We start from the raw sequence: 71,122 nt of genomic DNA on the forward strand, positions 1-71,122 counted from the left end.
GTTAGTGTTTGCACCTGACAGGACTGTTTTGGCTGTCAGTTTTCTTGTTTTTTTGTAAAGTGTTCACGTTGGTCTATTAAATTCTTATGATGAACACTAACTCCGCTGCACCTTGGTCTTCTCTACATGATGACAGCCGTTACACATTGTTTACAGTGAATGTTGAAGTCATGAGTTTTAGAATGTTGAGGAAATGCCATGAAAGTGGATGGAAGACAAAAAACCCCCCAAAAAGTTCAATAGTTTAAAAAGTATCAAATATTTTAAAAAGTCAAAATAATGTAAGCAACTCAATGCAGATTAGTCCGCATGTTTTAAAGTATGAACGGCGTTTCTAGCTTAAACGGTGTAAGGGGAGTAGCGTGCAGAAGAATTATAAGAAGAAGAAGAAGAGTCGCAAGTCCCACCTAATTAATTAATAGATATTTGGTGATCAGGGGTGTATTCATTAGGCATATTCTGTTGCAAAATGTTTTGTAGGTTGCAAAGTGTTTTGCAACAGAAACCATTTCTCGACACAGAAACCACTTTGCAACGAAAAAGAGAGTGCATATTGGACACATTCAGGTAGGTCTATCCCCGTTTCGTTCCGTTTGCTTCCATTTGGTTTTTAGAAGGTAAACGGTTTCTGTTGCAAGACGTAATGATTACACCCCAGTGTCTTCTGGTTCAGAGAAGGCTGGCTGAAAGTGAAACACACTACAGCAGGGGACCTTGTAGAGAGGTGAGAAAACAAGTGTGACAAAAACAAGTCGATGTGTGTGAGCATGAGTGTGTATGTCTGTGTAGCCCAGACTGAGTAGGGTGGGGGAGGTTGTTGGTTTATGTTACAAAAACACACCGTTGGTTACATAACAGCATTTTAATTTAGTTAGGGAAAAAGTAGATAAAAACTGGCATTTACAAACTTTTTTTAATTTAAGCTAGGAACATTTACACATTACAGCTTAGTCTAATCCAGAGTAGGCCTAAATCTTTACAACTTTATTGAAATGCTGAAGTAAATAAACTCTATTCGGAATGCCATAGTGACCAAAACATATTCATGTTTCTAAATTCATACAATGAATGACAACAGTCATATGGAGTGTGTGTGCACTGATATTATTCACTCACAAGATGATATATACATATTATACATACACTGACTCACACAAACCCACATACATTTAGATACACTACATATGCACACACACACATACACGCATACTGACGCCACACACACACGCACAAACACACATATGTTGCTCTGTTCTTTATTTCACTCTTATTATTATCTATCCTGATGCCTAGTCACTTTACCCTGCCTTTATGTACATATCTACCTCAAAAACCTCATACTTCTACACATTGATATGGTACTGATACTGGTACTCCCTGTTACCCCACTCTCCGAAGGTGTCTCCGGGAGAGTGGAATATGCAAAAAACGAATTTCCAATTCACATATGTGTATTAATACACACTTATAGATGTGTAAGATAGGACAAATATAAGCACCCACCAAATATTTTTATGATATAGCTTCATTCTTGTTTTTTTCTTCCTCGTGTTTCTATATATTGTATAGTATATAAATATATATATACTGCTCAAAAAAATAAAGGGAACACTTAAACAACACAATGTAACTCCAAGTCAATCACACTTCTGTGAAATCAAACTGTCCACTTAGGAAGCAACACTGATTGACAATAAATTTCACATGCTGTTGTGCAAATGGAATAGACAACAGGTGGAAATTATAGGCAATTAGCAAGACACCCCCAATAAAGGAGTGGATCTGCAGGTGGTAACCACAGACCACTTCTCAGTTCCTATGCTTCCTGGCTGATGTTTTGGTCACTTTTGAATGCTGGCGGTGCTTTCACTCTAGTGGTAGCATGAGACGGAGTCTACAACCCATACAAGTAGCTCAGGTAGTGCAGCTCATCCAGGATGGCACATCAATGCGAGCTGTGGCAAGAAGGTTTGCTGTGTCTGTCAGCGTAGTGTCCAGAGCATGGAGGTGCTACCAGGAGACAGGCCAGTACATCAGGAGACGTGGAGGAGGCCGTAGGAGGGCAACAACCCAGCAGCAGGACCGCTACCTCCGCCTTTGTGCAAGGAGGAGCAGGAGGAGCACTGCCAGAGCCCTGCAAAATGACCTCCAGCAGGCCACAAATGTGCATGTGTCTGCTCAAACGGTCAGAAACAGACTCCATGAGGGTGGTATGAGGGCCCGACGTCCACAGGTGGGGGTTGTGCTTACAGCCCAACACCGTGCAGGACGTTTGGCATTTGCCAGAGAACACCAAGATTAGCAAATTCGCCACTGGCGCCCTGTGCTCTTCACAGATGAAGCAGGTTCACACTGAGCACATGTGACAGACGTGACAGAGTCTGGAGACGCCATGGAGAACGTTCTGCTGCCTGCAACATCCTCCAGCATGACCAGTTTGGCGGTGGGTCAGTCATGGTGTGGGGTGGCATTTCTTTGGGGGGCCGCACAGCCCTCCATGTGCTCGCCAGAGGTAGCCTGACTGCCATTAGGTACCGAGATGAGATCCTCAGACCCCTTGTGAGACCATATGCTGGTGCGGTTGGCCCTGGGTTCCTCCTAATGCAAGACAATGCTAGACCTCATGTGGCTGGAGTGTGTCAGCAGTTCCTGCAAGAGGAAGGCATTGATGCTATGGACTGGCCCTCCCGTTCCCCAGACCTGAATCCAATTGAGCACATCTGGGAAATCATGTCTCGCTCCATCCACCAACGCCACGTTGCACCACAGACTGTCCAGGAGTTGGCGGATGCTTTAGTCCAGGTCTGGGAGGAGATCCCTCAGGAGACCATCCGCCACCTCATCAGGAGCATGCCCAGGCATTGTAGGGAGGTCATACAGGCACGTGGAGGCCACACACACTACTGAGCCTCATTTTGACTTGTTTTAAGGACATTACATCAAAGTTGGATCAGCCTGTAGTGTGGTTTTCCACTTTAATTTTGAGTGTGACTCCAAATCCAGACCTCCATGGGTTGATAAATTCGATTTCCATTGATTATTTTTGTGTGATTTTGTTGTCAGCACATTCAACTATGTAAAGAAAAAAGTATTTAATAAGATTATTTCATTCATTCAGATCTAGGATGTGTTATTTTAGTGTTCCCTTTATTTTTTTGAGCAGTGTATATTTTTTTGACATAGTTGGGAAGGGCATAGTTGGGAAGGGCTCGTAAGCAAGCAATTCACGGTAAAGTCTACACCCGTTGTATTCCGTGCATGTGAAAATAAAATGTGATTTTAACTTCCACTTCAACAACCAGACAAACACTATTCTCTCTGACAATCTCAGTAGCCCTGGAACACACAACAGCACACAACACATTGCATTAGGCAGGGGCGGACTGAGACCAAAAATCAGCCCTGGCATTTTTAATACACCAGCCCAATTTTTGTACTTTGAGGCCCCAATTATTAGCCAGATAATGATAATTTAACTAAAAAATATATATGAATTAGACAGGCCCTATGGGCTCAAATTTGACCAGTCCGGCCCCTGGCATCAGGATTAAAAAACACACAACCTGCCTGAAGGCACCACACCTAGATATTTACAGGCTCATAGATGATGTAGGTCAGGGGTGTGCTGCTGAATCAAGAGGGCAGGACAACAACGTAGTCTGATGCATCCACATCTAGACAAGAGAGGGACAGAGAAATGGACACAAGTAGTGAGTGGCTATTTAAGGATTATATATTTTTTTTACCTTTATTTAACTAGGCAAGTCAGTTAAGAACAAATTCCTATTTTCAATGACGGCCTAGGAACAGTGGGTTAACTGCCTTGTTCAGGGGCAGAACGACAGATTTGTACCTTGTCAGCTCAGGGATTCAAACTTGCAACCTTTCAGTTACTAGTCCAATGCACTAAACACTATACTACCCTGCCGTCCTGATAACGATCTGGACATCTGATAAAGGTCTGAAAAAAGTCAGTGACAGATGGAAGTGAAACTAATAGACAGACAATGTTACTTACTTTCATAATCAGGCACCTCGTCGATGACATTGGGGGCGGGAAGTTGTAGCAGTGTCTTCCTCTTGACTGAGTGGCGCAGATGCTGAGCCAATCCCTGCCCCCGACGCTTATAATGGCGGACCAGCTCCTCTAACGTCTTAAAGAATTTCTCCTCTACACCAGACGCTGTCTACACACAGACAGTCAGACCATCAGAAACACACACAAACGCAAGCGCTCACACACACACACACACACACACACACACACACACACACACACACACACACACACACACACACACACACACACACACACACACACACACACACACACACACACACACACACACACACAGGGTGTACCTGCAGGGTGTAGCTTCCAGTGTGGGTCTGGAGGATTCTGTAGGTATACACCACCTTCTTTTTACTGCAGAAACACAACACACAAATACAGCACCAGTCAAACATATGAACACACCTACTCATTCAAGGGTTTTTCTTTATTTTTACAATTTTCTACATTGTAGAATAATGGTGACGACATCAAAACTATGAAATAACACATATGGAATCATGTAGTAACCAAAAAAGTGCTAAACAAATCAAAATATACTTTATATTTGAGATTCTTCAAAGTAGCCACCCTTTGCCTTGATGACAGCTTTGCAGACTCTTGTCATTCTCTCAACCAGCTTCACCTGGAATGCTTTTCCAACAGTCTTGAAGGAGTTCCCACATATGCTGAGCACTTGTTGGCTGCTTTTCCTTCACTCTGCGGTCCAACTCATCCCAAACCATCTCAATTGGTTTGAGATCGGGTGATTGATTGTGGAGGCCAGGTCATCTGATGCAGCACTCCATCACTCTCCTTCTTGGTCAAATAGCCCTTACACAGCCTGGAGGTGTGTTGGGTCATTGTCCTGTTGATTTTTTTTTTATAGTTCCACTAAACGCAAACCAGATGGGATGCGTATCGCTGCAGAATGTCCCTTGAATTCTAAATAAATCACAGACAGTGTCACCTGCAAAGCATCATCAAACTTCCTACTACATGCTTCACGGTGAGAACCACACACGCGGAGATCATCTGTTCACGTACTCTGCGTCTCAGACACGGCGGTTGGAACCAAAAATCTAACATTTGGACTCATCAGACCAAAGGACAGATTTCCACCGATCTAATGTCCTTTGCTCGTGTTTCTTGGCCCAAGCAAGTCTCTTCTTATTGGAGTCCTTTAGTAGTGTTTTCTTTGCAGCAATTCGACCATGAAGGCCAGATTCACGTAGTCTCCTCTGAACAGTTGATTACTTGAACTCTGTGAAGCGTTTATTTGGACTGCAATTTCTGAGGCTGGTAAATCTAATGAACTTTTCCTTTGCAGCAGAAGTACCTCTGGGTATTCCTTTCCTGTGGCGGTCCTCATTAGAGCCAGTTTCATCATAGCGCTTGATGGTTTTTGCGTAATGACTGACCTTCATGTCTTAAAGTAATGATGGACTGTCATTTCTCAAGAAATAATATTTTATAACAATAAAGCGAACTGGATGGAATATGGGGAAAATGCAGCAAATTATTTTTTAATCTTCAACATAGAAATACTCACAAAAAGAATTGACTGAAACTTGTTACAAATGACGGAGTCACCCATGTTCACCAAATTATATTTTGAAAGAAGCAAAGTAAGCAAAGTACTTTAAACATATGTTTTCCTTTCATCTCCACTAACCAAAGTTAATTGTAAATATTTTTTCCCTATTAATAATGTAAAATGAACAGCTGTACAGAAAGAATAATGTGAATGCCAAATTACAGAGGAGGAACTTCTTGATGCAATTAAAGCCTTTAAGTCTGGGAAAAGTCTAGGGCTGGATGGCATACAAGTTGAGGTATACCAAACCTTTTTTGATGTACTCAGAGGACCATTATTAGCATGTTTTAACCACTCCTATAACAATTGTAGATTATTAGATACTCAACAAGGTCTGATTTCATTATTACTGAAACAGGACCCAAGTGGTAAATATAAAGATCCAGTCCATTTAAAAGATTGGAGGCCCCTTACACTTCAGTGTTGTGATGCAAAATAATTCTAGAAAAATGCATAGCGCATAGAATTAAAAAGATATTGTCGTATATTAATCATCCTAATCAGACAGGTTTTTTACATGGACAATAAATTGGAGATAATATAAGACAAGGACTGGAAACAATAGAACACTATGAAAAATCAGTGAAACATGGTATACTCCACCAGCCAGCAGTACTGTATCATTTTAGTCAATAAGATTTTTGCAACGTAAGCTTAACTTCCTGAACATTCGAGACGTGTAGTCCACTTGTCATTCCAATCTCCTTTGCATTAGCGTAGCCTCTTCTGTAGCTTGTCTACTATGTGTCTGTCTATCCCTGTTCTCTCTCCTCTGCACAGGCCATACAAACGCTCCACACCGCGTGGCCGCTGCCACTCTAACCTGGTGGTCCCAGCGCGCACGACCCACGTGGAGTTCCAGGTCTCCGGCAGCCTCTGGAACTGCCGGTCTGCGGCCAACAAGGCTGAGTTCATCTCAGCCTATGCTACCCTCCAGTCCCTAGACTTCCTGGCGCTGACGGAAACATGGATTACCACAGATAACACTGCTACTCCTACTGCTCTCTCCTCGTCTGACTACGTGTTCTCGCATACCCCTAGAGCATCGAGCCAGCGGGGTGGTGGCACTGGAATCCTCATCTCTCCCAAGTGGACATTCTCTCTTTCTCCCCTGACCCATCTGTCTATCTCCTCATTTGAATTCCATGCTGTCACAGTTACCAGCCCTTTCAAGCTTAACATCCTTATCATTTATCGCCCTCCAGGTTCCCTTGGAGAGTTCATCAATGAGCTTGACGCCTTGATAAGTTCCTTTCCTGAGGATGGCTCACCTCTCACAGTTCTGGGTGACTTTAACCTCCCCACGTCTACCTTCGAGGCATTCCTCTCTGCCTCCTTCTTTCCACTCCTCTCCTCTTTCGACCTCACCCTCTCACCTTCCCCCCCTACTCACAAGGCAGGCAATACGCTTGACCTCATCTTTACTAGATGCTGTTCTTCCACTAATCTCATTGCAACTCCCCTCCAAGTCTCCGACCACTACCTTGTATCCTTTTCCCTCTCGCTCTCATCCAACACTTCTCACTCTGCCCCTACTCGGATGGTATTGCGCCGTCCCAACCTTCGCTCTCTCTCTCCCGCTACTCTCTCCTCTTCCATCCTATCATCTCTTCCCTCTGCTCAAACCTTCTCCAACCTATCTCCTGATTCTGCCTCCTCAACCCTCCTCTCCTCCCTCTCTGCATCCTTTGATTTCCTCTGTCCCCTATCCTTCAGGCCGGCTCGGTCCTCCCCTCCTGCTCCGTGGCTCGACGACTCACTGCGAGCTCACAGAACAGGGCTCCGGGCAGCCGAGCGGAAATGGAGGAAAACTCGCCTCCCTGCGGACCTGGCATCCTTTCACTCCCTCCTCTCTACATTTTCCTCTTCTGTCTCTGCTGCTAAAGCCACTTTCTACCACTCTAAACTCCAAGCATCTGTCTCTAACCCTAGGAAGCTCTTTGCTACCTTCTCCTCCCTCCTGAATCCTCCTCCCCCTCCCCCCCCTCCTCCCTCTCTGCGGATGACTTCGTCAACCATTTTGAAAAGAAGGTTGACGACATCCGATCCTCGTTTGCTAAGTCAAACGACACTGCTGGTCCTGCTCACACTGCCCTACCCTGTGCTTTGACCTCTTTCTCCCCTCTCTCTCCAGATGAAATCTCGCGTCTTGTGACGGCCGGCCGCCCAACAACCTGCCCACTTGACCCTATCCCCTCCTCTCTTCTCCAGACCATTTCCGGAGACCTTCTCCCCTACCTCACCTCGCTCATCAACTCATCCTTGACCGCTGGCTACGTCCCTTCCGTCTTCAAGAGAGCGAGAGTTGCACCCCTTCTGAAAAAACCTACACTCGATCCCTCCGATGTCAACAACTACAGACCAGTATCCCTTCTTTCCTTTCTCTCCAAAACTCTTGAACGTGCCGTCCTTGGCCAGCTCTCTTGCTATCTCTCTCAGAATGACCTTCTTGATCCTAATCAGTCAGGTTTCAAGACTGGGCATTCAACTGAGACTGCTCTTCTCTGTGTCACGGAGGCTCTCCGCACTGCTAAAGCTAACTCTCTCTCCTCTGCTCTCATCCTTCTAGACCTATCTGCTGCCTTTGATACCGTGAACCATCAGATCCTCCTCTCCACCCTCTCCGAGCTGGGCATCTCCGGCGCCGCCCACGCTTGGATTGCGTCCTACCTGACAGGTCGCTCCTACCAGGTGGCGTGGCGAGAATCTGTCTCCGCACCACGTGCTCTCACCACTGGTGTCCCCCAGGGCTCTGTTCTTGGCCCACTCCTATTCTCGCTATACACCAAGTCACTTGGCTCTGTCATATCCTCACATGGTCTCTCATATCATTGCTATGCAGATGACACACAATTAATCTTCTCCTTTCCCCCTTCCGACAACCAGGTGGCGAATCGCATCTCTGCATGTCTGGCAGACATATCAGTGTGGATGACGGATCACCACCTCAAGCTGAACCTCGGCAAGACGGAGCTGCTCTTCCTCCCGGGGAAGGACTGCCCGTTCCATGATCTCGCCATCACGGTTGACAACTCCCTTGTGTCCTCCTCCCAGAGTGCTATGAGCCTTGGCGTGACCCTGGACAACACCCTGTCGTTCTCCACCAACATCAAGGCGGTGACCCGATCCTGTAGGTTCATGCTCTACAACATTCGCAGAGTACGACCCTGCCTCACACAGGAAGCGGCGCAGGTCCTAATCCAGGCACTTGTCATCTCCCGTCTGGATTATTGCAACTCGCTGTTGGCTGGGCTCCCTGCCTGTGCCATTAAACCCCTACAACTCATCCAGAACGCCGCAGCCCGTCTGGTGTTCAACCTTCCCAAGTTCTCTCACGTCACCCCGCTCCTCCGCTCTCTCCACTGGCTTCCAGTCGAAGCTCGCATCCGCTACAAGACCATGGTGCTTGCCTACGGAGCTGTGAGGGGAACGGCACCTCCGTACCTTCAGGCTCTGATCAGGCCCTACACCCAAACAAGGGCACTCCGTTCATCCACCTCTGGCCTGCTCGCCTCCCTACCTCTGAGGAAGCACAGTTCCCGCTCAGCCCAGTCAAAACTGTTCGCTGCTCTGGCACCCCAATGGTGGAACAAGCTCCCTCACGACGCCAGGACAGCGGAGTCAATCACCACCTTCCGGAGACACCTGAAACCCCACCTCTTCAAGGAATACCTGGGATAGGATAAAGTAATCCTTCTAACCCCCCCCTTAAAGATTTAGATGCACTATTGTAAAGTGGTTGTTCCACTGGATATTATAAGGTGAATGCACCAATTTGTAAGTCGCTCTGGATAAGAGCGTCTGCTAAATGACTTAAATGTAAATGTAAATGTATTTATAGCTGACTTTAAAAAGGCTTTTGATAAAGTACGACTGGAATTTCTATATACATTTCTGGAATATTTCAATTTTGAAAAATCTCTTATACAATGGGTTAAAGTTATATATATATATATATAGTAACACTAGGTGTAAAATAGTAAATAATGTATATTTCTCAGAAAGTATTAAACTGTCAAGAGGAGTAAAACAAGGGTGTCCACTATTGGCATATCTATTTATTATGGCATCAAAATGTTAGCTATTAAAATCAGATCCAATAATACTATCAAGGGCCTAGAAATCCAGTGCTTAAAAACAAAGGTGTCATTGTACGCTGATGATTCATGTTTACTTTTAAACCCACAATTTGGATCCCTCCACAGCCTCATAGAGGATCTATATACATTTTCTAACCTTTCTGGATTACAATCAAATTATGATAAATGTACCATATTACGTATTGGATCACAAAAATATATATAACTTTTACATTACCGTATAGTTTACCAATAAAATGGTCTGATGGTGAAGTGCACATACTCAGTGTTCATATCCTGAAAGAAAGAAATGCTCTCACTACAATACATTTTTATAGTAAGTTAGCAAAATAAATAAGACCTTGCTACCGTGGAAAGGAAAATACCTGCCTATTTGTGGAAAAATCACCCTGATTAACTCTTTAGTCATATCCCAGTTTACCTATTTGCTTATGGCCATGCCTACACCTAGCAAACAGTTTTTTGAATTATATGAGCAAAAAATATTGAATTTTATTTGGAATGGCAAGGCAGACAAAATGAAACGGGACTATTGATATAATATGTCACACATGCAGCTAACAAAAATATTTGTAAATGTCTGCTCTATTCAAAATTACAACCAACTAATTGCAGCATTACTGCAAAAATGGAAGAGGCAAGTGGAAGGGGGAGAAAGTAAGGAACTTGTCTGTCTGCCCTGCATTAAAGACCAAAATTGGCTAAAGAAAATTGTGATAAATAAAAAAGTATACCAGTTTCATTTAAGGACCAAAACATTTACAGCTGTGCCATATAGATTGCAAAATAGTTGGGAAGAGATTTTCAATGTACCGATTCCATGACACATGGTTTATGAATTGATACACAAAACAACTGGATTCAAAATCATTTAAATTATTATACAAAATTATTGCAACCAATAGAATGTTATATATATGGGGGATACAACCATGCCAGTTCTGCAGATTTAGCTGCGAAGAGACAGAATCATTAGATCATTTTCAGTTTTTGGTCGCAGGTTCAGGAATGCCTGAAGAATTGCAACATTTACCTGGAGCTAACTCTGTAAATTGCACTGTTGGGTGATTTAAAAAGTCATAGTCAATCGATCAATACTATAATAGTACTCTTAGCAAAAATGTTTATCTTTAATTTAAAATATGTAGAATCTGTAAGATTAGAAAGGTTCAGATCTTTTGTGAAACATCATAGCACAGTTGAAAATATATGGCAAATAGAAACTGGATGGTGTTCAGAGATAGATGGGAGGGGTTGAGTGTAGCTGAAGGATGGGACTAAAAACAAACAAAAGATAATTATTTTAATATATACTGTATCCGTAAAATGTATATAGTATGTATAAGCTGGAAGTAGAAGCCTAAGTGTTGTTGTCCACTAGTTTACTCCAATTAGGGGAGGGGTGACAGGGTTAGGGGAAAATAATATAGGAGTTTTTTTTTCTTTTTAAAAAATACATATTTTATATATTTACAGAAAAAATATATGGGGGATTGGAAATGATGGAGACAATTACATTGATGGAAGCCACAATCTATATGCAAAAAATATATATAATAATAATAAAAATAGAATGACTTTCAACATGTCACTGTTATAGGATGCCACCTTTCCAACAAGTCAGTTCATCAGATTTCTGCCCTGCTAGAGCTGCCCCGGTCAACTGTAAGTGCTGTTATTATGAAGTGGAAACATGTAGGAGTAACAACGTCTCAGTTACGATGTGGTAGGCCACACAAGCTCACAGAATGGGACAGCCCAGAGTGCTGAAGCGCGTAGCTCGTAAAAATTGTCTGTCCTCAGTTGCAACACTCAATACAGAGTTCCAAACTGCCTCTGGAAGCAACGTCAGCACAATAACTGTTCATCGGGAGTTTCATGAAATGGGTTTCCATGGCCAATCAGCCGCACATAAGCCTAAGATCCCCATGCGCAATGCGAAGTGTCAGCTGGAGTGGTGTAAAGCTCACCACTATTGGGATCTGGAGCAGTGGAAACGCATTCTCTGGAGTGATGAATCACGCTTTACAATCTGGCGTTCCGGTGGATGAATCTTGGTTTGGCAGATGTCAGGAGAACACTACCTGCCCGAATACATAGTGCCAACTATAAAGTTTGATGGAGGAAGAATAATGGTCTGGGGCTGTTTTTCATGGTTCGGGCTAGGCCCCTTAGTTCCAGTGAAGGGAAATCTTAATGCTACAGCATACAATGACATTCTAGACAATTCTGTGCTTCCAACTCTGTGGTAACAGTTTGGGGAAGGTTCTTTCCTGTTTCAGCATGACAATGCACCCATGCACAAAGCAAGGTCCATACAGAAACGGTTTGTTGAGATTGATGTGGAAGAACTTGACTGACCTGCACAGATCCCTGACCTCAACTCCATCGAACACCTTTGGGATGAATTGGAATGCTGACTGCGAGACAGGCCTAAACGCCCAACATTAGTGCCCGACCTCACTAATGCTCTTCTGGATGAATGGAAGCAAGTCCCTGCAGCAATGTTTCAACATCTAGTGGAAAGCCTTCCAAGAAGAGTGGACGCTGTTATAGCAGCAAAGGGGGGAACAACTCCATATTAATGCCCATGTTTGACGAGCAGGTGTCCACATACATTTAGCCATGGAGGGTAGGGGGCTGTACTGATCATGGAGTGTGTAATGTGTAAGGTTATATGTTACCCTTCTTCCTCACTCATTTTTGTTATAGATGTCACAGGGGTTCCTGGCTTTCTCCAATGAGTACTGACTAGTGTTCCCTAGAGCACCAAACCACCCTACAATATTAAAACTAGGATGGATTCTATAAAGCATTTATAAAATGCTTGGACGATGGATTGGTGTACATTAAACATCCTACTTTCTGTAAAAAGAACAAGGAGTGTAATACTCACTAGACACACAGGCACATGGCTCCTTGGATGGTTTCGCTGTCTCTGATGAGGTAGGCTCCATCCTTCCCCTTCTTCCCCAGCAGATCCTCACAGTCCAGTTTACTGATCGCCCCATGGTACATCAGTAGAGGCGATGCCATTGTAACTATCCCAACAGCGGGGCAACTGGGGGTCAACACCCTCCCTCTCTACCTCTCTTCCTGTATCCGTCCACTCAGGCCTGGTCCTCCCACTCTCCTCAGTCAGTCCTCACCTCTTCTTTTGATATTCTCCCCTGTTTCTTCACTCCAATCTTCTATTTCTCGCCTGTCCTCTCCTCTCCCTGTGTTCTCTGTCTCCTCACCCCAGAGAGAAGCTAGCAGAGGTAGCGTTGGTAAAGTTACTCTCTGATAATCAATCAACCAATCTTTCCATAATCTGCAGTGAGAGCAGACAGACACAGACAGAGAACACTCTTCAAAGGTTCAATATCTCACAGACCCTCTTTCAAACGCGCCTCTGCGGCCACAAGATCACAGGAAGTGTGGTAAAGAGAGAGAGAGAGAGAGAAAGAGAGAGAGACAAGAAAAGGGCAACCAGTGAAGAACAAACACCATTGTGAATACAACCATATTTATGTTTATTTATTTTCCCTTTTGTACTTTAACTATTTGCACATAATATGACATTTGAAATGTCTTTATTGTTTTGGAAATGTTGTGACTGTAATGTTTACTGTTCATTTGTATTGTTTATTCCACTTTTGTTTATTATCTACTTCACTTGCTTTGGCAATGTTAACATATGTTTAAAATGCCAATAAAGCCCCTTGAATTCAATTCAAAATTGAATTGAGAAAGAGAGAGAGAGCATGCGCTTGGTGGGTTCTAAACGTATTAGCTATTGAGAGGAAGACAGTTTCCCCCTTGTGGAATGAAGGTATGTATGTATGAAGGCATGTAAGTGTTGGCCAGTTTACCAGTTCTGACGAGAAGCAGCCTAGCTACCCTGGGCTGACCTTTCTGAGCTCTGTGGTCCCGCTTCCATTCCCTGCTCAAGTTCAAGCCTTCGGGCAAGATTTTATTTGTGAAGTGGACATGAGCACTGGGCAGTCAAAGCGGGAAAACGAGGTTGGGGGATGGTAAGAAAGGTTGGCAGTAGATGGAGTACACCTACAACTGGTCTGGAAGTTACATTTCGTAACAGGTTAGGAGAACATAACCTAACCCTAACCCTCTTCCTAACCTTAACTTCATTCTTATAACCTGTTATGTTAATTCTCCTAACCTACCACCAGGTTAGATAATCAGTGTTGCTGCTAGTCACTCTCGAAATAACTCAGTTGCTGGACAGTAGCTCATACTTCGTTTTCCAGTGTTTACAGACTGATTAACCTACTTCTATTCAACCAGAGTCAGAATGCCCCGTAACCAGTGTTGGGGGTAACACATTACTTTTATGACTAACAAGTAATATTATTACAGTTACTTTTTCAAACAACTTGTGCGCAAAGGATACTGATAGCCACAAAGTTCAACTGGCACAATCATCAGGTAGTGTGTGTGTGTGTGTGTGTGTGTGTGTGTGTGTGTGTGTGTGTGTGTGTGTGTGTGTGTGTGTGTGTGTTTACAAAAAACTGTAACCAATGGCATTACCAGCAAAAATATTGTAATCAGATTACATAAACTTTCTGTTTTCTCAATGACATTCAATTCTGCATAAAAAAAAATCGCAAGTTTAAGTTTGTTACACCTGAGCGAGTCTGACCACAAGTCAGAGACCACTATATGATGACACACCAAATGCGTTTGATGGATCCGTTTTGTCTTCTTCTAATGCCCCTTAGGGGGAAAGTAATCCAAAAGTAATCAGATTACATTACCGAGTTTGGTTAATCCAAAAGTTACATGACTGATTTTAATTTTGTGCAGGTAAATACTAACTTTAAGTAACCTACCCAACCCTGTGTGTCATGTCCTGACCATGGTAAGCTGTTATTTTCTATGGTAGAGTAGGTCAGGGTGTGACAGGTTTTTTTTTCTATGTTTTGTATTTCTATGTTCATGTTCTAGTTTTGTATTTCTATGTTGGTTTTGTTAGGGATGATCTCCAATTAGAGGCAGCTGGTCCTCGTTGTCTCTAATTGGAGATCATAATTAAGTATGGGTTTTTTCCACCTGATCTTATTTTTGCACAGCTCTGTAAAGCTTGCAGAACGTGACGTTCGTGGTTCTTAGTTTATTGTTTTGTATTAGTGTTCTGAGTTAAAATAAATATTTATCATGAGCACTCAACACGCTGCACCTTGGTCTACTCCTTTTGACGAGCGTCACAGAAGATCCCACCAACACAGGACCAAGCAGTGTACCCAGGAGGTAATGGCATCCTGGTCTTATGAGGAGATCAGGAGGAGTATATCCGGGGCTTGGGATAAAATAGTGGCAGGAGAAAAGAGCCTGCCAGGGAAGCAGGCGGAAGCAGCGAAGGAGGGACAGCTACAAAGTCGGGAAGGAAGGCTACAGAAACCCCAAGAGAATTTGGGGGTGGGCACATGGAGCAGTCGGCGGAGCCGAGGAGTGAACCAGAGCCAATCCGGGAGAAGAGGGAGAATTTGGAGAAGGGAGAAATGGGAGAGTTGTTGAGTTGGTGGAGGATGCACAAGTTTTTCCAAAAGGAACGTGTTGTCAGTTTGGTGCCACCTGAGTCAGCTCCCCGTACTCATCCTGAGAAGTGTGTGGAAGTTCTGGAGCAATTGATACCGGCTATACACACCAGGTCTCCAGTACGTCTCAACAGCCCGGTACGTCCTGTGCCTGCTCCTCGCATTCGCCCTGAAATGCGTGTCACCAGTCTGGTGCCACCTGTCCCGGCTCCACGCATCAGGCCTCCAGTGCGCATTCCCAGTCCGGAACCTCCTGAGACGGTCCCCAGTCCGGAACCTCCTGAGACGGTCCCCAGTCCGGAACCTCCTGAGACGGTCCCCAGTCCGGAACCTCCTGAGACGGTCCCCAGTCCGGAACCTCCTGAGACGGTCCCCAGTCCGGAACCTCCTGAGACGGTCCCCAGCCCGGAACCTCCTGAGACGGTCCCCAGCCCGGAACCTCCTGAGACGGTCCCCAGCCCGGAACCTCCTGAGACGGCCTGCAGCCCGGAACCTCCTGAGACGGCCTGCAGCCCAGAACCTCCAGCGGCGGCCTGCAGCCCGGAACCTCCAGCGATGATCCACGGTCTGGTGGCACAGAAGCAGAGGGATCAGCGGGTGGAGCGGAGGTTACGCCCCGAACCAGAGCCGCCTCCTCTACTGGAGGATTCGCTGGATGATAAGGTTCTGGGTACTGCACACCAGAGCCGCCATAGACACTTGTTACCCTCCCTTTTGTTTTTTTAGTTGCATTCGGAGTCTGCACCTTTGGGGTAAGCTGTTATTTTCTATGGTAGAGTAGGTCAGGGCGTGATGGGTTTTTCTATGTTTTGTATTTTTATGTTCATGTTCTAGTTTTGTATTTCTATGTTGGTTTTGTTTGGGATGATCTCCAATTAGAGGCAACTGGTCCTCGTTGTCTCTAATTGGAGATCATACTTAAGTAGGTTTTTTTTTCCACCTGGTGTTGTGGGATCTTGTTTTTGCACAGCTCTGTAAAGCCTGCAGAACGTGACGTTCGTGTTTCTGTTTATTGTTTTGTATTAGTGTTCTGAGTTAAAATAAATATTTATCATGAGCACTCAACACGCTGCACCTTGGTCTACTGCTTTTGACGAGCGTCACACTGTGTGTGTGTGTCAAATAAAATGTTATTTGTCACATGCGCTGAATACAGGTAGACTTTACAGTGAAATACTTACTTACAAGCCCTTAACCATCAATGCAGTATTAAGAAAAATACCTATAAAAGTAACAAAGAATTAAAGAGCAGCAGTAAAATAACAATAGTGAGACCTGGGCGAACCGCCCGAGACATGGGCGCTAGGCAAGCCGGTTGGGGCGTAGAAGCCCAACGAAACAGCAGGAACAGGTCAGGGTTCCATAGCCACAGGCAGAACAGTTTAAACTGGAGCAGCAGCACGACCAGGTGGACTGCGGACAGCAAGGAGTCATCAGGCCAGGTAGTCCTGTGGCATGGTCCCAAGGCTCAGGGCCTCCGGGAGGAGAGGGAGAGAGAGAGAATTAGAGGGAGCATACTGAAATTCACATAGGACACCAGATAAGACAGGAGAAATACTCCAGATATAACAGACTAACCCTAGCCCCCCGACACACAAACTATTGGAGCATAAATACTGGAGGCTGAGACAGGAGGGGTCGGGAGACACCGTGGCCCCTTCCGACGATACCCCGGACAGGGCCAACCAGGCAGGATATAACCCCACCCACTTTGTCAAAGCACAGCCCCCACACCACTAGAGGGATATCTTCAAACCACCAATTTACTACCCTGAGACAAGGCTGAGTATAGCCCACGAAGATCTCCCCCACGGCACGAACCTGAGGGGGCGCCAACACGGACAGGAAGATCACGTCAGTGACTCAACCCACTCAAGTGATGCCTTAACACCTCTGGTCCAGACTACACTCAATTATAGGACCTAGTGAAGAGATGAGTCTTCAATAAAGACTTAAAGGTTGAGACCGAGTCTGTGTCTCTCACATGGATAGGCAGACCATTCCATAAACATGGAGCTCTATAGGAGAAAGCCCTGCCTCCAGCTGTTTGCTTAGAAATTCTAGGGACAGTAAGGAGGCCTGCGTCTTGTGACCATAGCGTACGTGTAGGTATGTACAGCAGGACCAAATCGGAGATATAGGGAGGAGCAAGCCCATGTTATTCTTTATAGGTTAGCAGTAAAACCTTGATATCAGCCCTAGCCTTAACAGGAAGAGAGGCTAGCACTGGAGTAATATGATCACATGTTTTGGTTCTAGTCAAGATTCTAGCAGCAGTGTTTAGCACTAACTGAAGTTTATTTAGTGCTTTATCCGGGTAGCCGGAAAGTAGAGCATTGCAGTAGTCTAATCTAGAAGTGACAAAAGCATGAATTAACTTTCCTGTATCATTTTTGGACAGAAAGTTTCTGATTTTTGCAATGTTACCTAGATGGAAAAAAGCTGTCCTTTAAATAGTCTTGATATGTTAGTCAAAAGAGAGATCAGGGTCTAGAGTAACAACGAGGTCCTTCACAGTTTATTTGAGACGACTGTACAACCATCAAGATTAATTGTCAGATCCAACAGAAGATCTCTTTGTTTCTTGGGACCTAGAACTAGCATCTCTGTTTTGTCCGAGTTTAAAAGTAAAACATTTGCAGCCATCCACTTCCTTATGTCTGAAACACAGGCTTCCAGCGAGGGCAATTTTGGGGCTTCACCATGTTTCATCGAAATGTACAGCTGTGTATCGTCCGCATAGCAGTGAAAGTTAACATTATGTTTCCGAATGACATCACCAAGAGGTAAAATATATAGTGAAAACAATAGTGGTCCTAAAACAGAACCTTGAGGAACACCGAAATTTACAGTTGATTTGTCAGAGGACAAACATCCACAGAGACAAACTGATATCTTTCCAACATATACGATCTAAACCAGGCCAGAACTTGTCCGTGTGGACCAATTTGGGTTTCCAATCTCTCCAAAAGAATTTGGTGATCGATTGTGTCAAAAGCAGCACTAAGGTCTAGGAGCACGAGGACAGATACAGAGCCTTGGTCTGATGCCATTAAAAGGTAATTTACCACCTTCATGAGTGCAGTCTCAGTGCTATGATGGAGTCTAAAACCAGAGTGAAGTGTTTCATATACATTGTTTGTCTTCAGGAAGGCAGTGAGTTGCTGCGCAACAGCTTTTTCAAAAAATTTTGAGAGGAATGGGAGATTCGATATAGGCCGATAGTTTTTTATATTTTCTGTGTCAAGGTTTGGCTTTGTCAAGAGAGGCTTTATTACTACCACTTTTAGTGAGTTTCGTACACATCCGGTGGATAGGGAGACGTTTATTATGTTCAACATAGGAGGGCCAAGCACAGGAAGCAGCTCTTTCAGTAGTTTATAAATATAAATCTGCACGAACCCTAGTCTCCATGATAAATCAGCAATACACAAATTGGCTTAATTATTTATTTACTAACTAACTAAATAATCACACAGAATTACATAAACACACACAGGATAGATTATACGTTGATTACTAACAATGCAATGAAAAGTCCCTAGTGGACTAACCCGATATGACGGCTTGGTTCACAATGAAAAGGGGTGAAAGAGCGAGAGAATGAGAGACAAAGGAATTCAACAATTATACATACAGTTAAATAAACCCTCATCGTAAATAAGGATATTTAGCACCCCAACAACCGCTCATTCGGATTTAAAATCACATATCATCTTCTCACAAATAGTTTCATATTTAATCATATAAGTTTTACAACATTTAGATGTAAACCTGATAACTGGGACGTATACATTTGTAGAGTTACCGTTATTTGTTTATACCGTCCATAAAGATATCACAAAACAACAACAGATTTTGACATGATTGTTCTTTAAGTCCTTCCCACCATTTCTCACATTATTTAGGTTAGAAATATTGTTTCAATGTCTAACCTTTTGATGTTACAGTACTGCAAAATCTCTCTCTGTGGTAATAACATTTTTCACTTCCATTTCTGCAGAGTGGGAGAGAGAGTTCCTGCAAGGTATTTACGACCCTGTTGTTAAGTCATAAAACTCTGGTGGGAGGGGGGGTCTGGCTATCTGTCAGCCCTGTGCGGAGCTGATCTGGCACCTATGATCCTCACCCAAGAGGGAAAGTCATGACAATACAATATCCTATAATGACAAAGCGAAAATAGTTTTTGGGAAAATGTTGCAAGCATGGGTTAGACCACTGAGCTACAGCCTAGTGTTCAAGTCTGAGGCCAGCACCACCTTGGTCTTTCCATTCACCACAGGACTGGATCAGCCCACTGTGATTATTATTTCAAAAATGACATTAGAAACGTGTACATATATAATATAATCATGTTGATAGATCATATCATGTTGTTATGTAGTGCAGAGATGGGCAACTTTGATGGGGGTGGGGGCCACCAAAAATCTGAACTCATTATGATGGGCTGCAGTGGCTCGCAGGTCTGCGTACCCACATCCACACATGCAGTCAGAGCTGGGTCTTTTGGGGGTCCTAATTTTATAACTAATTTCCTGCAATTCTACAAATTTTGCCATAGGGTGGAGAGAAATGTTTGTAGTTTTTAATACAATATCTGAGTGAGAGTGACTAACAAAATCAATGGGGGCCACCAGGTCGGTAGTTTTACCATGATTACTACAAGTTTAGATAGCTAGCCACTGAACTAATTTACTAATCTAAAAATATTTAGCTGACTTGGCCTAATTGAGTTACTGTAAGTGACTGACATAAGAGAAAAGCTGCTGATGCAAAACCAAATAAAAAATGTCACCTTGTGTATTGCGCTGTTCTAACTCTCAACAGCAAATTGATACCCCAACTGAGTTCCCCCAAAATAAATGGAAATGGAATCACGGCCTACAAAATGGGTGGGTGATGTTAGGGTGAACTACAACACACAAACACACAGTTTGTTTGAGTGGTTATCTCATGCTCTAGTTCCCCAGATAGGTTAATATTCTGAGAGGTTTAATCTCTGATTACCTAATCACCTAATGACACTAATCACTGGCTAACTAACCATAGAACATCCACTGAGGTTAGACTCGCTATGACCTGCTGGATAACTCTCTCTGACCTGTGTGTGTGTGTATCCGTGTCTCTGACCAGGGCTGACCAGATGGTAAGCGCTAGAAGGAAGGCTGGTAGGCCCTGCCCTGAACTCCATAGACCAACCACTTAGCCAGTCTATGGTAAGTAAGCATCTCAATGTTAGTCTACAGCTTTTGTTTACAAAGCATGTGACAAATGCATTTGATTTGACACACACAGTTGCCTACAATCTCTCTGCCTACAGTGTTATCCAGTCATAGTCAGATGACAGAGGAGGGCGTGGCTTCAGGGTTAACTTCCCTGGGCCCATCTAGTCAACAGCCAGTGGAATCGCGTAGCGCGAAATACAAATACCTCAAAAATGCTATAACTTCAATTTCTCAAACACATTACTATTTTACACCATTTTAAAGACAATACTCTCATTAATCTAACCACATTGTCCGATTTCAAAAAGGCTTTACAGCGAAAGCAAAACATTAGATTATGTCAGGAGAGTACCCTGCCAAAAATAATCACACAGCCATTTTCAAAGCAAGCATATATGTCACAAAAACCAAAACCACAGCTAAATGCAGCACTAACCTTTGATGATCTTCATCAGATGACACTCCTAGGACATTATGTTATACAATACATGCATGTTTTGTTCAATCAAGTTCATATTTATATCACAAACCAGCTTTTTACATTAGCATGTGATGTTCAGAACTAGCATACCCACCGCAAACTTCCGGTGAATTTACAAAATTACTCACGATTAACGTTCACAAAATACATAACAATTATTTTAAGAATTATAGATACAGAACTCCTTCATGCAATCGCGGTGTCAGATTTTTAAATAGCTTTTTGGCGAAAGCACATTTTGCAATATTCTGAGTAGATAGCTCGGCCATCACAGGCTAGCTAATTTGACACCCACCAAGTTTGGCGCTCACTAAACTCAGAATTACTATTAGAAAAATTGGATTACCTTTGCTGTTCTTCGTCAGAATGCACTCCCAGGACTTCTACTTCAACAACAAATGTTGTTTTGGTTCCAAATAATCCATAGTTATATTCAAATAGCTCCGTTTTGTTAGTGCGTTCAGGTCTCTATATCGAAGGGTGACGCGCGAGCGCATTTCGTGACAAAAAAAATCCATTACTGTACTTCGAAGCATGTCCAACGCTGTTTAAAATCAATTTTTATGCTGTTTTTCTCGTAAAATAGCGATAATATTCCAACCGGGCGCGTTGTATTCATTCAAAGGCTGAAAGAAAAAAATTGAGAATTCTCATGAATGCGCATCTCCAGTGTCACTGTTCCCAGCCTGACCACTCACAAAATCTCCTGCTGTTCTTCGCCCAGAGACAGGAGACACGTCATTCCACGTTCTGGCGCCTTCTAATAGACAATGGAAGCCTTAGAAAATGTCACGTTACAGCAGAGATGCAGTATTTTCGATAGAGATGCAACAGAAGGACAAGAAATTGTCAGACAGGGCACTTCCTGTATGGAATCTTCTCAGGTTTTGGCCTGCCATATGAGTTCTGTTATACTCACAGACACCATTCAAACAGTTTTAGAAACTTTAGAGTGTTTTCTATCCAAATATACTAATTATATGCATATTCTCGTTTCCGGGCAAGAGTAGTAACCAGTTTAAATCAGGTACGTTTTTTATCCGGCCGTGCAAATACTGCCCCCTAGCCCCAACAGGTTTTAAGATCTTAATCCAGAGGGGGAACAGAATGACCTGGTAGTGGCCTCAGCCTGGCTCTTCACCTGGAGAATGATCAGTACCTGACTCTTCAACTGGAGAATGAGCTGGACCTGGCTCCCCACCTGGTAGTGGCCTCAGCCTGGCTCTTCACCTGGTAGTGGCCTCAGCCTGGCTCTTCACCTGGTAGTGGTCTCAGCCTGGCTCTTCACCTGGTAGTGGTCTCAGCCTGGCTCTTCACCTGGAGAATGATCTGGACCTAGCTCCTCACCTGGAGAATGATCTGGACCTAGCTCCTCACCTGGAGAATGATCTGGACCTAGCTCCTCACCTGGAGAATGATCTGGACCTAGCTCTTCACCTGGATAATGATCTGGATCTGACTCTTCACCTGGAGAAGGATCTGGACCTGGCTCTTCACCTGGAGAATGATCTGGACCTGACTCTTCACCTGGAGAAGGATCTGGACCTGGCTCTTCACCTGGAGAATGATCTGGACCTGACTCTTCACCTGGAGAAGGATCTGGACCTGGCTCTTCACCTGGAGAATGATCTGGACCTGACTCTTCACCTGGAGAATGATCTGGACCTGGCTCTCCACTTGGAGAATGATCTGAACCTGGCTCCTCACCTGGAGAGTAGCTCTTCAGGAGCAATGCTGGCTGACCCTGCTCTAAACTTGGTGGTCTAAGACTCCATAGACCAACCCCTTACCCAGTCCATGGTCCAGATCATCGCCCCCCAAAGTCTACAGAATGAACAGAAGGCCACTGCGTTGGCCCCTAAACTAAACCATCTCAACTGGTATTAGCCTACACAATTGAAGTTCAACTAGATGGGAAACTTTGAACCAGGCAGCAATGGGACATACAATAAGTATTCATAAGTATACATTATAAATGTGTAAGTATACATGCCCTGCAGTCTGGACCATTATGAAAGATTCTCAGAGGTAATCAGGGAAATGGGTACACACCCCAGTAGGGTTGGACAGCTTCTGATTTGTTTCTTTTGATGCCTCTGCCCTGTACTCTGCCTTTAAATTATATGCATTTAAAGCCCATACTGTACATTTAATGCTGTAGTCAGTAAATGGTGGGTATAGGCAGGGCTGGTTAGTGTTACCACAGCTCTGATGCTATTAATAACCCTGCTCATGTGGAACTCCATAGGGAGATGCTCCTGTCAGAACACAGCTGCCCCACAGAGAGCACTCCTGCCTGGGCTGGCCTAGCCAGTGACACCAGGTCCTCACATGTATGGAAGAGTTGGGATTGATGGTATTGAGTACATAGTGGCAGATTAGTATGAGAGAGCGATGAAGAGAATAGAGCATGAAGGAGAGATGGAGAAAGACTGATTAGGAGGTACATGGTACTCATTGGAAACAGAGGATAATAGTAGTAAATGTCAGGTCTTGAGCCTTCTCTTTCCCCTCTTGCAGTACAAGTCAGTAATGCTTTATTAGCACTAAATATTACCAAAGACAAAAAAGTATAGGATCAAGTAGGAATAAAGAAATACGGTTAGAAAGACTATTATATACTGATGTACTTGGTCTCTCTCCTTCCATCGATCCTTCTCCTCTGTGTACAGTGAGATGTGTAGTGAGTGGGGTGTTGTTGGCAGTGAGTGTGTTGCTCTACTCAAGAGTTTTATTCGTTAACCCAGATCCCAACACACCTAGTCACCTCAACATCTCTCGCTCTGCTCTGCTCATGGTCAGTTAGCTCTTCCCTCCCCTGCTCCCTCCCTCCCTCCTGCTCTCTGTATTACTAAGAGCTCCCATTCTTCCTCTCTCAGACAAACCTCCCTCTAGTATCTCCCTCCTTCGTTCCCTCTTTCTCTTGGTTGTAAGGATGTTACTCTGGCAACTCCTCGGATTGGTGGGCTCCCTCATGCTCTGCAAAGGTAAGACTCATATTTCCGTGATCAAAGTGTGTGTGTTGGTGTTGAGCTAGTTGTGTGAGGTCTGCCTGTTCTGACCCCATCACCCCTCTATCCCCCTTAACCCAGCACACAGTTTACAGAGAGAGAAACGTGTTGTTTTCTGTTTCGCATCTGTTAGCCCAGTGTTTCTCCAACCTCTCCCCCGGGACTTCCAGCCGTTCCATGTATTTCATCTATTCCAGAGCTAGCACACCTGATTCAACTTATCAACTAATCATCAAGCCCTTGACTAGGTGAACCAGAGCTGAAAATGCTGAAAAATAAAAAGCAGCACACTGCTGCTCATGTTCCCAGGTGATTTTATTATAAGAATGTTTTGACATGTAGGTCTTCATCAGGCATCCATATCCCAGGTGGGGGTGGAAGGTTATTTATATATATATAGGCAGTACTCAGTGACACTTCCTGAATCAGGAGGTAGAAATATAATAAGTGCACAATATCAACATTCATCAAAATATATGACCATACACAAGGAATGTGATCAATATTTACAGTAATATATATACACACACCCACACAGAATATTCAATTTGGGTAAAAAAGTACACAAATCATTTGGACATGTTGGAACTATAAAAATGGTTTTAAGTCGAATTCCTCTTTAAGGCTAAGAAGTGACTGTGGATCCAGAAAGAGTCCCTTTGAAGAAGTTTCCTCTGCGTCTTCCTCCCCTCCGTGACATCTTGACCATTTCTATTCCAATGTATCTCAGAGAACTAACAGGATGTCCAGCTTGAACAAAATTGTCTCACCTGTCCGTATATTGCAGCGGTGCTCACTGATCCGTGTCTTAATGCTTCTACGGCTTTTCTCTATGTAAGACAGACCACAGGGGCATTTCAACATGTAAACAACATTGGTGGACATGCAGGTAATCAGGCCTTTGATCTTAAATCTTAGTCCTGTGCGGGGGTGGTTAAATTAGTCACATTTCTACGTGAAACTGCATTGAGCACATTGGCCACATTTGGAATTATTTCAGAGCTACAACAAATTTGTTAAAACGACAGGGGTCCCTGAGGAGTTTTGAGAACCATTGGGTTAGCAGACTCCAGGTTTCAGACATCTTTCTACACTCCCTCCAGAACAGACTCAAATAACTGCCATGTATGTGCCTTCTCTTCCCCAACGATCCCCGAGTCGAGAAAATAGAGTGTGCAGTGTGTGTGTGTCTACTTGTGTGAGGTCACGGGTCATGAATTGAGGACAGGAAGATTGTTGAGAAAGGGGATTGGGGCCACAGAGGAAGATAGAAAGCTGTGACAGGATGAGCTGCTTTTTTATAGCACCATGATCCAATTGAGAGCAAAAGCAGAGGACAAGCTGCTAATTAGAGAGCATGGATCACCACTAAAGCCGCTAGCATGACACTGGGAGCTAGCCTACCATGCTAACACTAATAACTTATGTGGTTTGAACGTTAACAAGCTACATGCTAATGCTATCGAATCATGACACTCAATGCTACATGGTATAACTCATGATGCAGTTTTGTGGTTAATGCTACATGGTAAAAGGCTAAAGCCCCTAGCACCATACAGTCAAAGCCTGGCTGCAGTCAAGGAGGGACACTACAGTATCACAAAGCAAAACAAACCACAGGAGGAGGATAATTTTCCAGAGCAAGGTTTAGACCGGCACCTTTAACCTTTCACCTGTGACAAAGAACAGTGGCTAGGGGAGGGGGAGAAAGTGAGACAGAATGGTAGGGGTGAATAGCAATGTAAAGAGGTCAGAGTTAGGCCAGTGCTTATCTATCTTTATAAATGCAAATCTTCAGTATTCACTCTGTCTCCATTCACCAGCTGTCTGCTCATGTTTAAATGCATTAGGATAGAAGAAGAATGCGTTGGGGTTCACAGTAAGATCAGAGAATGACCGGACGCTAACCTAGAAGGGTATCAATGAGCACATCCTCCCCTTCTCTCCCCAGGCCAGAAGAATGGTGTAGGTGAACTGTGTGATGACTTTACAGACCTGGACTTCCATGAGTGCTTCCTTGGGACCACCCTGAACGTTAAGCTGCTGCTCTACACCAAGTAGGTTAGAGTGTGTGTGTGAACATGAATTTCTGTGTGTCTGCGGTTCGGTTAAAAAGTAAAAATGACACATTTTCTACATAAAGTATTCCCCTCCTCCTTCGACTAGGTCTAACCTGCGCTGCGGCAGAGAGGTGAACCACCATCACCTGTCCTACCAGCCACTCTTCAACTTCTCCCTGCCCACGGCCTTCGTCATCCACGGCTACCGGCCCACCGGGGCCCCTCCGGTCTGGGTGGACCACATCGTCCAGCTGCTGTCTGAGCAGGAGGACATGAACATCCTGGTGGTGGACTGGAACAGAGGAGCTGCTAACCTTAACTACTTCACTGCTGTGGCCAACACCCGACAGGCTGCCAACAACCTCACCGGCTTCATACTCAGCATGCAGGTGTGTGGGGGGGGGGGTTATTGCTTGTTTTCTGTGACTCTTTAATCAGTTGTTCTATGAGTCTTGTGTCAATGTTGCTAATTGTTCACTGTGTGTGTTTAGGAGGAGGGAGCGCCTCTGAGTTCAATCCACCTGATCGGGGTGAGTCTAGGAGCTCACCTAGCTGGGTTCGTAGGAGCAAACCTGAAGGGCAAGATTGGCCGCATAACAGGTAGGAGAGAGACTGACTGAAAAGCTGCTATTTGATTGATTGATTACTTAATTTATTCATGAAAGGTTTAATTAATTTATGTATTAATGGATTCATTGTTGTCCAGGTCTGGACCCAGCAGGGCCCATGTTCACTGGAGCAACTGCTGAGGAGAGACTAGACCCTTCAGACGCCATGTTTGTAGACGTACTACACACTGACATGAACTGCAAGTACTGACATGCTGTGTTTGTGCGGGGGGTGAGGGATTCTCTAGATGTGTTTTTGTGATTAAAAAAAAGTGTAATTTCCTGTTGTCCTGTAACTTTGGGATATTCCTATTTTTTCCACGTAGCATTTGGTCTCAGAGGTCAACACGGCCATATTGACTACTATGCCAATGGAGGATCTGATCAGCCAGGCTGCCCCAAGACCATCTTCTCAGGTAAGACTAACACACACACACCACACAATAACTCATGTAATAACTCACAACTTCTCTCTTTCGTAGGGAAGTCGTATTTCGTGTGTGACCACCAGCGCTCTGTGTTCCTGTACCTGTGTGCTCTCAACCGGACCTGCAGCCTCACAGCCTACCCTTGCTCCTCCTACAGCGACTTCCTGGATGGACGATGTCTGCAGTGTGAAGCCTTTAAGCCCGCCCCCTGTCCCATGCTAGGTGAGAGGACAGCCTTCCAACTAAACCCAGAATCTCACTCAATCTGTAAACATGGGAAAATGTGTTAGTCATCAAATCATCTATCAAGTAGTTTGATTGCCATACCAACCATCCTGAATGATGCATCCATGGTTACCCCCCAGGTTACAACATCAGCAGGTGGAGGGATACTCTGTTGCGATTGGGTCAGACCAAGGCCTATTTCACCACCACTGCCACGTTGCCTTATCAAAGTAAGTCCCACACCCCTTACTATCAATCAGTGATTAACATACATAATGCTTCTATAGCAGTGATTTCTCAAATATGAATTGTGTGTGTGTAGAGACCAGCTACAGGGTGGACATGGTGACATGGAACCAGTACCTGCGCTGGGGAGTCGTCATCCTCAGACTACACAGTGGCAGGAACTTCAGTGAGGCACGCATTGACCGGTAAGTCACACACACACACACACATTTATGACAGTAAGACCTTAACTCTCTATCCCACTTACCCTCTCCATTCCTCTCCACAGTAAGCGGTTAAAGTTTGAGCAGTACACCTCCACCCGTCTGTTGGTCCAGTTTGATGAGGACCTGCAGCCCATCCAGAAGATATCCCTCCGCATCGCAAGCGGCAATATGATAGGCCCTCGCTACAAAATCCGACTTCTCCACATCCGCCTCACCCCCCTGGATCAACCCGACAGGTGAGAGACCCCCACAAACACTTTTCCCTCCCGCCTCCCTCCCCAGTCAGCCTCTCTCCCCAGTCAGCCTCCCTCCCCAGTCAGCCTCCCTCCCGCCTCTCTCTCCAGTCAGCCTCCCTCCCGCCTCTCTCTCCAACTATACCTTTTTTCTCATCCCTCCAGCCCGCTGATGTGTCGCTATGACATCATCATGGAGGAGAATATTGAGGTGGCGTTCCGCCCACTGCCCTGCGACCCTCGCCTCTGAGCCATCACCGGAGACCGCTCCCCTCACACACACACAGGGCCTCCCCAGTCACACACGCAGAACCAAAAGGGGCAGAAAGTTGACCGCGTTCACCCTCACACTGCCCGTCTTGTCTAGCCAAGCTGCGGGATCACAGGCGTTGGCATACCAGGGGTGTCAAACTCATTCCATGGAGGGCTTAGTGTCTGCTGTTCAGGTCTTCATTTAAAGGGAAATAACTAGACAACCAGGTGAGAGGAATTCTTACAAAATCAGTGACCTTAATTCAAGGGAGGAGCGAATACCCGCAGACACTCTGCCCTCCGTGGAACACATGGCATAGAAGGTGAAGACTAGGTGGAGCCATCACCATGTTTCTGACTGCTCTCCAGTTCTTTCAGATCTGATTACAGTGTGGGTTAAGGGCCTTCCGAATTGTTCTTTGGGAGGACAACAAAACACTGGTGGACCATACAGACATTATTGAAGTCATTAATAATGATGCTGCTGATCAGTGGGATTTATCTTATCATGAGGGTTTTCTGGACTGCTCTCTGCCTTATGAAGGATGGTGGTGTTGCTATGACATTTCTGTATTTTAATGCAGACAGAGGGCATTCGTAACCTGCTATAGCCAGTCATAAGCTCTTATAACTTCAGTGTAGCTCCTGGTTTGTATGGGAGTCACTATCTTGTCCATTTGTATTGCAACTCTGACATAACTGAGCAGCTGAAAAAAGAAAGACTTGAAATAATGGAAATTGATTAAGAAGTCAAGATGTTTTTATTGTGTAAAAAAATCTATGGTACTGTGGTGTAAAGACATTTTTTATGGACTTTGTATTTCTACCTACATTTAAAATAAATGCTGTGTGCGTTTCACTGTGACCGTCTGACTGGATTCTCTGCCAGATCCCATATCACCTCTGCTTGCTCTTGTGGGGTTAAAGGTTAAGGCCTGCCTGTGTTTCTGCTAAGCACTATCCCAACTTGATATCCAGCTGTACAGCTGGGCATCCTCTTCCCCAGTCAGCTCTGGTTAGTCCAGCGGGGCATCAATCCACAGGTCAGTCTCCACTGACCATAGAATAGCAGTCTGACCTATCCCTAACTACCTCTGACCGTAGAAGAGTCTTGGCCAGGTGGAAGTAGGCACCTGTTAAATATCAGCAAGGATCACCTCTGTACCTGACCTTAAGCGCTCACAGACAGCTGTACAGGTGAGAGCTGTGGGGAATACTGAGTATTAATACAGGTAATGAGCAAATTGTCTGTACTCATGTAAGATGCATTTTTACTACTACGCTCAAAAGGGACTTTTCCTACCTTACACTAGCTTGCCAACATGGTATTTGAAGTAATCTATTATTTGATATTTTTTTTCCTTCGGTAAGCAATGCATAGAGCCAAAAAAAGCAGCGTTCACTTACTCAGAATATACTTCATGAATGAAAGGACCAATGAATGAATTAGTTGGCTCCTCACTAACAGGATGTTCCCCTTCTGGCTCAGGGTCCTCCCCCCTTAATTATGACATCACTTCCCCACAACAATACTTTGTCAGGAGACTTTAGATATTCTGTTGGCCAGTGTCAGTACAGGTGTAGGTCAGATAATGGAAAAGGTGCCGCTACCAGGTAATCAAGCAGCAGAAAATAAGAGATGCCGGTTCTAAGGTCAGGCTGTCTACGTGTGTTATAATATACACTACATGACCAAACGTATGTGGACAACTGCTCATCGAACAGCTCATTCCAAAATCATGGGCATTAATATGGAGTTGGTCCTCCCTTTGCTGCTATAACAGCCTCCACTCTTCTGGGAAGGCTTTCCACTAGATGTTGCTGTGGGGACTTGCTTCCATTCAGCCACAAGAGCATTATTGAGGTTGGGCACTGATGTTGGGCGATTAGGCCTGGCTCGCATTCGGTATTCTAATTCATCCCAAAGGTGTTCGATGGGGTTGAGGTCAGGGCTCTGTGCAGGCCAGTCAAGTTCTTCCACACCGATCTCTACAAACTATTTCTGTATGGACCTCGCTTTATGTACAGGGGCATTGTCATGCTGAAATAGGGAAGGGCCTTCCCCAAACTGTTGCCACACAGTTGGAAGCACAGAATCATCTAGAATGTCATTGTATGCTGTAGTGTTAAGATTTCCCTTCACTGGAACTAAGGAGCCTAGCCCGAACCATGAAAAACAGCCCCTGACCGTAATTCCTCTTCCAAAGTTTACATTTGGCAGTAGGCATGTGGCCAGGTAGGGTTCTCCTGGCATCCTCCAAACCCAGATTAGTCCGTCGGACTGCCAGATGATGAAGCATGATTCATCACTCCAGAGAACATGTTTCCACTGCTCCAGAGTACAATGGTGTAGAGCTTTACACCTCTCCAGCCGACGCTTGGCATTGCACATGGTGATCTTAGGCTTGTGTGCGGCTGCTTGACCACGGAAACCCACTTCATGAAGCTCCCAACAAACAGTTCTCGTGCTGACGTTGCTTCCAGAGGCAGTTTGGAACTCTGTATTGAGTGTTGCAACTGAGGACAGACGGTTCTGTGAGCTTGTGTGGCCTACCACTTCACGGCCGAGCCATTGTTGCGTCAAGACGTTTTCACTTCATAATAACAGCACTTATTTGACCGGGGCAGTTCTAGCAGGGCAGAAATTTGACGAACTGACTTGTTGGAAAGGTGGCATTCTATGACGGTGCCATATTGAAAGTCACTGAGCTCCTCAATAAGGTCATTCTACTACCAATGTTTGTCTATGGAGATTGCATGGCTGTGTGCTCGATTTTATACACCCGTCAGCTACGGGTGTGGCTGAAATAGCTGAATCTACTAATTTGAAGGGGTGTCCACATACTTTTGTATATACAGTTGGCCTGGTCACTCTGAGCTTAACAGCTAACCTCACATAACCCCTGGCTCCATCCAAGAGTCCATTCACCAGTTGGCACCTGAGAGAGCGAGAAAGAGAAATGAATATAGGTGTTAAGTTAAAAAAGCAGGTCTGCTATGGTTGTAATGGTCCCATTAGTGGACAAGATGATTGGCTAAACGAGAAGATTTGATTGGCTCAGGGTCAGACATTGAAATGAATGAGATCTAGGAACCAGATGGACAGACTAACTAACAATGTAACCAGACAGGAAGGTAAACAGAGTCAAGACCCTGTCGTAGGAATTACATAATCAATCAGTCATCAATTGAGGTCACTTAACATGGTTGGGAAGTTCTGCTTCTCTGAACTGGTCTGTGTGTTACAGCAGTCTAACTTCTGTGTCCTTTTGAGTACTTTTGTCAAACATCACAGTTTAAAAATATTTGGCAAATAGAAATCCAAAATGGATGGTGTTGAGAGATAGATGGGAGGGGTTGAATGGAGCTGAAGGGTTGGACTAATAACAAAATAACCAATGTAAAACATACAGGGTCTGTAAAATGTATATAGGTTCAGACATGTTGTGAAATAGCACAGTTACAAATAGAAATCAAACTGGATGGACATCAGAAATAGAGGAAGGACTAAAAACAAACAAAATATAACTATTGTAAAATAGATTGTGTCTGTAAAATGTGTATAAGATGTATAAACTGAAGGTAGAAGCCTAAGTGTTATTGTTTATTAGTTTACTCCAGTTGGGAGAAGGGTGGTAGGGTTTGCGGGGAATAATAAAGGTATATTCTAAAAAAAGTATGTATTTCTATTAAGGTATGTATTTCTATTAAGGTATGTACGCATGTATGTACGTATATATGTATGCATGTATATGTACAGGTATGTACGTGTATGTATATATATTTACCCCAAGAAGATATGGGGGATTGGAAATGATGCAGACAATTACATTGTTGCTTCCATCAAAGAAGAAGGGGAAAAAAACTTGTGTCCTTGTTTTGAACTCACTATATATTTATCATGTTTTGGGGTGCTTACTGACCGTTAATTTTGCGGTTCTGTTGTCTCATTGGTCCCGGATGGTTGCCGGGGAGATTAGGAGACCGGTTGTTCCTCCGCTGGCCGCCCATGTTTTGTCTAACTATGCCTCCTCTCCTCTGAACCCGAGAGAGAGAGAGAGCAAGAGAGAGAGCGAGAGAAGTTAGAAGCCTGAGAGATATTTCAGAGAAAGATACAGATCGCTTCCACTGTTCCACCTACACCCCTACTAAATGTGAACACATACATGCACACAGTTCTCACCATCTCTCCGGGCCACCTCCCTCCTCTCTGTGGTAGGCCTGGCCAGCCTGAAGAGAAGCCCTCCTCTTCCTCCTGAACCTCCTCTTCCTCACTACCATACTCCTCATGATGGACACTGTGACAGAGAGTGTGAGAGGGCGGGAGAATGATGAGACCGTGAAGTGTAAAAATGCACCCTTCCTCTACTTCTTGAGGTAATCACGGATCTGACAGATTGGGTGAACACAAGGATCCAAAGATCAGTGATAACTCCAAGAAAGGGAGGAAGGAATCATTTTCGTATTCAAACAAGGCAACCGTAGACATGTCGTCCCCCACGAATGATGCAGCCCCCCCGGCCAATTAGTGACAATTCAAACGGGAATATACTGATAGTAACAAAACATCTGCCCGTTTTAGCGCCACCGTGTGGTCGACATTAATGTTCTTGCTTAAGTTGAGTCTTGACAGTGTTTGCAACCTGTGTGACTGATTTATATGCATTTATGTGCCAGACCACGCCCATGTGAATGTTTATTGGTCAACAGCAGCCATGTTATTTTAGGTACTAGTCCTGAAAATATTTCTCCATGGATGCCACATACTGTATCAAGTTTCATGCAGATCGTTCATTCGGTGTCAGAGTACCGTTTTAAGTGTTTTTCACAAAATTCTAAATGGCGGAAAATCCATCATGGCAAACTTGGGACCTATGTACCTAATTGTATGACTTTAGGGCAAATGAGATGAGGGGCGTGACTTTTCAAAGTTAGCATTTTCAATCGCTTGTTATAGTGCCACCATCTGGCCAGTCAGTGTAATTTTGTAAATGACAGATCTCTATGGCAAGACGCATCATTCACTCAAGTTGTCAAAAATCAGTGCCGTCTGAATAATCTTGTGTGACGAATGTATGAGCGTACTAAGGTAAAAAGACAGATCCACTGTCCGCTCCCCGATATCATCGTGGAGGACAACAAACCCCATCATGGCTTCACTGTGTTGTAGTGTGTAGTAGTACCTCCCAACAACCAGGGGGCGCTGTGACAGCCTGCCTCCAGGGATGGTAACCTTCACCCCCTCCAGCCTCTCCTGTCTCCTCCTCTCCAGGTCATGTCTCAGGTCTCCTGGGTCACTCACCGCCTGCTGCTGCTTCTGATCTCACACACACACACACCACACACACAAATTAATACATCAATCAATCAATAAATCCATCAGCCAAGCAATCCATCCATCGACATATCATTCACCATTTAAAAACATGCATTGTACCTGCATGCGGCCAACTTTGGAGAAGAGAGGTTCCATGTCTGGCTCTGACAGACTCATGTTGAACCGCCTAGAGAGGAGAAGGAATAAAATATAGCTACAGTTTATAAACAGCACATTGAAGGCTTAAACAAAAGCCATGGCTCTTAGAGTCTCATCACCGTGGTACCCAGGCCTGTGTGTGTGGGTGTACCTGTTCAGAGTAGGCCTCTCTTCCTCCTGCTCCTCCTCAGGCAGACCTCCATTTTGGGCGCCACAGAAACGCTCGGTCAGCGTTACACTATCACCCCTAAAGTAATGCTCTGGAGGGGGAGAGAGATAAATATCTTTAGGTTCTGTTTAAATGTGTGTGAAGGAGCGTCTATGGGCTGTGCATGCGTGTACAAGTGACTATGTGCACGCGCATCTTGGTGTTGTGTAGTATTTCTGCATTTCGCGTCCTAACCTTTGACCTGGTGCACCAGGGTGATGATCTCCTGGGCAAAAGTCCCAGAGTGCATTGTGGACTCCCGGTACGTCCCAGAATGCTCCAGCATGGGTAGGAAGTCGAGACGCTGGCGGCCCACGTTGACCAGATCCAACGACAGCTGGCGGTCTGAAGAGTAGCACAGCTGGCTGTAGGGTAGATAAAAGAGAGATAAGCAATGGAGAGGAAAAAGCGGTAGTTCCTTTACCCTCTTGGATCAGGCCTGAATACCAGGGCTTAACTGTGTTGGACAACCAAGGCTAATTAATAATTGTACTAGTAGCTGGCTAAATGGGGTGTGTAGCGCTGTAGCTGGTTACTGGAGCGTGTAGCGCTGTAGCTGGTTACTGGAGCGTGTAGCGCTGTAGCTGGCTAAATGGAGCGTGTAGCGCTGTAGCTGGTTACTGGAGCGTGTAGCTGGTTACTGGAGCGTGTAGCTGGTTACTGGAGCGTGTAGCGCTGTAGCTGGTTACTGGAGCGTGTAGCTCTGTAGCTGGTTAATGGAGCGTGTAGCGCTGTAGCTGGTTACTGGAGCGTGTAGCGCTGTAGCTGGTTACTGGAGCGTGTAGCGCTGTAGCTGGTTAATGGAGCGTGTAGCGCTGTAGCTGGTTAATGGAGCTTGTAGCGCTGTAGCTGGTTACTGGAGCTTGTACTGCTGTAGCTGGATACTGGAGCGTGTAGCTGGTTACTGGAGCGTGTAGCGCTGTAGCTGGATACTGGAGCGTGTAGCGCTGTAGCTGGATACTGGAGCGTGTAGCGCTGTAGCTGGTTACTGGAGCGTGTAGCTGGTTACTGGAGCGTGTAGCGCTGTAGCTGGATACTGGAGCGTGTAGCGCTGTAGCTGGTTACTGGAGCTTGTACTGCTGTAGCTGGTTAATGGAGCGTGTAGCGCTGTAGCTGGTTACTGGAGCTTGTACTGCTGTAGCTGGTTAATGGAGCATGTGGAAAGGGTGTGATTTAGGTAACAACTGTAGTTTGGGACAGCAATCATTTGTTTTTAATTACATTTGCTGTAGGGAGTTAAGTGGTTTTCTGCTGGATCTCTTACGTAAATATAATGTAGCTTAATATTGTACTGAACAACCTTACCTTGACCAAAGTATCTGTAAAACACACTATACTTACCTTTACATTGAAAGCTTTAGGAAAAATGGCTGATTAAGTACACCATCCACAAGAGCTGTTGGTTTGAATTATTTGGAAAGGGCACTTAAGTCCAAATAAGGCCTGTAGGAGTTAGAAACGCAACAGGAAGAGAGGCATTTCTCGTCTCCAGGGATGCATTTGTGAAACGCTGAATGTCAGTTGAGATAACGGGTGGTAACGTAAATGCTTATGCTAAAAGCGTATGTGGCTTAAAAGGTGTGTAAATCGCCCTGCAAAAAAATGTAAAGGGTGAGTGAACAGCATTTAACCTCCACTACATCCCTTACCACTTCCTGTGCCAGTGTGAGGTCAAGTAAAGGACACTGGCATGGGTCAAAGGTGAAAGTTCATGCTGCTTCCATTTTTTTCACTCTGCATTTCTCATCAATCAACTTCTGGATGTTAGTGATCCACTTGATGTGGTGAAAGGTCAGCATTGTGGTTCTTGTCCTTGATCGGTCTAAAATTGGACAGTATGGCTCGTCCTAGAATGGTCCAAAGTGGACAGTGTGGTTCTTTTTCTATGATTGATCCAATGTGGACAGTATGGTCTCTTAAAGGAGTCGTTATCGCTGTGAACAGGTTGCATCTTGAGTATGTAGTGTAGACTGCGAAGGGCAGATCCCATCAATATAGGAAAACTTGCTACTAAGGGGTTTTTGAGAGCAATACTCTGTTTTCATAAGGATTCATCCACACTGAACTATTGGCTGATGCATTGGCTGTGTTTGAGGTTTGAACCATTGGTTTTAGTTATTTTAGTCCAAGTGTTAATTCTGGGTCCATTTCACTAGGCTGAGTCAAGTTTCGCTGTCAGGAATACCTTAGTCCTCACTGGGTTGGGTTTCCCCTCACTGTCATAGTACTTTGGCAGAGCTCTGTTTCCCTGGTATGAAATGGATGACAGTTCATCAATAGTCATGGTTCTAAGAGCCCCTTGGAGAAGAGACGTTCTTAGAGCTTGATGATTCTTACTGCATGAGAAGTCCACAAGTACCAGTGTCAATAGTGGTGGTACAGTTAGTGGAATATCTTCTAAGAGTCAAACCAAAAGCTTTATTTTCATGTGTTAAGTCCCAAAGTCTTCATCATGGTGGTTATCGGCAGACATTCATCAAGCACTGCTTTTCTGACTGGACATCATCCTGATCATCGCCAGACCTTCACGTTGCCTTCTGCTCTTCTCCACTCTTGCTTGTGTCTTCTAGTTGGTCACCCAAGCCTTCATTTCATGCAGAAGGTGGATTACTCTTGAAGTGATTAATGACTGTGCTTCTCTATCCAATGACTTGGATTCTCCCTTGTCTGTTCACCTCCCTATGAGTTAAGCTGTAGCATCCAGTCTTTACTTGTAGTCATGCATCAAGCGGGGAACTCTGGTCTGGTAGAGCTCAAAGCGAGTTGTAGTATGAACCTGTAGCGTTCGGGTTGAAGGACAACTTTGGGTTGTCCTTCAGAGGTGAAATCAACTCAGTGCTGTGCTTTCAATTTCTTTAAATGAACAGTTCTGTTGAAAGGAGAGCAGGTTGAAACACACTGTGGTCAAAAAAGCCACGTAGATCAGAGGCCAGGCATCAGAGGATCTGTGGCGTAAACGTGAAGGGAATTTTGGATTGATTTTGGCCTCAGAAATAAATGTTTTGTAATGCAGTGGTTACATCGAGTCCCAGTCTATTATTAAGATAACCATTTCTCAAACTCCTTTAGGCTTTGAGACTCAAGAGCATCATGGTTGATGAGGGCGAGCAATACCACGCTTGAGGTCGCTTAAAGTCTTTGGAAAGCTTCACAGTGGGAATGAGTCCATCTCGCATGAACCACTTTGGATGAAGAATGAAAATTGTCCTAGAAAAAAAAAAACCTGCCTCTAACAGATAAAGTATAAAGATCCTCTAGGAGTCTGCAGAATACTATACACAGTCAATGACGGAAAGAACATGTTGACTTACCTTTAAACATTGATCTGAATGAAAGACAAAAGTTAAAACTATTTGACTGTCTTGACTAGAGCTGGTGTTTTGGTGTATCATCTTGCAGAGCATGAGAAGGGGAATTGCGTATCTCAGTGACTAGCACTAAAACACTGTGCTTCTGAAATAAGTCCTTTCACAAGGGTCTTTCTCTGATTAGCTGGTCAAGAGTTCCTGAGTGGCACAGCGGTCTGAGGCACTGCATCGCAGTGTTAGAGGCATCACTACAGACCCAGGTTCGATCCCAGGCTGTATCACAACTGGGCATGATCTGGAGTCCCATAGTGCGGCACACAATTGGCTCAGCATCGTCCAGGTTGGGGAGGGTTTGGCCGGGGTAGGCCGTCATTGCAAAATAAGAATTTGTTTTTGTTTTTAAACGGACTTGCCTAGTTAAATAAAAGGTAAATGAAAAAAGAGCTGATCATTCCAAGTGTTTCTCAAGGCATTGAAAACAAACATGGTGGTTCCAAATGGATGTTCCTGAAGTTCAGGGTACTTTCCCCGCCCAAATAGTCTTCAGTCAGCCCCAGACCAAGACACTGATCCGGCCATGCAGTGGCTCAGTGACTGACATCTTATCAGGCTCACCAACTCCATATGTATATTGGCAATCCTTCACTATACCAGGGAGACGCTTCTGCAGTTAGCGCAGTTTGGTTAGCACCAAGACTTTTCCATTTTGTCCAGTAAGCTGTAGAGTGAGTAGCAGAAAGGTCTTCTCCACTCCTCTTCATCCAGTCTTAACCTCCCAGAGGTCCTTCAGCACGTTACACCATGCAGGCTCCTTGCTCTGTATAATTCCCTTGTGCTTGTTAATATCATTTCAGTTGTGTCGGTTGAGATGGGTCTGATGACAGTAAATCTTTGCAAACACACAGCTGGTGTCTCTTCACATGTCAGCTGGTTGGTCTCTTGGTTGTCAGGGCTGTTCTTAGGGAAGTTGCAACCACTCCCTTTGTGAGTTGCCAATCCTGTTGGGATGTTGAATTGGATGAAAGACAGATTCCTGAAGAACTGATGAGGAAAACCTCCGCCCTGAGCAGATGAGTGTTATAAGTAGAACTACAGGTCCATTAGGTTATTCAGCTGATAGGTAGCCTTTTACTCAGAAGCTGGCCTTCTTCTGTGGCATCTCTGTTCTCTATTATTGTGAAGCTGGTCTGACATTTTCTGCTCCTCTGGATGAGCAAGGAACACGGTTCTTAGGAGATCCAGAATTTGTTTTTAAATGCATGCTCCGAGTTGCTGTCAAGAATTGATTCCACCTTCATATAACGCATTTGAGAATGTGACGGACAATAATGTAAAATGGCCACTCTGCTGAAAGAAGGCTTTGGCAATTCTCCATGTTTATCACTGAGTGATGCCCCACACCATGAAGGATTAGTTTGACGTAGGTATATAAATTGCATCCCATCACAGTAGAATACTTGCCTTGTAGAATCCTGGCTTTGTATAATCGAGAAATCAGTTTGACGAATCTTTCCTCCTCTAGCTGTCAATATTCTCAGGGCTTCTGACTATATGTCTTCCTGCAGTCGAAAGAAAGCGCTAAAAAGAAGCATGAACTTTCACCCTTGACCCCTAAACGTTGCTGTCCGAAACACCTTACCTGTTCTGGCCCATGGTGCGCTTCATGTCCACTTTGATGGTGAGTGTCTCCTCCTTGCCGGCGCCTATGCGAGGCATTGCCTTGTCGTTCTGCTGCTGGTTCCAGTTGGGGTTGAGATCTCTAAGCTGAGGTCTCCTGGGTCCAATCCTGCCCCGTGCCGGTGGCCGGCCTCCTCGCGGCCCTGGTTCCCGGTCCTGCTCCCAGCGGGGCTCCATGTCACTCTCTTCTGCCCAGCCAGGCTCCTCCTCTCTGGGCTCCATGTCCCAGTCACCTCCCCTGGGTTGGTACCGCTGGTGCTCCGGAGGGGAGTGCTGGGAGTTGGCATCCCGGGGTTGGTACCCCTGCTGTCCCTGGAGGAGAGGCTGGGGTTGGTTCCTGGAGGGCCCCATCTGTCTCTTGCCACCCCGGGCTGGGGCCTCCCTCGCCCCACATAATGCACTGTTTCTGGCCTTGGGATCCGTGGGACTACCTCTATCCTGGAAGCCTATAGGCCTGGCTCTCCCCTGATGGTTAGGGCTTCTTTTGGACTCATGTATAGGCCCCCTCCTCTCCTCATGGACAGGCCCCCTCCTCTCCTCATGGACAGGCCCCATCCTCTCCTCATGGACAGGCCGGCCCCTGGCCTCCTCTCTAGTATTGGACCTGCTGCCTGACTTCCTGAACCGCTCCTCAGAGGCTCCGACCCGGTTGTGATGATGACTGAATCGGTCGTGGCTGTGGCTCCGGTTGCGGTCGGGGCCGCGGCCCCTGTGGTTGTAGTACGGTTCTGGCCCTCCGCTATTCATAATACCATGTTCATGCTCCACGATGAGGGTTCTAGGCCCACGGCCATCGTGGCCCCCTCCGTACCCTTCCCGGGGCCTCTCCAACGAGGGGTGGCGCTCCCTAAACTCTGTCTCCCTCCCGTACCTGTATCGACATAAAGAGCAGGTGACATGGTTCAGCACTGACAGATGACATACAATCATGCTGACTACAGCTAATAGTTAGATTGATTTGTAATGTAGCTTTTGATTTATTTAGGAAAAAAATGTATTATATGAATAGAATTTAAGGGCCAATAGATCACAGGCTCACACAGCCTCTAGATTGCAGCGGGTAATAAAGTCTTCAACTATGTCATGTACTTAAGTGGTTCGCAGGATCACAGAGACAATAACATGTGATGCATTTTAAGCCATGCAATTAAATCTACATCTACTATCTCGTTACACCATTACAGAAGAGACATATTAGCAGGGTGAAGTTTGCACTTAGAAAAAACAGGAAGCTGGGTTCTCCTCTCCAATTTTCTTCTCAGGCTTTTGGTCATAAAACTCCAGCGGAACACTGCTCAAATTTACCCAGGATTCACCGGTTCAACAGTTTCCCTCCGGTTCCGGTCAGAGATGGTGCTCCACTCTCTTTGCATGTCGTCTCTCTTCCTGTCTCTATAGGAACCAGGAGAATCTCCACCCTCACCCCTCTCCCACTTCCCCCCGCCCTGAACCCTCTCCCTGGGGCTGCGTTCCCTGGACCTCCCCTGGCTCTGGTTCCTCTCTTCTCTCCTCCAACCTGCAGAGGGCTCTCTCTGGTGGTGGCTAGGACTGTAGTGAGTGTGCTGCGGGGCCAGTGATGGCAGCCTCTCTCTGGGTAGCCTCTGCGGGGAGGGGGGCAGCTTTCCTTCGCATCTTTGGAATTCTTCTTTCACTCTTCCTCTGCCACCCCCTCCTCCATCATGGGGAGAGAGCCTCCTGCGCTCGGCGTAGCCCAGCTCGTGGGGGGGCGGTGGGGTCCTGCGATGGCGGAAGTCCTCTGGGGGGAGGTGTTGGTCAGGCCTGTGGAGACCTGGGGAAATAGGTCTTCTGTGGCCCTTTGGCTTAAGGCTCCCTCTAGTCATAGGTCTTCTGTGGCCATCTGGGTGGATCTCGTCCATGAAGCGGACCCACTGGTCCTCGTGAGACTCCCCAGGGTTGCGGTTCTCTTCCCAGGGCAGCCTGCCCAGGTCAGCCAGAACCTGCTGGGGGTCGAAGTCTGGGTCGTCCCAGGGGAACCTCCGGACATCCTGCCTCCGTGGACTGCCTCTGTAACAACACAAAAAATAATAATACATTTTAATTGTAAAGCACCTTTCATACAGTGTGCCAAGTTGAGCCAACATTGTGAAGGAAACGTATTGACCCACACACTGGACTAGCATGTCAAACGAACAGTGTGCAAGGTACTCACCTGTGAGAATAGTGGGGCGATCGTGACCTTGACATTCTCTTCACCTTGAGAAATCAGTGGACAAAGAGAAAGAGTATGAATGAGTAACATACTCAGATAGTGAAATGACCACCACAAACAGTTCCCTAGCCGTGACACCATACAACATCAGATTTGTTTACATTTTGGCAGTTGATACAGCAGGATAATACCACCAAGACTCCGGTTATGAGCGTCCCCTTCTTTCCCATGTTGCTTAACTTAGGTCGGGCAACAAAGGGCTTGAAATGTACAACAGCATAACACTCGCATTAACACAACAATTTTGCTACACTCGCATTAACATCTGCTAACCATGTGTATGTGACCAATAACATTTGATTTGACTAAAGCCACGTTAGGCTAGCTATCTAGGCCAGGCTAAAAACCAACTTGCCACGAAGAAAACCACTGGAGACTATGAGAGCAGCTCAAAATAGACATTTTTACAGTGCAGTGGTTTACTGAAGATTGACACACATAGCTAAACATCTGAATAGTTAATTGTGGACTATGTTGTCGTTGTAGCCAACTAGCTAGCTAACAAGCATAGCTAATAGTGCAATGTAGCAAGCTAGCATGGCACTTACCCAATTGCACGTTTCTGTCGAAATTAGAAGATACGAACACCAAAACACCAGTCTCGCACACACGATTATTCTATTACACTACTAGCTAGTGCAAAAGTAAACGTAGTGATGTTACGTTTGATACCGGAGCACCGATGTATGCGTCGAAATCGCTAAGCTGCAGATAGAACAATGAGACAGATATTTCACCGGATGTATGAATGTGAAGCATCCGCTTGGCGTTTTGGTAGTGAGAGGAAGCCCACTGGCGGGCGTTGTGCCGAAAATCACCCCTCATTGCTGCGACTTGCTTGCTAGTTGAGATTTCTGCTCTTCACTCCGTTGTCAGTTTAGCCTACATGTCACTGATCTTAGCAGCAGAAAGCATTGTTGTCTGCAGTTTTCGGTTTGGCTATTTGTTTCAAGTGTATGTGGCGGTTCTAGCTTGTATGGCGCCCTGGGCGAACCCCCCTTCCGCGCCCGGGGGGCAAGATGCCGCCCGTACCTAAATCCGCTACTGATTTGTATTAGTCTATAAATACATCTCTTTGCCCAAATTCGTCATCTCTCCCATGTCTTATTCGACTAGTATTTTTGAAAGGATAATAATTCAGCCATAGTTGTTCGACTTTAGCCACATAATAAAGGAAATTAGAATGCAGATGATGCTAGAACGCGTCAATAGGATCTCGCTAGCTCGTGCTTGTTCTGCCCACTACGACTCATTCGCTCCCGTTGGAAATGACAGGCAGTGGTCTATCTTAGTTGTAAAACATTTTAGGTTCTTCTTCAATTGGGTTTAACGGCGGTTGGCGTCCAACGTTAATGGCGCATTACCGACAACAGCTTTTTTTATTTATTTAACTAGGCAAGTCAGTTAAGAACAAATGATTGTTTACAATAACGGCCTACCCCAGCCAAACCCTGATGACGCTGGGCCAATTGTGCACCGCACTATGGGACTACTAATCACGGCCGGTTGTGATACAGCCTGGAATCAAACCAGGGTCTGTAGTGACACCTCTAGCACTGAGATGCAGTGCCTTAGACCGCTGCGCTACTCGGGATCCCCAGCTGGATGGGGTAAGGAACGATAAAAAATAAAACAATTGTGTGAAATGGAGAAAAACGACATCATACAAAATACAGAAAATAGACACGTCAACAAACAAAACCCATCGCACTTATTCAATCACAGTCCATTCCAAAATACATTGCTACACAGGCTCAGGGGCATGTAATGGCGGAACATTCACTGACAGTATTTCTTACAAGGCCTCGGCTGTGAAATCATGATGACCCCAAAAAAGTTGAGCTGCATTCACAACGATTCCAATTTTTTCAGACTTCTTCTTCGCTTGTGCTGTAGTTTACGACCATTGCAATAAATAATACAGAAGCACGGGATCAATGACGTCCAAAACGTCTTATTTCAAGTCACCTTTGCACACAAAACATCCATTACATTTTTCAAGTAATTGTCTTAAGAGGCCGTTTTTTTCCATCACGCAAAGTGCTAGTGTGCAGGCATAATGCGCTCTTTTAAACCAGATCTAGAAAGATGGCAACAGCCAGAAACGCTGTATGCGAGTGTGAGAAGATTACATTGAAAACAACGTGCTCATAACTCCAAAACATCAACAGCACAGCTGCCTTTGACACTGGAAGTAAGCGTGAATGTTTCCAGAAACTCAATGCAAGTTGTTTTTTCATAGCCCAAGACTAGGGGTGTACTCATTACAGAAACCGTTTAAGAAGCAAAGAGCAAAACAAGAGTTTCTATTGGACAAATTCTGGTAGGCCTGTCCCATTTCATTCACTTTCCTTCTGTTAAATACATTTTTTTCAACAGAATCGGGCAGAATGAATACACCCTAGGTGTATCCCATAGAGATACTTTACCTAGAAATAACCTGTTTTTGCATGGACATTGCCATTGAGGGCTTCCACCATTTTAAAGTAGTCAACTGGGTGGGGATTCCTATGGGTTGGGAGGGATCAGCCAATTATCAGAGCATTGGCTTCTTCAAATTGGGTTAACTGGTTTGTACATGGCTTTAAGCTATATCACTGCCAATCTAGTGGCCACAGTCAATTAATGACACACGCTATTTGGTTTAGGACTCCAGCGCTGCAGGTGGCGGTACATTACCATTATAAGCTTTATGCTTTTTTTCAAACACAATCAAATAAGAAAATGTACTGGAGATGGCCTCAATGGCGCTGCCCGTGCTCTCACAGATGCAATAATGGGACAGATACAAAGATGAGTCGTCTAACTAAGTCTATGGTGTGTCCCCTACAATTTCAAAATAAACCTGACGGTAAAATAATTTCTTTTTCACAAGACATATTTCCTTTCATTACCGTATTCTATATCCCATATCTTTCTAAATATGTTTTACATCAAGGTGTACCATGTGAGACGAACCAATGCAGAGGTATCTGTTTGTGCCATTGCTTGATAAACAAAGTCCCAAACATGGCTTGATAATGTTTTATTGTTGTTTTTCAGCAGTTAGAACCATGCACCACATCTACAGTTATATATTCCACCAAGCTGCAGTGACATCAGTGTTAAGTGACTTTTAGTGAATAACATTCTGACCTTAAGTCAACTACATTTTCCCTTAGGATACAATGAATGTTAACAGCCTCTGAAAACATGAGATAATGAGCGAGTACAGAAAGAGAGAGGAAGAGAGATGGACGAAAATACATGTTAACTAAATCAAGAGTCCAATGCACTGAAGACAGCAAAGATAAGTGGACATTCCAGGCCTTTACCTACTCTAGTCCAGTAATTGAGATACAGCATCATTATTACAGCCATTAATGCACATAATTCAGAGTGTTCCCCCTCACAGGGTTAGCTGGGTCATGAGGAATGATTAACACCTTACACTGCCCTTCAGGGGGAACTGAAACAGAGATTGAAACAGCGAGGAGAGGGAGCACACATGCTGAGCTACACCCTCCCCCAGAGCAAAGCATAGGCAAGTGTTACAGTAAGATCCGAACAAGACAGTTACAGTACAGGGAGAATGTATGATTATAGAATTCACAGCAGTAGTAGACAGCACACTGTGAAGTGTCCTCTGTAGTGAGATAAATCTCCATGAGGTAAAGCCACAGTCATAGTGAATATAGCTGTTGCACACCAGAGTCTGTTACAGAGTTGACTGACTGAGTGAATACACAGACTGGTGAGATACTGTAGGACAGGGTTCTCCAACTTTGGTGCTAGAGAACTACTGGCCTGGGTATGCAGGCTTTTGTTTCAGCCCTGTCCCAAACCCACTTGATTCAACTAATCACCGTTTCAGTAAGAACCATGATCAGTGGAATCAGGTGTGAACGAAAGCCTGCACAAGCAGTGCCCTCCAGTACTGCAGGTGGAGACCCCTGCTGTAGGTTGACTGGTAGTTGCAGCATAAACAGTCCAGTTCAGAGCAGAGGCAAGATAAGGAGAGCAGTGTTTCCAGAGTAGAGATGAGTGTTTTTAGAGCTGTTACACGACCACACAGTGCACACTAACTACACCACAGCTAGCGTACGCACAGCCAGCCAAAAACACACGCCACATCTTTTCAATATCCCCCAACCCTGTAAATAGCTAAAAAATACGAGACCATTCACAGTTTTCATTTCTTTTTGCAGAGATTATATTCAGAGACGCTCCAGTCTTCCACGTGTTTTGATGCACCACTATGGAGCGGTGGTGGACAAAAGCATATCAACTGAGGCCAGACTTTTGTCTTACTATATCATCCACATCTGTAGATAAGTAGGTTTCTCCAGTTGCAGGAGGTTAACATATCTAGACTGGCTAGCTGAGTTCTAAGTACCAGTAGTCGAATAGACTCCTGTGTCCTGGCAAACAGTAGTGCAGCACATCAGTGGTGGTGGGATATAACCTTCCACCACTAGAAACACTGACAGACAGAAACTCCAAACACAGTCGTTGTAACTGTTGCCACTAACCACTGATACAGGGTCAGACTATATTTTCATCTCCCCAATAGTTAAGGTTATTGAGGGTTAGAAAGATCTGATCCTAGATCTGTGGTTAGGGGCAACTTCTACCTAGAGCTAGTTAACAGCTGTGTGACTATAGTATATACAGGAGGAAGAGAGGTGTTCTCCAGTGAAGACGCTACAGGGTCACATGGTCAGTGTTAACCACATAATTAATGCTACAGGCGGATAACACAACCATACTATTACATCATCCTCCTTTCAACACTGACACACCTTTATGCACAATATCATACAGCCAGGACACAGAGAAAAAGCTTTACTTTACCGGGAGAGTATTAACCATGTGTGTGTACATGTCAGTGTGTGAATGGGGAATTCAGCGGTAGATGTGTTGAGGAGGTTGGTGGCACCTTAATTGAGGGGAATGGCTCATGGTAATGACTGGAGCGGAATTAGTGGAATGGTATCGAATACGTTAGGCACATGGTTTCAAGGTGTTTGATGCCATTCCATTTGTTCCGTTCCCGGACATTATTATGAGCCGTCCTCCCCTCAGCAGCCTCCTGTGGTTGAGTTGTATAGATGAGGGCGAGCCATATATTGAGCGGTTGTTGTTCTCTGTGGAAGCCGGGGGTGAATGGGGAGGGTCTCTCCCCTAAAGAGGGGTGAGGGCGGAGGTGCAAGGAGCTGGTCTCTCTCTGATGGGGGGAAGCAGGAGGAGAGGAGAGACCCCCTTGCTGCTCCTAGCTCCTCTTTGCACCCAACAGCTAGTTGTCCTTCCCAACGCCCTGGAGGAAGAGGATAATGAATATTAGAGCAGAGCTGTACAGTGTGTGTTTGTTTGTGAGTTTTTTTAATTTAACTAGGCAAGTCAGTTTAGAACAAATTCTTATTTACAATGACGGCCTACCCCGGCCAAACCCGTTACCTGGTTACTAGATGTCCAGTTTGCCAGGGCTGAGGCTGTGGAGAAGTTGGCCGGAGCTTGGGGAGGAGCTAGTGAAGGAGGCAGGGTTATAATCCTGTATCAGCAGGTTCTTGTTGAGGTCTCCCAGGGCTGCAGCACTGCCGGCCTGCAGCATGGGGTAAAGGGACGTTTCTGGCTGGGCGGTGAGATCCAGGAGGTGCTCCAGGGTTTGGGTGTTACTTATGCTGTTTAACCCCTCGCTGATGGGAGAGAACTCCTGAACGCTACCCAACTCATCCCTGGACACTGGACTGGGGAGACACACACAGTATGAAAAATGAGTGTTAAAAATTGGGGACGTGTGTGTGTGTGTGTGTGTAGCTCACCTGACGTCCATAGACTGTACCCCGTCAGACAGCTCGTCCCCTCCACAGCTCTTACTCTCCAGGGGTCCCAGCGTGATGATGGGGGACTCGTCCTGATCCAACTCCCTGACATGTCCTGTCTGGCCCCCGTTCACCTCACACACACCTGAGAGAGAGGAGGGGGTAGACTCACCATATTAATAGTAGCTCAAAACCTTCATGCAATAATGGTCAAGAGTCATATATACTGTAAGACAAACAATACAACCCAACAGACCCTCCTCTCCACCACATGGGGGAGCTGTAACCCTGGCCAGATCACTGTCTGCTGAGTCACCCTGCAGACAGTACACCCTGTGTGTGTGTGTGTGTGTGTGTGTGTGTGTGTGTGTGTGTGTGTGTGTGTGTGTGTGTGTGTGTGTGTGTGTGTGTGCACGCACGCTCTTGTTTGTATATACCTGGGCATAAGGAGTCCGTCTCACTCTTACGTGTCCTCTTCATGATCTCCTCAATCCGCTGTGGACACACACACACACACACACACACACACACACACACACACACGAGTTTAGGAAAACAGCTTAAATGGCAGCATATCGGGGGGGGGGGGGGGGGGGGTGCTAACCTTCTTCCTCTGCAGTCTCTCCTGCTCCTCCTGTATCTGCAACAGTTCTCTCTCCTGCCTCTTCCTCTCTGTCTCCCTGTGAGCACGCAGACACGCCTCCTCTCTCTGCACACAAACACACGCAAAACATTAATGCCCTGAACTGATAAGAACTAAGGAAGCTGTGGGTCAGACATAATGTGGGGTCAGATTGCATGAGATCAGCAGAAGTATGGAGGTTAGAGTTTATTCAAGGCTAAAAGCACAATGTAGCAGACAGACCCATATATATATAAACCACATGGATTTGAAACTGCTAGCAACATGGCATTGGAGATATATATATATATATATATATATTGACTATCTGTCATTAGACATCTTAGACAGGCCTACATGCTGCAGTAATGCCTCTTGGTTTGACATTTAACCCCTGAGACTTAACCCCTGACCTCTCGGTCCAGCTGATCCTGCATGTCTTTCCAACGTCTCTCCTTTGTCCTTCTCTCCTCGTCCTCTCTGGTCTTCCTCTCCTCCTCCCATCTCTCTCTCTCCTCCTCCGCTTGTTGTGCCTCTCTTGCCTGCCGCTCCTGTGCCTCCTGCTCTCTCCTCTGCTCCTCCTCCTCTCTCAGCCTACACACACACACACACACACACACACACACACACACACACACACACACACACACACACACACACACACACTCAGTGAGAAAACGCACACGCCTTATACACTCTAAATACCCACATCCTTCTGGCCAGAAGCTCTATACCAAGGACCATCAACTAAATTCAGCTGCGGGACGATTTCTTTCTGGAGTGGCTGGTCAGGGGTTCGGAACATTATTACAAATAATTTGTAGTCTGCAAATTGACCACAAGATATAATATCTGGCTAAAACATAATCATTTCAAACCTTGGTTACATTTATATACAATCACATATATATTTCAATTATGCGTTGAAATATTTTGGAACAGTTTTCCAAAATTACAATCACTTGGAGCTGATTTGCTTGTGTTTTTACATTCTTTAATGTCCAACAAAAAATACAAAAAATAGTTAGCTTTTTTGCTCAGAAAACATTGGGAGGCAAATAAAATCACCCGCGGCCTAAATTCAGGCCACCAATTGGGGAACACTGCTCTATTCAAATACTCCACATGGGTCTCCCGAGTGACGCGGCGGTCTAAGGCACTGCATCGCAGTGCTTGAGGCGTAACTACAGACACGGGTTCGATCCCAGGCTGTGTCACAGCCGGCCGTGACCGGGACGCCCATGATGCGGCGCACAATTGGCCCAGCGTTTCCCGGGTTAGGGGACGGTTTGGCCGGCCGGGATTTCCGTGTCCCATCGCACTCTAGCGAGTCCTTCCGGGTTAAGCGAGCAGTGTGTCAAGTGGGAGCAGTATGTCAAGAAGCAGTGCGGCTTGGCAGGGTTTTGTTTCGGAGGACGCGTGGCTCTCGAAATTCGCCTCTCCCGAGTCCGTAGGGGAGTTGCAGTGATGGGACAAGACTGTAACTACCAATTGAATATCACGAAAATTGGGGAAACAAAAACAAAACGAAAATACTCCACACACACCTCTCCTCCTCCTGTCGTAGTTTGTCCTCCTGTTCTTTCTGTATTCTGGCCAGACGCCGCCTCTCAGCCAACAGTCTAGAAGCCTCCTCCGCATCCATTGTCCCGGCAACGTTCCTGCCTGTGGGCGTACCTGGAGACTCTGAGAGGAGAAGGAGGGAAGCAGTGGGGGAGAGGGAGAGAGACAGAGATGACTGGGGTACAGCAGACACTGATGAAAGCAGTTTTCTCTGAAGCGTTCTGTTCTCTCCTCTCATCTAGGATGGCTCAGGTTACAGACCTCTCTCTCCATCCCCCTCTCTCTCTCCTCTCAACCTCTCAAGGGCAGAGCATATCAGTGGTGAATTCTGAGCTCACTGAGCATCTCTCTAACTGCTCAAACACGCACACACACACGCACGCACGCACACACACACACACACACCTTACCTGCCGCAAGGTCTCTGCTGGAGGACTTGGAGGTCTTCTTCTCTGGTGCGTCCAGCTTAGAGGACTTCCTCTCTAGGGTTCCATGACCCCTGGCCTCCTGGTTGCCCTCAGTTACCGGGGTTCGCTGGCGGAGGGGGGAGGGAGGATACTGTCCCGGAGAGCAGGGGGACTGGGCACGACTCTTAGTTGACCTCACCCTGTAATAACAATCAACTTTCATTCAGTGGTGTGCATTCATGGGTGCCAAGGGAAGCCAGGCTTCCCCAAATATTTCACCAATAAAAACAATAATTTTCGATTCTGAATCTCACCGGAGAAATCATCCAAGTGAGGGAAACAGTGCCCCTCTGTCTCAGTATGTGTAGACCATGTATCTGATGCTGTCTGGACAGTGAAACAGCGCCCATCTGTCTCAGTATGTGTAGACCATGTATCTGATGCTGTCTGGACAGTGAAACAGCACCCCTCTGTCTCAGTATGTGTAGACATGTATCTGATGCTGTCTGGACAGTGAAACAGCGCCCATCTGTCTCAGTATGTGTAGACCATGTATCTGATGCTGTCTGGACAGTGAAACAGCGCCCATCTGTCTCAGTATGTGTAGACCATCTATCTGATGCTGTCTGGACAGTGAAACAGCGCCCCTCTGTCTCAGTATGTGTAGACCATGTATCTGATGCTGTCTGGACAGTGAAACAGCGCCCATCTGTCTCAGTATGTGTAGACATGTATCTGATGCTGTCTGGACAGTGAAACAGCGCCCCTCTGTCTCAGTATGTGTAGACCATGTATCTGATGCTGTCTGGACAGTGAAACAGCGCCTCTCTGTCTCAGTATGTGTAGACCATGTATCTGATGCTGTCTGGACAGTGAAACAGCGTCCCTCTGTCTCAGTATGTGTAGACCATGTATCTGATGCTGTCTGGACAGTGAAACAGCGCCCCTCTGTCTCAGTATGTGTAGACCATGTATCTGATGCTGTCTGGTCAGTGAAACAGCACCCCTCTGTCTCAGTATGTGTAGACCATGTATCTGATGCTGTCTGGACAGTGAAACAGCACCCCTCTGTCTCAGTATGTGTAGACATGTATCTGATGCTGTCTGGACAGTGAAACAGCACCCCTCTGTCTCAGTATGTGTAGACCATGTATCTGATGCTGTCTGGACAGTGAAACAGCACCCCTCTGTCTCAGTATGTGTAGACCATGTATCTGATGCTGTCTGGACAGTGAAACAGCGCCCCTCTGTCTCAGTATGTGTAGACATGTATCTGATGCTGTCTGGACAGTGAAACAGAGCCCCTGGTCTCAGTATGTGTAGACATGTATCTGATGCTGTCTGGACAGTGAAACAGCACCCCTCTGTCTCAGTATGTGTAGACATGTATCTGATGCTGTCTGGACAGTGAAACAGCGTCCCTCTGTCTCAGTATGTGTAGACCATGTATCTGATGCTGTCTGGACAGTGAAACAGCACCCATCTGTCTCAGTATGTGTAGACATGTATCTGATGCTGTCTGGACAGTGAAACAGCACCACTCTGTCTCAGTATGTGTAGACCATGTATCTGACGCTGTCTGGACCAAAATAGTATAACATGTTGCTGCAGTAGCATTTGATTGATTGATGCCAGCAAGCATTTGTCCTTCCTTGACAAAAAAAACATTAGAAAATAATTAGCCAATCAGCGTTGAGCTGAGTTCAACTGTGGGATGTCCTGGTGCAGCAAAATACCCTAAGGGAGGCCAGTTTGAATTTGGCTTCACACCAATGAAATAACTTCCTAAGCAAAACGTCATTTTCAATGTGTTTCTGGTCTGCTTGTGTTGATGTCCTGCAGTTGCTAGCTTGCTAAATCGTCCCTTTCCTAAGCCATGGATGGAGATGTGGATTTGGATTGTGGTTTTGACTTAATCCTCTGTACAGGCCAATGATTATGACGCCGATTCTGATCTAACCATAAATGAATATTTTGTGCCACTGGCCTGACGATTGAAGTTCAAGATGTAGCCTAGATGTAGCCTGGTAGGCTCATGTTAACTAGCTAACCAACTTAGCTGGTTCATTGTTGCCCATGTGAGGAAGTTAGGCTAGCAAGTATTTTAGCTAGGTAGCCTATGAAAACCAAAACTAAAAGTATACTGTATGACAGAGCCATAAGCCGTAGACCGTTTAGCCAACACACGTGTGCATACACACGGACAGAAATCAGTACCATGGACAGCCACATGATATTTAGAAACATTGTTTGGACTAAATTGTTTTTGCTATCTTTAAGTTTGTTATCAGTGTATTAAACTAAGCATATATAGCCTTGTTGATTTGATGATGTTTAAATGTTTAAGTTGAAATGGTGCTGGAATAGTGGAGGCAGTGATCCTGTTGTCTTTGTGCCGACTTGCGGTAACTCCATGGTTCTAAATCAGTAGTTGTTTAGTAAACTGTCTAAAACATTAACTTGCTTGACCATGCTGCAGGTCATATAACTGTTTGTTTAATGACTTATTCGCTTTGTGGACGTCATCGGACAGATGTTACTCTATGGTTTTTGATGAAACAAACATATGTATAGTTGAATTTATTCCACCACTGTGTGACTTGTCTTTTTGTTGTCACGACCTTATTGTACATCATGGTAGCGTATGAACAAACAAGACAATTATCACAATATATGGGTTTATTATGGCTTTTTTTACTGGCTTGGCTTGGCTTCCTCAGTGATTTTACCCAAGCACTCCTACTGTTTTAATTGAACCTTTCATACAACCTTGCAGTACTTAACAATGAGCACAACAACAAGGTCAGCAACGGCCCACAACACTCCCAAAATGTTCAGATAAACTGTGTGTGTGCTACTGCACGTTTCTGTACCTTTTGGGCGTGCCCAGTCCTTTGCTCTGGGCTCTGGGGGAGGAGCTTCGGGTCGGAGTGGTCGGAGAGTCAAGGCGTCTCATTGAAGAGTCAGTCAGACAGTGGGCGGGGCCTCTCTCTGTCTAAAAACACAACAGAAGAAGTCAGGTTTTGCTCAGAATTCTAATGTGGTAATATAAATGCCTGTACAAACACACATGGTACCGACTGTGGGTGTTTTGGGGGTCTTATCCTCCGGGGGCCCATTACTGGTCTTCCTGGAGGGGGAACCTTTGTAGGCCGGCCGCTGGGGGCTTGGGGACGCTAAACGAGGGGACACACCACACACTGCATAGTCATAGGGCAGACAGAGAGACGGACAACGAAGAGACACACCAACAGAGGGGTGCAGAGAAATACATAAAAGAGAGTCATATTATATGCTGTTGCTTGGCAACACTAGACACACGTCCTCATGAATCGACTCACACACACGAGCACAGACACACGCGCACACACACACACACACACACACACCTCTATCTGGTGAGTGCAGGGAGGCTGAAGAGTTGGAGAGCCGTTTGGTGATTGGCTGGTCCGAGGAGGGCGGTGTCAGAAAGTCACACACTGCAGAGAGATGCATGATGGGAGAAAGAGTCAGACGTTCCACCCCAGAGGGACATGAAGAGGTACGAGTCGTCTTTAACCACTAATACTGAATTCACATTATCTACCCTCATCCTTGATGTGTGCACTCATTCACTTCCGCTCATGGGGAAGGTTAGGAATGGACTGAAATATGGTGGAAAGTCTTAATTGCTTACACCAATCTTCACGAGAGAGAGATGAGTGCACACTTCAGGGAAGTAGGTAGAGAAAATAGCTAAGGTCAGATATGTCTATCTGTGATTAGGGCCAACTTGTACCTGGAGCAACAGTGACACAAATCACATATACGAGACACACAACACGCTTTACAAACACACACCACTAGAACACTCCAACTAAAACGCCACTCCGGTTAGTGAACAGACCATTCAACTAATAAAACACAACACACTCACTCACTATCTAAAACACAGAGCTATGCCACAAATTCACACACACCAAACCATCAATCCCACCAAACACACACTGATTGGGCTTCAGTTTGACTTCAGTCTTGTATAGTAAGAGACTAATGCATGTTCCATATTTACATGGATACACACACACAGACCGTCTAGCACAAAGGAGAGAGGAGGGTTTTAACCAGACTTCTGCATATCCTATAAAGTGTGTGTGTGTGTGTGTGTGTGTGTGTGTGTGTGTGTGTGTGTGTGTGTGTGTGTGTGTGTGTGTGTGTGTGTGTGTGTGTGTGTGTGTGTGTGTGGTTAGACTGCTGCAGGGGCAGTCTGCTACAGACCGTGATGAAGGGGGGGTGAACACTGTGTGTGCATCACCGAGCGTCGCCGTAGGCCAGACAAACAGGAAGTACATAAACTCTTTGTTCTGATTGGGCAAGGAGGCGGGGCTGACGGACCCCAAAGACCAAAGGGAGACAACAAACACACACACACACACGTTGACATTTACTTGATGTGTGGTGAACACAACCATAACCATATTCATGAACACACAAACACTCCCATGCAGGAAGGCAGCAGAACTCACTGCAAAACACATAGCATACCAATGAGATGGGACATAGGCTACTTGGGCCAAAATAAAAAAATGGTGAATATGGACAATAGAATAAAATAGAATACAATGTAATATTTTATTGCCCAGAAGGGGGAATAACGGTTTTGCACTGGCAACACAAAGCACAACATGCATGCAGCCACACAACAACAGCACACATGTACGGTATAAACACACACACGTACGGTATATACACACACATGTACGGTGTATACACACACATGTACGGTGTATACACACACGTACGGTGTATACACACACATGTACGGTATAAACACACACACGTACGCTATATACACACACATGTACGGTATATATACACACACACATACGGTATAAACACACACACGTACGGTATATACACACACATGTACGGTGTATACACACACATGTACGGTATATACACACACACATGTACGGTATAAACACACACACGTACGCTATATACACACACATGTACGGTATATACACACACATGTACGGTGTATACACACACATGTACGGTATATACACACATGTACGGTATAAACACACACACGTACGGTATATACACACACACACGTACGGTATATATACACACACACGTACGGTATAAACACACACACGTACGGTATATACACACACACGTACGGTATATATACACACACACGTACGGTATAAACACACACATGTACGGTATATACACACACATGTACGGTATAAACACACACATGCAGGCAGCGGATCACACTAAGGGTGTCAGGTGGTCTGTACCGTTCCTGGATTGGTTGGGGCTGGCAGCGGAGGCGGGATGATGAGGCAGAGCTGAGCCAATAGCATGAGAAGGCGGGGTCTTAGGGTGACCTGGTAGCAGGTTTGTCAGAGCGGAGAAAGCAAAGCGTTACACACGCACCTGGGCGTGACAATCATACACACACACCTGAGTGTTGAATTTATACTCACATATGTACTGCGTACACAAACCTACGTGGACCAATTGTATACACGCACACACCTATGAGTCTCTGACACACGCACGCGATGCACTGCAGTCAGACTGGAGCTGTGTAAGCTGATACCCTGCATGATGCGGCATCAACTGATCTCAGTTCAGGTCTACTGTCCATCCGCAGGTTATCACCCCAGTGAAATATGTTATGTTTTGATCAGTAATTGAAGAAGAATAGAATGGGTGCTGATACTCCAGACTTTACCAGCGTTTGTATTCTAGAGCCGCTATTCTGTAGGATTCTATAAGGTATTGTTGAAGAATGTGGTAGCCTGTGTATTCTATAAGAGGGGCCTATTCTCCACTTCACCCTCGGCCTGATGGGGTGTGTGAATAATTGATTGCATTATGAATGCGTCACAGAGTCTGGTTACTGCTCCGGTACTGCTCACTGATGGGAGCGTCATCGCTGAAAACAAATAAACGCACGCACACACGCACATACCATGAAAATACACAGATAAAGATACAAATGCAATTGCAATTGCAAATCCTATAATACCCTTAGCCTTAACAGTGCCATAACATCAGGCCTAGACAGATGACAAGGGGTGTGTGTGTGTAGAGAGAGAGAGACAGACACTAATGCAACAATGGATGTTTACATACGCAGTAAATATCGCGTCAATGTATGTGTGTGTGTGTGTGTGTGTGGTTAGATACGTATTTCAGGCCCCTCCCAGGAATCAGGCCTGTTTCCCAACGCACGCAAACACACACACTGCTGAGGGAGTGTAGCAGCATTTCACAGAAACAGAGATATACCCAACACACACACGATTTCTCAGCTAAACTCACACCTGTAACAGCAGGGTAAACGACAGTGACACAGACAGAATTCTCTTATCATCACAGAGTAATGTTATGAGCCATAATACTATTGGCCCACACACACAGCAGCCTCTCCCAAGCTGATGAGTTTAAGACGAAGCGTTGTCCTCCCCTGCATTGCAGCCTCCACACCCTTTTCCTCTTTCTGTCCTCCCCCTCTCTCTCTCTCTGGTCTCTGTCCTCCCTCTCTCACCCCTCATTTCTCTCCTTATTGTCCTTTATCTGTCATTCACCTGCCCCCATTATCTTTATCTTCATCCATCCCTCCCCTCCCCTCTCTTCTCTACTTTCCTTTTCCTTGTAGCTGTCCTAAACTGTCCCCACCCTTTCCCCCATCCTGAACACATCCCATCAACCCCTCTCCTCTCTCTCTTCCTTTGTCCCCCCTCACACATACGTCATCCCATACTTCCTAAACCTCCATACCTCCTGTCAATCTCTCCCCTCCCCCTCCCAGTCTCTCCCTCACGGTTTGACTCCCATGCCCCCACCCTCCTCCTCCCCCAGTGTACTCACCCTCTCCCCCTCCAGGTGGGCCTCCCCAGGTCCAGCGTTTAGGCCTGTTCTCCATAGAGTCTCTGCTGTCCTCCCCCATCTGTCTGTCCCTCTCTCCCCCTCTCTCCCGTCTTCTCACCAAGGCCTCCAGTCTCTCCTGTTCGTTACGTTCCAAAACGGGGAAAAATAGACACTCTCTCACAGAGCCGTCGCTACGACGACGAACACCCGGTGATGCACATGGAGACGGCTGCGCCATGGTTACCGGAGCAACTCCAGCCTCGCCACTTTTTCTCTCCTCCAATTGTGTCAGTTCGTTCACTCGTTCAGTCACTCACACTGTCTGCTGCTCACTGATAAATATACCAGAGCCTCAGACTCGCTATCTATCCCTCTCTATCTATCCCTCTCTCCGCCGGTGTCTGCCGCTCCCTCTAGGTAGCTCTGTTTCTCTCTCTCTTGCTCTGTCACTCTCTCTCCCTCCCCTCACTTGTTCACTCCACCCTTTCTCTCTCTGCTCACCTCTTTCTCCCTAGATTCTCTCTCCTTCCCCTCCCTTTTTTCTCTCTCTTCCCACTCCCCTTTTGCCCCCCCCCCTAATAACTGATTCTATTTGAGGAAGCATTTAGCCAGCTAGAGGGACAACACATAACCTCTACTCCCTTCCCCTCTGTTGACGACACCCGACTGAGTGCACACAGACACGTCATAGGGACATATACACACACAGAGGGTACTCTATGGTACTGACACACCCGACTGAGTGCACACAGACACGTCATAGGGACATATACACACACAGAGGGTACTCTATGGTACTGACACACCCGACTGAGTGCACACAGACACGTCATAGGGACATATACACACACAGAGGGTACTCTATGGTACTGACACAGGTTGCATTTGTCACATCGCAGATGCTCTTTTTTCCTTTGTATCCACTCACTCCCTCCTTTCCTCCAACCCTCCCTTCATCTTTCCATCTCTCCCCCTTCCTTCTTCATCTGCTCAGTGACTGTATTTCTCTGGTGGGTTAACTCCTGCCTGTCTGGACTACTGAGATCTACAGCAGAGAGAGAGAGACAGAGTCATTTACCAGAGACACACACACACACCAACTCTCATTTCAATCAATCTCCTATACACATTTCAATTTACATGCATTGCATGAACTGCTGTAAATCTTCTGTATAAGTTGTTGGTTATCTTAAGTATGTTGGGGAAAGGCTGCAGTATTCTCTGTGAGGAAGGGAAAGCCCCACCTCAGATTGGGAGAGAAAGAGGGACTCGCACACACCACTGCAGGAGAGAAGAAGGGGAGGAGGGAGGGAGGGAGGGATGAGGGGGATGAAGATCAATAAGAGAGAAGAAAAGAGAGAGATAGCCATAAAGAGATAAAGAGATCCGGAGAGATAGAGGGAAGCCGAGAGGGAGAAAGAGGCAGAGAGGGAGAGAGAGGGGGGGGGGGAGAGAGAGAGAGAGTCATCTGAGGTGATAGCGGACAATATCGCTACGGCAACCCAGAACCCGACCGGGGCCAGGACTAAAATAGAACCCCCACAGAGTTCTACAGCAGAACACACACACACCTAAATAACCAGAGACAGAGTTCTACAGCAGAACACACACACACACACCTAAATAACCAGAGACAGAGTTCTACAGCAGAACAGACACACACACCTAAATAACCACAGACAGATTAATCAGCAGTGTTTTTTATCAATACATTAACTCATATTGTTTGCATATCTAATTGATAATTCTGCAGTAATCAACCAACATCCATTCTATAGGCTACCACTGGCCTCATATCATATCACATCCTATTGTATCGTATGGAAACTCTGTCCTCTATCTGGTCCTACACATAATTAAATATTCATATCCAGTGTGTGTGTGTGTGTGTGTGTGCATGACAGATATATATTATGTACTGTCTGATTCCAGGAAATGACACATGATACGCCAACGATGATATCATGGTGCAGCCACAGAGACCGCCCAATCATTAATCTATTAACATAAACAGGAGAGTCTGTCTGCAAGGATGGGCTGTCTCCCAATCAATTTCAAATCATCAGTTGAGATGTTCACCATTGGCCTACTTTTAAAGCACATCTAATCTAACCCAACAGGCAGACCATACTCAACCCAAATCAGAGAGAGAGAGAGAGAGGGAGAGGTAAACAGGGTGTGGGGGAGTTGGAAGGAGCCGTTGAGGAAAGGACAAAAAAATTAGGGTGCATAGTAGTTTGATCTCTGACCTTCTCCTCCTCTTCCTGCTGTCGTCTCCTCTCCTTTCTTTTTTTCTGCGCCTCCATCCTCCTCCCTCGTTCCTCCGAAAAACGCTCCAGCTGCTGCTCTTTATCACGCAGGAACTCTCCTAGGTCTACACACACACACACACACACACAGTGTTCATATTGGTTTATTGAATGTGTGTGTATGTGTGTGTGACTCCCTGACTCTTCTCTCTCTCTCCTCTCTCTCACTAACTGCACTCTGTCCATCCACAGTGACCCTTACACACGAGGATGAGAGAAGATAGAGAATCAGTGAGCACATAGAAGGCAATTATGAACAGAAGAGAAACTCAGAGCAGGTGTTTCATACTTCTTTAAAATCAGTGGAGAGGTTGAAGTATACTGTTGCTGAATGAACAACGAACTACAGTAGATCAGACAGTATTGGAGGTAGCTACACAGACCCGGATCGCATTTTAGTAGGTAGCTTAGCTTGGTCTTTGTTAAGAAACAGATAAGTATGATGCTAGAGGTGGCTTACTTGCTGGACTGTTGTGATTGGACGACAGGCGAGAAGGGGACATGTGCCCATTGGTGAGTGGCCTTGTCCTGGTGATGGAAGGCGAGGTCATGACTGCTCATTGGAGGGTAGAGTCAGTCCCACACTTGACACACACAGCGGCCAGAGCTACTGCTTAGGCTTTTGCTCAGTGGGCTCACACAGTCGATCTTTACACACGCATGTGACAAGGGTACGATTCCATAGAAATATATTTTCTAAGTTTGATTTCCAGTCAGTAAGACATCAAATTTCCCTAGATGATTCCTGACCCTGTCTGTGTTTGAGGGGGAGAGACACATCCAGCTGACCTGGGGGTCATCCCTCCATGTCAGGGTCAGACAGACAGCTCTATAAACCTGCTGTCAATCTGTTGTAGCTAGAGGTCAGAGGTCAGGGCATTGTGTGTGGTTTATGTCAATCTATCTGAAACACTGTCAATCAACATGTAAACTACGAAACAAGAGGAGCTGGAGGGTCGTGTCTAGAGGTTGACCGATTAATCGGAATGGCCGATTTCAAGTTTTCATAACAATCGGTAATCGGTATTTTTGGCCGCCGATTTGTTTTTTTACACCTTTATTTACATTTACATTTACATTTTAGTCATTTAGCAGACGCTCTTATCCAGAGCGACTTACAGTAGTGAATGCATACATTTCATTTTTTTTCATTCCATACATTTTTTTTTTTTTCGTACTTGGCCCCCCGTGGGAATCGAACCCACAACCCTGGCGTTGCAAACACCATGCTCTACCAACTGAGCTACAGGGAAGGCCAAGTCTAGGCAAGTCAGATTAAGAACACATTCTTATTTACAATGACGGCCTAGAAACGGGGTTAACTGCCTTGTTCAGGGGGGATTCGTTTTTGCAACCTTCGGTTACCAGTCCAACGCTCTAACCACCTGCCTTACATTGCACTCCACAAGGATTAACAGGCTGACTACCTGTTACGCGAGGGCAGCAAGAAGCAAAGGTAAGTTGCTAGCTAGCATTAGACTTATAAAAACTATCAAAAATAATCACTAGTTAACTACACATGGTTGATGATATTACTAGTTTATCTAATGTGTCCTGCGTTGCATATAATCGATGTGGTGCCTGTTAATTTCTCATCGAATCACAGCCTACTTCGACAAACGGGTGTTGATTTAACAAGCGCATTTGCGAAAAAAGTACTGTCGTTGCACCAATGTACCTAACCATAAACATCAATGCCTAACAGGAATATTTAGACTTAGGGATGCCACCCATTAGATAAAATACGGAACGGTTCCGTATGTCACTGAAAGGAAAAAAAAATTGTTTTCGAGATGATAGTTTCCGGATTCGACCATATTAATGACCTAAGGCACGTATTTCTGTGTGTTTATTATATTATAATTAAGTCTATGATTTGATAGAGCAGTCTGACTGAGCGGTGGTAGGCAGCAGCAGGCTCGTAAGCATTCATTCAAACAGCCCTTCGCTGTGCTTCAAGCATTGCGCTGTTTATGACTTCAACCTGGGTGGGTATAATTTGTGGAACGTTCCAACAGGAATCTATTCCAAAAACTTCGTAAATAACAAGGTTTCCAAAAAACAACGCATACAAAGTTGTATAGCGGCAGAATAAGATACCGGGTAGGGAGTGGTCTATTTCATTGCGTTTTTCACTCATCACGTTTATTCCGAAAAATGTCTGTCCTCACATGTCTGTTTGCCTATGGACAAACATTAAGAATAAGCTACGTGGTGAGTTAATGCCTATTTGGCAGCTAGTTAGCTAGGTTTGTATGCGTTGCTACTTTGTATGCATTGTTGGTTGGCAACCTTTTACTTTACGTTTTTTGGAACAGATTCCTGTTGGAACATTTACATTTTTACATTTACATCATTTAGCAGACGCTCTTATCCAGAGCGACTTACAGTAGTGAATACATACATTTCATACATTTCATTTTATGCATTCCACAAATTATACCCACCCCTTCAAGCCTATCAACTCCCAAGATTAGGCTGGTGTAACCGATGTGAAATGGCTAGCTAGTTAGCCGGGTGCACGCTAATAGCGTTTCAAACGTCACTCGCTCTGAGACTTGGAGTAGTTGTTCCCCTTCCTCTGCATGGGTAACGCTGCTTCGAGGGTGGCTGTTGTCGATGTGTTCCTGGTTTGAGCCCAGGTAGGAGCGAGGAGAGGGACGGAAGCTATACTGTTACACTGGCAATACTAAAGTGCTTATAAGAACATCCAATAGTCAAAGGTATATGAAATACAAATCGTATAGAGAGAAGTAGTCCTATAATTCCTATAATAACTACAACCTAAAACTTCTTACCTGGGAATATTGAAGACTCATGTTAAGGAACCACCAGCGTTCATATGTTCCCATGTTCTGAGCAAGGCACTTAAACATTAGCTTTCTTACATGGCACATATTGCACTTTTACTTTCTTCTCCAACACTTTGTTTTGCATTATTTAAACCAAATTGAACATGTTTCATTATTTATTTGAGGCTAAATTGATTTTATTGATGTATTATATTAAGTTAAAATAAGTGTTCATTCAGTATTGTTGTAATTGTCATTATTACAAAAAATACAAAACAAATAATCGGCCGATTAATCGGCATCGGGGTTTTTGGTCCTCCAATAATCGGTATCGGCGTTGAAAAATCATAATCGGTCGACCTCTAGTCGTGTCTATGCTCAAACACACACATACAGAGAGATGCACACTTACTATATATGCAGACTATCTGTACACAACACGCAATGAGCTAGTGTTTTTTACTTTCATAAGATATGTAAATGCATGCAGAGTCAGATCTGCCCCATGGACAAACACAGCTTATGTTAAGAGATAACTCGTACACTTTTAACATCAAGACATCCAAACATTTGCTAAACACTCACTGTGTCAGGTGAGTTATAGTAACATGCTCTAGTCACAAACATACCGATTCTTTAATCAATACAGACATATTTTTGTTCAATTTAAAGCATTTAGGCTACAGCAAAAGAAGAGCAATTTAATAGAGAAAAAAAGTATCCCCTAATAATATTGTTATCCCAAGTCTAGTATCAAAACACGCGTCTAACTCCTGAGCCCTCAACATCATCATCTCACCTGTCAACTCGTGCTGAGCACTGGGTGTGACTGTGGTCATCTCTGTTCCCTCCACTCCTGTCCCTGTGTCTGTCCCTGTGTTTGGATGCCTCCTGATTCCCGCCGACCGCCGGCCGCCGCAGAACAGCAGTAACAAATCAAATCAGCCTGAATACGACTGCAGCAGAACCGTACAGAGAGAGAGATACATGGCAGAGAAACAGAGTTTGAGAGTGGAGGGATAACAAAAAGAGAGAGACCAACAGAAGTGAATATTTGACTGTCTTCGAATGGAATTGAAGTCCCTCCATCTGATGAACTTGACCTCTTTTTATTTTAAATTAGCTTATTTTTGCTAATGACAGTTTAATCCATATTGGCTTGGTTTCTCTATGAGTTTAGATCACAGACGAGCACACGTACCAGGCATGCACTGCATTACGTCATTATTTACATCAGAGTGTACGCATGTCTGGTCAGTGGTCTCTGTCTCTCGCTCTCTCTCTCACACACACACGCACACACACACACACACACACACACAGGCCCTCCAGAGGTTTATTCATAGACTAAAAATAGCGCTGAGGGAACATCAAATAATAACAAGCCGTTAGAATCAGCAGAAGGGTCTATGATATCTCGCTATACACCAAGTCACTTGGCTCTGTCATATCCTCACATGGTCTCTCCTATCATTGCTATGCAGACGACACACAATTAATCTTCTCCTTTCCCCCTTCTTATAACCAGGCGGCGAATCGCATCTCTGCATGTCTGTCAGACATATCAGTGTGGATGACGGATCACCAGCTCAAGCTGAACCTCGGCAAGACGGAGCTGCTCTTCCTCCCGGGGAAGGACTGCCCGTTCCATGATCTCGCCATCACGGTTGACAACTCCCTTGTGTCCTCCTCCCAGAGTGCTAAGAACCTTGGCGTGATCCTGGACAACACCCTGTCGTTCTCCACTAACATCAAGGCGGTGACCCGATCCTGTAGGTTCATGCTCTACAACATTCGCAGAGTACGACCCTGCCTCACACAGGAAGCGGCGCAGGTCCTAATCCAGGCACTTGTCATCTCCCGTCTGGATTACTGCAACTCGCTGTTGGCTGGGCTCCCTGCCTGTGCCATTAAACCCCTACAACTCATCCAGAACGCCGCAGCCCGTCTGGTGTTCAACCTTCCCAAGTTCTCTCACGTCACCCCGCTCCTCCGCTCTCTCCACTGGCTTCCAGTTGAAGCTCGCATCCGCTACAAGACCATGGTGATTGCCTACGGAGCTGTGAAGGGAACGGCACCTCCATACCTTCAGGCTCTGATCAGGCCCTACACCCAAACAAGGGCACTGCGTTCATCCACCACTGGCCTGCTGGCCCCCCTACCTCTGAGGAAGCACAGTTCCCGCTCAGCCCAGTCAAAACTGTTCGCTGCTCTGGCACCCCAATGGTGGAACAAGCTCCCTCACGACGCCAGGACAGCGGAGTCAATCACCACCTTCCGGAGACACCTGAAACCCCACCTCTTTAAGGAATACCTAGGATAGGATAAAGTAATCCTTCTAACCCCCCCCCCCCCCCCCCCCCCCTTAAAAGATTTAGATGCACTATTGTAAAATGGTTGTTCCACTGGATATCATAAGGTGAATGCACCATTTTGTAAGTCGCTCTGGATAAGAGCGTCTGCTAAATGACTTAAATGTAATGTAAATGTAAATAAAGATGTTGGGCAAAATACTCCCATAATGGAGAACATAAAAGGGTTGAGAGAGACCAACTAACAAGAAAGAAGCCAAAGGGCACACAGGCTTTGGTCCCTGGAGTAGGGCTAGAGAGAATGGTGCAATTGTGGCCCACAATTCGGGGAGTTCCTGCATGTAGGCATTTCTTCATCTGCAGGAATCCCTCTTTATACTTCTATTGGTCAATTTTTAAGCTAGTCAAGAGCGAGGTGGGGGTGTTCCAGTACAGTAGGTTGCATTATGTTGGATGCCAACCTCCGATAAACCCCACAGAAGACGAAGAAGAGGCGAGGGTAACAACGGTAGAAAGTGTCCTCCCCCTGCCTGTCGGGCACCGTTTTCCCGCAGTTCTGTTAATGATGGCGAGGGCAGGCGGGAGAAAAGGACACTGTCTACTGGTGTCTCCCCCTGTACGCTAGCTAGCTAGCAGAATTCCTGTACAGGGGCAGGGGCATAAAACTCAGATAATACTTTTATTTATCTTTTTACCAACATTCAAAAGTGTCACACAAGCATGAAGATGTAGTGCTCAAGGCAGGTATTCATGCAGGAACTAATGAGATGCTTGAGGCGGGGGCATTCATGAAGGCGCAGGAATGCTCACATGCAGAAACACCCCAATTGCAGCTGCAATCACACACTCCTGGGGCTAAAGGCAAACAGGGGCCACATGCATGGTTATGCCTGCAGAGGCTGTTGCTGCACAAAGTTTGGCTCCATAAAAATATTTATGGAGCCCTGTGGTCGTTGGGAAAACATGTGTTGAAAATTAAACATGTAGCAATAGCCTGGGCTTAATGCACTAGATGTGTTTTATATGTGACCATTGATTTATAATTACATTACACAGGCTGGCTATTATAGTCCCCTATGTAGTCGTTTGGTCATAGTGCTGCAACTGACTATTTCTGGGGTGGGATTAATTTAAATGCAATTTACAGGTTCTTTCAGACTTCCGTTTCACGCAGAAATCGGATTATCCCTTCTTTACAAATCTCTCCCCAGCGAGACCTCCGCATACATTTTTTAGGCTAATAATGGTCATGAAAACGCGCACAACATTTTTACCAAGGTCTGAGAGCTTATCGAAAACGTGTTGCGCAAGAGCTGCAGGATATATGACACGGGCAGTGAGTCGAGACAATACGGTCTCATAGGGGTGTCATTCCGAACAGCGACACCAAATAAACGTTCACACATGCGCGTGTCAGATCCTATATGTTGCCCTGGATAAAGAAAATGAGACAAGGCATCTACCATTTTGAGAAAGGGTTTGTTCAAGCTACATTTCTGAAGCAGCAGGAAAATAAGATGTGGAGAAGTTAGAGTGAACATATATCCAGCCCAGTAGGCCTACAGCTCGATTTAGTTTGGCTCAGTATTGTGAAAAGTGTAAACTATGTATATTCTATTCTCTCCTGCTGCATCATCCCCACTCTGACAGTGACGAAAGGGTCCGCATACATAGGCTCTGTTTGCTCCTAGCATAACTCATTTTGCTCCTAGGCGAAGCGATATGGAACCCCGTTTGGGTCTTTGCGTGTCAAAAAAGATACGTCAAATAACACTATTTGACCAATCAGGACCTGAATATGACTGCACGTCACATAATTTAACACGTTCATGATTTTTTTACGTATTTGTTACACATTGATTACGCTTTCACTCGTGTTACATACGTCATAGCGAATCACCGATATGTATGCTATGATGCTGGTAAAGTTTTGTCTCACGCACCTGCCGCTGCAGCACAAGCGCAGACACTTCCCCAAGCTCTGGACAGCGCTGGTCGTAAAAAAAGCTAGCTAGCTGATGGATGCAAACAATGTTCTTCCCCAAAAATACCCCTAATTAATAAGACAGTTTTTATTTTATTAATGGTGGGCGGACCCACCTATGTGAAGCTAGCCACAATAAGGATTACACAGGTGGAATTTGCGGTTCGCCTTCAAAATAAATGTATCTGATTCAAAGTGATACAAATTAATACAAATAGTGGAATCATGCCATAATGGAATAGATAATGCTAAACGAGTTTGGAATGTTCTTATTTAAATTCAACAAAATACGATCATTTCTTAATTAGACAAAAATCTGTTGAAATCACACTGGATGTATTAGACTTTAGAATTGCATTAGGGGCCTACATATTTCACTGTACAGCCTTACCTATGGATTGTGGATCAATGACATGGAGTATCAGTCTACACAGTGACACCTACCGAACATTAACGTCGTAGCTCTTATTGTGGGACATTGAAACCACTGTGAATTGAGCCACATTTGTATTGAACACTATTCCATAAGTACAACGTGGATGTTTTGGAGCCTGATAACTCTTGAGGACTTTGGGGGAAAAAAGCACTTGGGTGCTGAGTAGACTGATACCCCATTTCATTGATCCCCAATCCTTAGGTAAAGCTGTACAGCGCAATATGAATGTCAATACACACAATAGGCTGACTGGAGAGGTGATTTCACACAGTCACAGTCCCGCAATAAGAGCATGATACTAATATAAACACTTCACAGTTCTGTTCTGTGGGTGTCACCCAGTAGACTCATACCCCATTTCATTGCTCCACATTCCAACACGCCAAACTTGTTCAACATTATCTAGTCTAAATATGTCATGATTCCACCAATTGTGACCTTCTGCATCACTTTCATATAGGGACTTTTATTTTGAAGACAAAACGCAAATTCCACTATTGTGGCTAATCATTATTGTGGCTAGCTTCACAACACATACTAGCCAGATGAAGCTAGCTGGCTGTTAATACAAGTTCGTTTTGGGCAACAGGGTTAAGAAGCTGGCTAGCCAGTTATTTCAATAGGAGAACAACAAGTGGCTACCTAGCTAATACTTACGCTCATGGATTCCTAAATCATTGCTAAGAATATTGAAAATGACTGCAGTTTCTACTGGTCATTGTTTTCAGGCTGATTGCCTTTGTGCTAGCTAGATACCATGTTTGATCTTGATCTAATGTCAAGTGCTCATGTAACAGTGTAGGTTCCGTCCCTCTCTTCGCCCCAACCTGGGCTCGAACCAGGGACCCTTGCACACATCAACAACTGACTCCCACGAAGCATCGTTACCCATCGCGCCACAAAAGCCGCGACCCTTGCAACGCAAGGAGAACAACCACTTCAGGTCTCAGAGCGAGTGACGTCACCACCGCTAACTAACTTGCCATTTCACATCGGTTCACACACACACACACACACACACACACACACACACACACACACAGACGTTTTCTCATTCGGTTGAACAAATAATACCTTATTGGTAATAAGCAGTATTCTACATCTTTGACAGTGCTACTGATCGAAATGGTTTTTAATTATTTATTTTTAAATTGAACCTTTATTTAACTAGGCAAGTCAGTTAAGAACAAATTGTTATTTACAATGACGGCCTACCCTGGGCCAATTGTTCGCCGCCCTATGGGACTCCCAATCACGGCAGAATGTGATGCAACCTGGATTCGAACCAGGGACTACAGTGATGCAATGCCTTAGACCGCTGCGCCACTCGGGAGCCCCATGGTGGCGCTTGGTTTACAAGTGCAAATTCATCACACACAACATTCTATACTAGAATTGTGTTATTTGACGTGTCAAATAAAAGCTTATTGTATCTGTTTTGACATGCAAAGACTCAAACAGCGTTCCATAAAGCGAACATCTGTGCTCGCATACTTAAATAAAATAAAAAATACTCCCTAAAGATCTTTGCTTGAAAAACAAATAACGGCCATATTACTGTTGTTTGTCCCTTTTGAGCAACAACATCGCCAGAAACACTTCCTCAAAATAGTCCAAATGTATCTAAGATAAATCAAGAAATCTGTAATTAATTTCTACGTTTTGCCCAGGAGTTCTTAGATGTAAAATTGTGCTTCTAAGATGTTTGGTGCAGTATTTCTCAAGTGAAAAAATGTGCATGATAACTTGTCGTCTCATTGGCTTCATTCCAAACACTTAAAAGACACACCCTCTCCCCTCAGCCATCAAATGAAGTGGACACTTCTGATGACATATCATGACGTCTGACGAGTATACACTTGCAGAAATTCGTCACTCGTTCGTCCCGTGACGATTGTGTTTTCAGCCATCGGTAGCTTGTGAGTGCTTTATATGCGCTATGACAATTATGATTGCATGTCTACTTATATTAACTATATCATTATTATTATTATACACCTACTGTATGATAACTAGCAAATTAATTAGCTTACTAACGTTAGCCTGCCTAGCTACTTCTGAAGGACAATTTTTTATTTCTACAATTTCCAAAAGCTAACCAAACAAAAACATCATTACTTTTATGAGACTTGTTTGTGCATTAGTAGCACAATTTCTACCTTGTTTATTTTATTTAACGAAACAAATTCTTATTTACAATGGCCTACCTAAAGGCAAAAGGCCTCAACTCGTTATCAACAAAAATTATTTTAAAATAAACCAAATTTATCAACACAGTAGGCCTAAATATTTCCTAACGATATCACAACTTAAATATAACATACTTACTTACTCAGTTGGATCAATGACATTATTTTCATCATCTCTAAGGAAACTATCTGGGGCAAACACTCGAAAATCGCTTCTGCTGCTTGTAAAAGGTCTGTGTCGCCTCCAAGCTAACAAATACCGTGTTAGTCTCTCACTCTATCAACGGTCATTGCTATCCGGATTCCTTGGGACGTCCTTACCCTGAACACTAAACTAACACTAAACTTAACCATTTTACATGTACACTTGATAGAGGTAGGGACATCCCAAGAATGCAGAATAGCAAGGACCCTCTGGGAAAGCCTATGAACTCCTCTATTCGACTGAAAGTCGTGGACACAACTCTTATTGGTTGTCTGATGTAAGCTACTGGGAACTGGTAACAACAGTCTGTGATTGGCTAACATGTAGATCTACAGCGAGATAAGATAACAAACCATGAGGTGTTGAAAGAAAGACAGATTACCTATAGATTGTCCAATCTTTTCTAGGCCATTAGCGATAACAGGAAATACACAAGCCATAGGCTATACTCGGCGGCTACTTTGGAATGTCGGCTTGCACGGGAAAACTGTAAGATTCTAATATTTATGGTTGAGATTTAATTAATATAAATATCCACTATGCACCTTATGACTTTCATTAACACGCAGGCGTCATGCAGACGTTAGTAAGGTGTTGATATGACGACATGTTAGTTGATGCTACACGCAGACGTTAGTAAGGCAGCCACACGGTGGCCTAGGCTTTATTAAGTCTCTTATCACCCCCCATACCACCCAGGACCTCTGCTTTACTAGCCCAAGTGAATGCCCTCCCGAAGCATTTTACCAGTCGTGCCACGCCAAAAGCCAGCTATTCCGCTGCACAAGTGGGGGACACTTCTGGCTGAGGACTCAATTTTATACATCTCCATATGCTACATCCAAACCTTACAAATATAAAGACCAACAAGAATGTTCAAATCGAAAAAACAAACCTGTATTACAGAAACATCTTTGTATTACTACTTCATTGTGTAATATTATTAACGTAATAACAATGTTTTATAAGGTTTATTTAAGGTTTGAATGTGGCACCACCGTCTGGTTGAAACATACAAGCACAGGTTCCCATCTTTCTCAGGGAAGACCTTTTTTTTCATTTATTTAACTAGGCAAGTCAGTTAAGAATAAATTCTTATTTACAATGAAGGCCAAACCCTCTCCTAACCCGGACAACGCTGGGCCATTTATGCGCCGCCGTAACTTTGTATGAAATGCAACTTCAGAAAGATCATGTCAAGCCCATGGAATGAAGTTATTTATTGGAAATCCCTATAGTGAGCCATCAGACATCATAGTACATTATAGCTCAACACAAGCACTGGCAGTGGTGTTCAAGACACAGTCCAGTGATATTTATCTAGGCTTGTCCCATATACTGTATGTGTTGCCGCCAACTCCTCTATAGATGCCAAGCCTTGCATGACATCTTAGGCATGACAGTAAAGGAACAGAGGAATTGACTAGGGCAGCAACAGACACAGGTTGACGTTGATTGTCATGAATCTTGCCCTGGGGGTAGAACTGAGCGATTTCCACTAGATCATGGATAGGCAACTCCAGTCCTCAGGAGCCTGATTGGTGTCACAGCTAAAATACCTGCCTCCAATAAATCATCTAATCATGATCTTCAGTTTAGAATGCAATTAGTTTACTCAGCCATGCTTTCTAAGGATGGAGAAAAATTGTGACACCACTCTGGCCACTGAGGACTGGAGTTGCCCATCCCTGCGCTAAATGAACCAACTGCAAAGTAAAAATTGTCTATATCGTAAAAATGTATGAAAACAAAACTGTGCTTTTTGGTCTTAATTGAAGGTTTGAGTCAGGCATTAGGGTTATGACTGTGGCTGTGCCAGCTAGCGACCACTGCAGTGCTGCCTCCACGGCAAGATTCATAACAAATTCCAACCTGCGCAAGACTGGAGCACCAGGCTAGTTAGCAGCTAGCTGTTTTCTCTGACAGACAGGGAGGTGTCACAAAGCAGGACCAAGGAGATACCAGATAAAAAACATTCTGTAATATTCTAAAATAAGTTAATATTTTCTAGAAATAGGCATGGAATAATTGATGAGACAACACATATTCAAGAATAGCTTAGGAAAATAACCCAAACTAAAAACGTTTTTTTGGAATTACCTTGCTTAAATCGAGTGATGCTTTGTGACATCCCTCTGGTAGTGGATCAAAACAAACATAAAACAAACAAACATGGGGAAACAATAGTAAAATACAGACACTGTTGAAAAACAGAAGGGGGGGGTAGAGCCTTCAATTAGGCATTGATCAATACAAACAATTAGTTCTGTAATTGCAAAATGTCATCAGGAATACAATATTGAATTAAACAAACATTCCAAAGGATACAGAGGCAACTTCAGGAGTAATGTGTTTCGTTATCAATAAAAATCATCCTAACTAATATAAAGAGCGATGTTAACTTTCAACTACAATGATACAGACCGCAAGACCAAACATAAACCATTTTATCTTTTTATTGCGAATCCAGAGA

At 44.9% G+C, this 71,122-nt stretch overlaps 5 protein-coding genes across 10 annotated transcripts in view; 1 reads left to right on the top strand and 4 right to left on the bottom strand.

The window, feature by feature from the left end:
* Positions 1 to 853: 853 nt before the first annotated feature.
* On the bottom strand, positions 854 to 13,871 carry LOC106579497 (SH2 domain-containing protein 1B). Its single transcript, XM_014159442.3, has 4 exons — positions 12,645 to 13,871; positions 4,363 to 4,426; positions 4,019 to 4,187; positions 854 to 3,674 (listed from the first exon to the last, which is right to left on the bottom strand). Exons 1-4 carry the CDS (start codon positions 12,782 to 12,784, stop codon positions 3,634 to 3,636), a joined length of 414 nt encoding a protein of 137 aa, XP_014014917.1. The 5' UTR covers positions 12,785 to 13,871; the 3' UTR covers positions 854 to 3,633.
* A 10,055-nt stretch (positions 13,872 to 23,926) lies between these two features.
* Positions 23,927 to 28,258, top strand: LOC106579476 (lipase member H). Its single transcript, XM_014159422.3, has 11 exons — positions 23,927 to 23,978; positions 25,954 to 26,059; positions 26,169 to 26,451; positions 26,554 to 26,662; positions 26,769 to 26,870; positions 26,997 to 27,086; positions 27,153 to 27,320; positions 27,464 to 27,553; positions 27,646 to 27,754; positions 27,838 to 28,011; positions 28,174 to 28,258. The coding sequence occupies exons 1-11, from the start codon at positions 23,927 to 23,929 to the stop codon at positions 28,256 to 28,258; spliced, it is 1,368 nt and encodes a 455-aa protein (XP_014014897.1).
* A 740-nt stretch (positions 28,259 to 28,998) lies between these two features.
* Positions 28,999 to 42,260, bottom strand: LOC106579475 (uncharacterized). The gene is made up of 11 exons (XM_014159419.3): positions 41,708 to 42,260; positions 41,100 to 41,143; positions 40,235 to 40,954; positions 38,892 to 39,800; positions 34,140 to 34,309; positions 33,888 to 33,996; positions 33,698 to 33,764; positions 33,444 to 33,577; positions 32,444 to 32,558; positions 32,184 to 32,298; positions 28,999 to 31,199 (listed from the first exon to the last, which is right to left on the bottom strand). The coding sequence occupies exons 2-11, from the start codon at positions 41,132 to 41,134 to the stop codon at positions 31,186 to 31,188; spliced, it is 2,388 nt and encodes a 795-aa protein (XP_014014894.3). The 5' UTR covers positions 41,135 to 41,143; positions 41,708 to 42,260; the 3' UTR covers positions 28,999 to 31,185.
* A 1,909-nt stretch (positions 42,261 to 44,169) lies between these two features.
* LOC106579474 (MAP7 domain-containing protein 2) lies at positions 44,170 to 59,993 on the bottom strand. 6 transcript variants are annotated; one of them, XM_082965936.1, is made up of 15 exons: positions 59,192 to 59,993; positions 58,672 to 58,796; positions 56,423 to 56,558; positions 54,841 to 54,930; positions 52,942 to 53,031; positions 52,634 to 52,728; positions 52,426 to 52,547; positions 49,556 to 49,752; positions 49,130 to 49,268; positions 47,996 to 48,176; positions 47,565 to 47,669; positions 47,398 to 47,455; positions 46,961 to 47,105; positions 46,596 to 46,885; positions 44,170 to 46,455 (listed from the first exon to the last, which is right to left on the bottom strand). In XM_082965936.1, exons 1-14 carry the CDS (start codon positions 59,280 to 59,282, stop codon positions 46,603 to 46,605), a joined length of 1,857 nt encoding a protein of 618 aa, XP_082822062.1. In that variant the 5' UTR covers positions 59,283 to 59,993; the 3' UTR covers positions 44,170 to 46,455; positions 46,596 to 46,602. The 6 variants fall into 6 exon arrangements, with proteins under 6 accessions (XP_082822062.1, XP_082822061.1, XP_082822063.1 ...); XM_082965935.1 differs by having other exon boundaries at positions 52,634 to 52,752; XM_082965937.1 differs by lacking the exon at positions 54,841 to 54,930 and having other exon boundaries at positions 52,634 to 52,752.
* Positions 59,994 to 69,854: 9,861 nt separating this feature from the next.
* LOC106579473 (eukaryotic translation initiation factor 1A, X-chromosomal) overlaps positions 69,855 to 71,122 on the bottom strand; it is an 18,384-nt gene continuing 17,116 nt past the window's right edge. The window contains exon 7 of the mRNA XM_014159414.3: positions 69,855 to 71,122. This exon is cut by the window's right edge and continues 242 nt beyond it. The gene's annotated coding sequence lies outside the window, so the exon portion shown is untranslated.

This window comes from Salmo salar, chromosome 19, assembly GCF_965601325.2.
Source record: "Salmo salar chromosome 19, fSalSal1, whole genome shotgun sequence".
In the NCBI taxonomy this organism is placed as follows: Eukaryota; Metazoa; Chordata; class Actinopteri; order Salmoniformes; family Salmonidae; genus Salmo; species Salmo salar.

Bases quoted from the DNA above. Each gene is read 5' to 3' on its own strand.
- LOC106579497 (XM_014159442.3), bottom strand. From the start codon at position 12,784: ATGGCATCGCCTCTACTGATGTACCATGGGGCGATCAGTAAACTGGAC. The intron at 4,188-4,362 runs GTACACCCTGTG...GTCTGTGTGTAG, and splicing joins CTGGAAGCTACACCCTGCAG to ACAGCGTCTGGTGTAGAGGA. The intron at 3,675-4,018 runs GTAAGTAACATT...TCTCTTGTCTAG, and splicing joins CGAGGTGCCTGATTATGAAA to ATGTGGATGCATCAGACTAC.
- LOC106579475 (XM_014159419.3), bottom strand. From the start codon at position 41,134: ATGTCAAGGTCACGATCGCCCCACTATTCTCACAG. The intron at 34,310-38,891 runs GTAAGGTGTTTC...TCTACCCTACAG, and splicing joins CGCACCATGGGCCAGAACAG to CCAGCTGTGCTACTCTTCAG. The intron at 33,578-33,697 runs GTACAATGCATG...GTGTGAGATCAG, and splicing joins CCAAAGTTGGCCGCATGCAG to AAGCAGCAGCAGGCGGTGAG.
- LOC106579474 (XM_082965935.1), bottom strand. From the start codon at position 59,282: ATGACCTCGCCTTCCATCACCAGGACAAGGCCACTCACCAATGGGCAC. The intron at 52,548-52,633 runs GTCGGTACCATG...TTGTGTTTTTAG, and splicing joins AGACCCCCAAAACACCCACA to ACAGAGAGAGGCCCCGCCCA. The intron at 47,106-47,397 runs GTATATACAAAC...CCTCTCTCTCAG, and splicing joins GACGGACTCCTTATGCCCAG to GTGTGTGTGAGGTGAACGGG.
- LOC106579476 (XM_014159422.3), top strand. From the start codon at position 23,927: ATGTTACTCTGGCAACTCCTCGGATTGGTGGGCTCCCTCATGCTCTGC. The intron at 26,871-26,996 runs GCAAGTACTGAC...TTTTCCACGTAG, and splicing joins ACTACACACTGACATGAACT to CATTTGGTCTCAGAGGTCAA. The intron at 28,012-28,173 runs GTGAGAGACCCC...TCATCCCTCCAG, and splicing joins CCCCTGGATCAACCCGACAG to CCCGCTGATGTGTCGCTATG.